At 45.4% G+C, this 70,874-nt stretch overlaps 1 protein-coding gene and 1 pseudogene across 9 annotated transcripts; both read left to right on the top strand.

The window, feature by feature from the left end:
• Positions 1–11,519: 11,519 nt before the first annotated feature.
• Positions 11,520–11,792, top strand: LOC122751105 (annotated as a pseudogene).
• A 25,225-nt stretch (positions 11,793–37,017) lies between these two features.
• SZRD1 (SUZ RNA binding domain containing 1) lies at positions 37,018–69,034 on the top strand. Of its 9 annotated transcripts, none has more exons than XM_043994802.1 (5): positions 37,846–37,919; positions 62,533–62,582; positions 62,885–63,034; positions 64,272–64,526; positions 65,909–69,034. In XM_043994802.1, exons 3-5 carry the CDS (start codon positions 62,967–62,969, stop codon positions 66,009–66,011), a joined length of 426 nt encoding a protein of 141 aa, XP_043850737.1. In that variant the 5' UTR covers positions 37,846–37,919; positions 62,533–62,582; positions 62,885–62,966; the 3' UTR covers positions 66,012–69,034. The 9 variants fall into 9 exon arrangements, with proteins under 9 accessions (XP_043850734.1, XP_043850733.1, XP_043850732.1 ...); XM_043994803.1 differs by lacking the exon at positions 37,846–37,919 and adding an exon at positions 61,432–61,450; XM_043994799.1 differs by lacking the exons at positions 37,846–37,919; positions 62,885–63,034 and adding an exon at positions 37,018–37,053.
• Positions 69,035–70,874: the final 1,840 nt, after the last annotated feature.

Genomic DNA, 70,874 nt, shown 5'->3' with positions numbered 1-70,874 from the left:
ATAGGGGCAGCTACGTGGCGTAGTGGATAGAGCACCGGCCCTGGATTCAGGAGTACCTGAGTTCAAATCTGACCTCAGACATTTGACACTTACTAGCTGTGTGACCCTGGGCAAGTCACTTAAGCCTCATTGCCCTGCAAAAAAGAAACAAAAAACATCTGAAGGACTCATATAGCTTATAAATAATCAACACAATAAAACCAAAAATAAATAAATGAATGAATATATAAATAAATGAATAAATAAATGCATAAATGGATAAACGAATAAGTGAGTGAATGAATGAATGATCACACTTCTCTTCAAAAATCCCACTTTCCGGAAGGGTCCTAAAGTCATTCATGCTCATATACTAATTCTGTGTATCAGACTTCCTCTGGAAGGGAAGAAAAGGTGAAGTAGCCACCAGACACAGCAACTAATCCAGTTTTAATTCAAAAATGCCACGGGATATCTGACCTTAAGGTATTTGGTAGGAAATAACCTTGGGGCTACTAGGCAGGCTAGGTCCCTAATTTCTTCTTATCAAAGATCTGGTACACCCCAAGTCCATCCCAGGGCTATGTACATAATCCTCTTCTCTCTCCAAGAAGTCTCTTACCAAGAACTCTCCTTCTATGAATGGAAAGACAGATTCCAGAACTCCTACCCTTAAGGTTTCTAGAGAACTCCAGAAAAAAATTTACCCTTTTCTTTCTGGAAGGCTAGATTCTGGAATCTAGAGCTGAAAGTGCACCTTCTCTGACAATTACACAGGAACAGTTTGTTCTCAACCATGTGGCCATTGTAAAGTGAGACAACCACATGGCTATGTGCTCTTTGGAATGCCTATGATATGGCAGCAGTCTGGGCATTTGTGAGCTATTGGAAGCACCAAGACCTAGCCCTGGAAAGACCATGTCAGGAGCCTGTACACTCTGTTATGTGGTAGCCATGGAGAGAGAAGCCATGTAGTAATAGTTCCTGAATCTTGCCTTCTGAAGGAATGTTTGATTTCTTTTTCAGAGGTTCTAAAGAGGTCTAAGAGGTCACCTTTTGAAAGGTCTGTAGAAGTGTTCAAGTAATTATAAAATTCAAGTTTATAATTAAGTGGTGAAGGGGCAGCTAGGTGGTCCAGTGGATAGAGCACCGGCCCTGGATTCAGGAGGACCTAAGTTCAAATCTGGCCTCAGACATTTAACACTTACTTGCTGTGTGACCCTGGGCAAGTCACTTAACCCTCATTGCCCTGCCACCCCCCCAAAAAAAATTAAGTGGTGAAAGTATCAGAGAAAAGTATAGGAACGTTTTCATTCGTTTGTGGGATTAGATGCACCTTGTTCATGGAAGAAAGATTTTGTAGAAAGAAAGATTGGGTTTCTTCTTCTTGCTGTCACATAGCTGGAGAATGCCTTTAAAAGGGCTTCTAGGATGGTGACTATCCTTGAGTCCATGTTATATGAGGATTAACTGGGGGCTTTGGCTGGAGACGATGAGATTTGTCGGGGGGGTGGGGGGATGATATTTGTCTTCAAGCATTTGATAGATCCTCATGGGGAAAAGAAATGAGGTATGCTCTAATTGGTCCCAGAGAGAAGGGAGGAAACAAGCATTTATTGATGATGGTGGTGGTGGTAGCAGTGTTGAGTCATTTCAGTCTTATCCCACTCTTCCTGACACCATTTGGATTTTCTTAGCAAAGATATTGTATTGGTTTACCATTTTCTTCTCCAGCTCATTTTAAAGATGAGGAAACTGAGGCAAATGGCATTAAGTGCTGTGATGAAATAATGGGATTTAGCAGATACTCAAAGACCCACCTGGAGATTAATCTAGACCGACTGAATCAAGTGAGAGTGATTGACTGCTGATTAGCCTACTTCAAGTTAACTGGATTGTAATCAAACCTGGCTAGCCCTTAAGAAGGTATTGTTGGGGCAGCTAGATGGCACAGTGGATATAGAGCACGGGCCCTGGAGTCAGGAGTACCTGAGTTCAAATCTGGCCTCAGACACTTAACACTTACTAGCTGTGTGACCCTCTGCAAGTCACTTAACCCCAATTGCCTCACTAAAAAAAAAAAAAAAAAGCAGACTTGTGGAGGAGGACTTGAGGAAGAACCAGACCAGACTAGGCTGGAACTCTAAGCTAGATAGGCCTTTTCTTGACTTTCTGAACTCCATGTTAATACCTGTATGGTTTAATAAATGTTGAATGCCCAAAGACTGGTGCTGAAGCTTCTAATTTAAGGCAATCACACAATATAGATTTTAAATATCACAGTGACTCATTCAGGGTCACACAGCTAGTGTCTGAGGCCAGATTTGAACTCATGAAGATGACTTTCTGATTCCAAGCCCAGTAATCTATCCACTGTGACACTTAGCTGCCCATTCATTAAGTACCTACTATGTGCCAAGGGGGTGTAGGATGTTCAAGGAGGATTAGTGCCTCTGGTGTGAGAGCTCTTGAGCCCTTTTCAGGGCTGCTCATCCACCTTTGGTATCCATCTGCTTCACCCAACTCTCTGCTGTGACTCTAAGAAGCTGTAGCATGTGTAGCAGCTACACCCAGTAAATTGTTTTTTGGTTTTGGGGTTTTTTTGCAGGGCAATGGGGGTTAAGTGACTTGCCCAGGGTCACACAGTTAGTAAGTGTCAAGTGTCTGAGGCCAGATTTGAACTCAAGTCCTCCTGAATCCAGGGCCAGTGCTTTATCCACTGGGCCACCTAGCTGCCCCCACAGTAAACTGTTTTGGCAAACATGTTAAATCAGGGTTAGGGTAACCAAGGGGTCTCAAACCTGTAGGTGAGTTAGCAGGGAGTTAGCCCCAAGCATGGGAAGACTTCCCCCAACAGAATGGGCAGATGAGACCAATGTGTTCCATTGGCCACAAAGGCAGCTGAAGCAGGTGCTATAGAGCACTTAGTTTGGTCAGACATCAGAGAAACCAAGGTCATCCATTGCATCCTGAGCCCATCATCTTTTCTTTTCTTTTTCTTTTTGGTTGGGCATTGAGAGTTAAGTGACTTGCCCAGGGTCACACAGCAAGTGTCAAGTGTCTGAGGCTGGATTTGTACCCAGGTCCTCCTGAATCCAGGTCCGGTACTTTATCCACTGTGCCACCTTGATGCCCCCTGCTCCTTTGTTTCCTTTTTTTTCTTTTTCTTTTTCTTTTTTTTCGTGAGGCAATTGGGGTTAAGTGACTTGCCCATGGTCACACAGCTAGTAAGTGTCAAGCATCTGAGGTCAGATTTGAACTCAGGTCCTTCTGAATTCAGGGCTGGTGTTCTATCCACTGCACCACCTAGCTGCCCCCTCTGAGTCAATCATCTTAATGTTTGTCTTGACACTGGATTTCAATGATTCTGAAGCTAACAATTACATGCAATTCTATCTCCCTTAAATCCAAGTTGTGTGCAAGTCAAAAGACATCATCTACACCATTTTACCATTTTTACCCACCTCAAAGTCCTGTGGCAACAAGAAGGTGACAAAGCAGCAGGTGTGGATACTCTGGGAGCTGTAGTCACAACCCAGCACACAGGTGGCCCAGGCTATGAGGCAGCACTGAGATTTGGAAATACCCTGGGTGTCTGAGCTGCCTTTTTAAAGGACCATACAGCTTACCTCCTGGCATGAAGAAGAGGCTAGAAGATGTGCCCTAACACTGACTGCTTCACCCAACCCTAGCCTGTTTGCTGAGGCAGGTGGGGATCCCACTCTGTGGTCAAGACACATACACACACACACACACACACACACACACACACAATGTATGAAAATTTTTGCCAAGGTGATTCCACTTATCAGCACATGGAATGTGCCCATGCTTTTGTTTTTGTTTTGTTTTGGTTTGGTTTTGCAGGGCAATGAGGGTTAAGTGACTTGCCCAGGGTCACACAGCTAGTAAGTAAGTGTCAAGTGTCTGAGGCCAAATTTGAACTCAGGTCCTCCTGAATCCAGGGCTGGTGATTTATCCACTGCACCACCTAGCTGCCCCCCCATGCTTTTGGACATCACAAAAAACTGTAAATGAAAAATGAGCAGCTCTTGTTGAGAGAAAACTCAACAGGCATTACATCCAATAGCAACCTTGACCCTGAGTGAAACACAGCTGGCAAATGATGTGGGGGAAATGAATCGCTGCCATTTGAATTGTCTCAGGAAGATTCTGAAGACCACCTGGCAAGATATGGTACTGGGTACTGAGGTCCTTTCTCGAGCTGAACTGCCAAGAATTTAAATTCTACTGCAAAGAGCACATTCCAAAGAGCTGGCCACATTGTTTGAATGCCAAATGTACATTGGCCTGAAAAGCTATTTTACAGACAATTCACCTAAGGCAATCACTCACATGGAGGTCAGAAGAAGCAATACAAGGACATTCTCAAGGTCTCTCTGAGGAACTTTGGAATAAATTGTGAGACATGGGAGAGACTGGCACAGGACCCCCCAGCATGGTGTGCCCTCATCAAAGAAGGTTCTGTGTACTATAAACAAAGTGGAATTTCAGTAGTTCAAAACAAAAATGAGTTAGCACATTTAGCACATCTCTACTCTAAATGTTAGTATGGACTATTTGTGCCCAACCTGTGACAGAGCCTTCTGAGCTTGTATTGGTTGGATCAGCCACAGTCAAACACACTGTACCTTGACCCCAACATAGTGATGTCATTTTTGTCCTTTTCAAGAACAAAGGGCCACAACCATCCATATAGGTGCCAGGCAATGTGTTGTAATGATTGGAATGATGCCACCTACTGGAGACTTGCTGTGGGAAAGCTTCGCCATGAGGAAAATGCCTCAGAGGCATTGTGGCTTTTCCTTGGAGTCAGGAAATGACGTTTGCTCATGAGTGCTGTCTATCAAGGCTACCAGCCAATCAACTTGAGGAGCCTCCTATTTTCTGGGAGGAGACAGGAAGGAGGAAAGGGAGCCTGCACGGAGAGCTCTCGCTCTTTTGGGTTCCTGACTTGATGGTGGTGGCAGCGGCAGAGGACTTCACAGGAAATTTGAGGAAAGATAGGAATGCCAGGCTGTTGGAATTCTGTTGTCAATCTTTTTCTTTCTATTTTTCAATAAACCCTTAAAAACCTAAACTCGTTTTATCAGTGATTTTAGTCAGTTTCCCCCAAAACTAGGGGAACAGATTAGAATCCACATTTAGAATCTTAAATTACACAGTGTTAACAACTTTATTAATATTATCTTATTTAATTCTTATAACTCTAGAAGATAGGTGCTATTATTTTTGGTTTTTTGTTTGGTTTTGGTTTATTTTACGGGGCAATGAAGGTTAAGTGACTTGCCCAGGGTCACAGAGATAATAAGTGTCAAGTGTCTGAGGTCGGATTTGAACTCAGGTCCTCCTGAATCCAGAGCCAGTGCTATATCCACTGTACCACCTAGCTGCCCCCAAGGTAGGTGCTATTATTATTCACATTTTACATCTGAGCAAACGAGCAAATAGAAGTTAAGTTGTTTGCCCAGGGCCACAGAATTAATAAGTATCTGAGGAAGGATTTGAACTCAGATCTTCCTGAGTTCAGATTCAGGAATCTATACACTGTACCACCTCGCTTACTACCGAAGAACTAGGAGCAGTGAGGAGAAATTGCAAACTGACAAAGTTGAATATAATGTAAACAAAAACTTCCCAACAATCAGAGCCATCCAAAAGTGGAATGAATTGTCACAGGGGGTAGTGGGCTTCCCCTCACTAGAAAGTGTCAAGCAAAGACTAGTAGAATACTTGGAGGTTATAATTATAGAACATTGGTTTTAAAGCCTGTATTTGTATCACCAGAACTTAGCACAGTGTGTGGCAAATGGTGAGCATTTAATAAATACCTTACCATTCATAATTGTCAATCAATCAATAAACAATAAGCTCCTACTATGTGCCAATCACTAGGGATACAAAGTCAAAAGTGGAACAATACCCAAAGGGAAATAATCCTTGCCCTCAAGGAACTTACATTGATCAAGATGGAGGAGGAGGAGGAGGAGGAGGAGGAGAAGAAGAAGAAGAAGAAGAAGAAGAAGAAGAAATTGATGATGATGAAATCAATGATGGTTATGATTATCATGATCATGGCAATAATGAGAATGATCAGGGATGAAACCCCCTCTATCAGGGAAGATTTCTACTCCTTGATATTTCCTCATCCTATACAATAATTTTCTTGTGTAAGTCCTTCCAAAAAATCTTACAAAGAAGAACCACCCAACTCAATTCTGTCATTTTAAAAACTGTTTTGGGGGTATAAAGATATCAGGCAAGCAGGCAAAGCAACAAGTAGTTATTAAGACCTCTAACACAAAAAAGGGACCTAAGAGAGGTAGAAGAATAGGTACAAAGGTCTGGTGTGGAAGTACAGAGTCAGAATCAGTGCCAGGGGAGGCTGATCTGGGGATCTCCCCAAAATGGAGACACCAGAAGGCCTTCACCAGTGGAAGATACCACAAAATCATATGAACTAAAGAGTCTTCAGCAACCACCTAGTTCAACTCATATTTGAATAAGAAGCTTTCTCCCTGAAAAATGATCATCCAGCCTTTCTTTGAAGACCTTCAGCAAGAGGGAACTTACTACCTCCAAGAACAGCCCATTCCAGTGTGGGATGGCACTAATTACTGGATAGTTCATCCTCATATCATCCCTCAGGCTGTCCAGTTGTTATAATCTCTGCTTCCTGTTGTGACAGGTGCAACTCTTTTTGTGGCCAGACAAAAACACAATAATGTCTTTATATCACATATATATTTATCCAAATATATATGTTTTAATGATAACTTTTGTTTTTTACTGTACATTCATTTCCCAATATACCTCCCTATGCCTAACTACAATATTCCCTTTTAACAAGAAAAAACAATCAAGCAACACTGACCAATAGAGCTACCGAATCGAACTGTATATGCAACAATCCATACCCATAGTCACCACCCCCACACCTCTACTGAGAGGAAGGAAGCGTTTCCTCTGGGACCAAGACTGGGCATTGCATTTGATCTGAGTTCAGCTGCCTTTTATCATTGTTTTCATTTACATTGCTGTAGTCATTATGAATATTGTTCTCTCATTTCTGCTTCCTTCACTCGGCATCAGTTAATACAAAAATAGGCTATAATTAAGCACTAAATTATATGGTATGAACCACAAGGTGCTAAATAGAAGTTCAAAAGAGATATGAGTTGAACGAAGGCTGGAGCATCTTGGTAAGGTTTCATGAAGGAGGTGGGCCTTGAAGGACTGGTAGGCAGAACAGAGAGTATACCAGTTCTTTGTAGGAATTGACAAGGGACAAGGTGGCAAGTGGTCATTCATCCATTCATTCATCCATCCAATGGGCAAAGGAAAATGTGAGGCTGGCTAGCAAAATACTGAGAGGGTATGGATCCAGTCATGGAAAGGATCTGAGGGGCAGCTAGGTGGCGCAGTGGATAAAGCACCGGCCCTGGATTCAGGAGGACCTGAGTTCAAATCTGGCCTCAGACACTTGACACACTAGCTGTGTGACCCTGGGCAAGTCACTTAACTCCCATTGCCCCGCAAAAAAAAGAAAGAAAGAAAGAAAAGAAAAGGAAAGGATCTGAGCCATCAAATCATGAGGAAACTGGAGATCAGAGACATTAAGTGACTCCCCCCAAGGTCACACAAGTAATACTTTTTAGCTTTCTTCTAACATCCACAAGGATATCTAGCAGTCAGGCTGTCCAATTGTCATCCCTCACTCTTGCTCCCCCCCCCATGACCAGCCCATCTTTTCTTTCTAATGTACAATTCTTTCTTGGTAGGTAATGTGTCACCCCACATCAAATGAAAGGTGTTGAAAACTAAATTACCATCTGTCCACAAATTCCCCTTCCCCTCCCAATGTCACTGTCAAAGATACCTCCAGTCTCTCCTTTAATCAGTTTTTTTTTAATTTATTTTTTGGCGGGGCACTGAGGGTTAAATGACTTGCCCAAGGTCACAGCTAGTAAGGGTCAAGTGTCTGAGGCCGGATTTGAACTCAGGTCCTCTTGAATCCAGGGCTGGTGCTTTATCCACTGTGCCACCTAGCTGCCCCCCTCTCCTTTAATCCGTTTTGAAACCTTGGAGTCATCTCTTTTTTTTTTTTTTTGGTTTGGTTTTTTTTTTTTTTTAATTTTTTTTTTTGCAGGGCAATGAGGGTTAAGTGACCTGCCATGGGTCACACAGCTATTAAGTGTCAAGTGTCTGAGGCTGAACTTGAACTCAGGTCCTCCCGAATCCAGGGCCGGTGCTTTATCCACTGAGCCACCTAGCTGCCCCTTGGAGTCATCTCTTACTCAATCTTTTCCTTCATCCCTCACATCCAGTCAAAAAGCCATCTTGTTCTGTTCATTTCCGTTATGTAATAGATTATCCATCCATCCATCCTTCTTTTCTTTTCTTCTTTTTTAAACAGAGAAATAGCAGAATATCTTAACTTTCCATCAGACCACTATGATCTGCTCCATGGTAAATATCACTAAAGATGGGGTGTTCTGGTTTCTTTATACCACTGCTTTGGTAAAATGGAGAGAGTGCTTGATTTGGTGTCTGGAAGGTTCATCTCCCGCCTTTATCATATACTTGCTATGTGGTCATAGGAAAGCCACTTAACCTATCTGAGCCTCACTTGCCTCAGCTATTAAGTGGGGATGATAATTCCTGTGGAACCCAACAAAGCTGTTGGGAGGTTCCAATGAGATCATGTTTCTAAAGCACTGGGTAAATTTTAAAGCTTTATATAGGCAGCCAGGTGGCCCAGTGGATAGAGCACTGGGCACAGAGTCAGAAAGAGCTGAGTTCTAATCCTGCCTCAGATATTTACTTTGCTTTGTGACCCTCAGGTAAGTCCCTTCACCTCTCTCCACCTCAGTATTCTCATCAGTAAAATTGGAGTGGTAATAACACCTACCTCCCTAGGTTGTTGGGAGGATAAAATGAGATGATAGTTGTAAAGCATTTTGCAAACTTGAAAGAGCTGTGTAAATGCTAATTATAAGGATGATACAACTTCTAGTCTCAGAGAATTTCCTGGGTCATGGAGGGGTTAAGTGTCCCGGAGTTAGCATGTGTCAAAGGCAGAATTCAAAACCTGATCTTCCTGACTTTGGGACCATCCAAACTTTCTCTGAAGACCTTCAGTGAGTGGGAACTTACCTCCCTAAGGTAACTTACCTCCCTTTCCAGTTTGGGATGGCGCTAATTGGCCAGACAGTTCTCCCTTACATCACCCCTCCATTTCTCATTGTTACTAGCCCAGCTCTTTTTGTACCCAGATAAGACCTCAATAATGTCACAAAAATGTCACATGAGATAAGCCATACACATATACATAAATATATTTTAATGATAACTTTTGCTTTTTATTGCACACTCATTTCCCAATATGCCTCCCTACCCCTCAATTATAATATTCCCTAGGAACTCCAGCGTGGTGGGTGGATTTTTGAGAGAACATGGACTGGGCAGCTAGGTGGCGCAGTGGATAGAGCACCGGCCCTGGATTCAGGAGGACCTGAGTTAAAATCCAGCCTCAGACACTTGACACTAGCTGTATGACCCTGGGCAAGTCACTTAACCCCAATTGCCTCACAAAAAAAAGAGAGAGAGAGAGAGAGAGAACATTGACAAGAGACTTGGGTTGCTATCTTCATTGTTGGAGGAAACTCCCATATTGATGTGATTGAAGATCTGTTTAGGTATTTTGTTGAACTGATGGGTGGAAAAGTCTTGTAGTGAGCTGGAGGTATTGGATTGGGACATAGTGAACAGCCTACTTGAGATCAGGAAACCTGTGTTCAGTTCTAGGCTCTAAGGCTTTCTTTCTTTTTTCTTTTTAGATGGTCAGGGTTAAATGACTTGCCTGGGGTTACACAGCTACTGTATGAGGACAGATATGAACTTAGGTCCTTGACACTTACTAGCTGTGTGACTCTGGGCAAGTCACTTAACCCCAATTGCCTCACTTTAAAAAAAATTAATCTGGGGGAAGCTAGGTGGTAGTGGTGGTGGTATGGATAGAGCACCTGCCCCACAATCAGGAGGATCTGAGTTCAAATCCAGCCTCAGACACTTACTAGCTTTGTGACCCTGAGCAAATCATTTAACCATGATTGTCAATGGAGGGGGAAAAGTTTAATCTGTATGATTAATGTTTTCTCTATCCCTTTTAAAAAATGTATAATATTTTATTTTCCCCCAATTACATGTTAAAACAGTTTTTTAATATTTGTTTAGTGTGGGTTTTTTTTTAAGTTTTGAGTTCTCTCTATCACTTTCTAAAGTCTAGAATATTTAGATTGTAAACTTGGGGACAGGGACTGTCTTTTGCCTCTTTTTGTATCCCTAGTGCTTAGCACAGTGACTAGAACACAGTAAGTGCTTAGTATTGATTTATCGAGAACAGACAATCAACAAAACAAATGAAGCACAGATTTCCAGCATTTGCCGATTTCTAAAGTTAAAATGCTCACACTGATCATTTAACAATCAGCTCAAACCAGCACATCCTTGGTTCCCCCAAGGACTCAAAGATGATTCCTTCATTTGGATCCAGCCTCCCTGTAAGAACAGTTGGTACAAGAGCATTCCCCCCGCCCCCAAAAGTTTGCATCACACTCTCCCACAAGTATCTAGAGAGTCCAAGGGTTTAAGCTTGGAGAGCACATGGGGCAAAGGGGTAAATCGGAGCTCGTGGTTTAACTGCCTTTCTCCTATTTGTGGAGTGCTCAAGAAGCTCTGCTTACTCATGATCTAATTTATGTGCTGGGCTACTTTTTGAAGACACAAATCTCCATCCAGTGTGTCCTTGATGTCCAAGGCAAACACTGATATCAGTTGATCTGGGAAGGTCTCAGACTGACTGAGAAGAAGATGGGAAAGTGCCCCATCTTCTGGACTATTCAGAGCCCAAAGGTCCTCCTGTAACTAATCAACTAGAGAAACAAGACCCAGAACAAGGCCTCTCTGCCCCGCTCCCTCCCCGGTCCCCAAGGCCTTCTGACCCAGGGGTTTTACCCAAATCCCTCACTTGCTCCAACCTCTTGAGTGGCTCCAGTTCTAAACAAACTTGATAATTTGTAGAGGATCCCTTGAGAGTAAGCATGTTTCCTTCCATCCATCCATCATATCTGTTCCAAGGACTTGTCACACTTGGCCTAAAGTAGGGGCTTGAAACCCTTTTTTTGTCGCAGACCCCTTTGGAAATCTGAGGAAGCCTGTGGACCCCTCATCAGAAGACTGTTCTTAGGGGCAGCTAGGTGGCACAGTGGATAGAGCACCTGCCCTGGAGTCAGGAGGACCTGAGTTCAAATTTGACCTCAGATACTTGACAACTGACTAGCTATGTGATCCTGGGCAAGTCACTTAACCCCAATTGCCTCACACAAAAAAAAAAAAGAGGAAGAAGAAGACTGTTTTTAAATGCCTAGAATAAAATACAGATAATTACAAAGGATACAAGTAAAATGATCAAATTTTGGTTCTGTCCTACTGCAGCAATCTAGCGGGTCCGGAACAAAGCCGGGGCTCCAGCCATGGCGCTCCAAGTCCATGTGGTTTACTGTGGTGCCTGAGGTTACAAGCCCAAGTATCTGTTACTGAAGAAGAAGCTGGAAGATAAATTCCCCGGCCTCCTGACCGTCAATGGTGAAGGCACCCCGGAGGTCACCCGTTTCTTTGAAGTAACAGTTGCTGGGAAACTTGTCCATTCCAAGAAGGCTGGACATGGCTTCGTGGACTCTCCGGACAAATACCAGTGTATAGTGGCAGAGATCAAGGCCGTCCTGGGTTAGAGGGGCCTGAAGATGGAGCCCAGGGGCCTCGTCCCCATCCCTGCCCACGGCTGCTTTATGATGGGAAGGATTGAAATGTCCTCTGGATTCCTGGTTCTTCCCTGAAATCCTTGCACCTGTTGGGCAGGGGCTGAGAATGATGCCCCTGAATCCTGCACAGAGAGGGAGTGCTTGTGTGTGTCCCTGTCCGGCCATCTGCTCCTCCCCTCGTCTTCCGTCTCACCTGGCCTGTGGGTCTGGCAGATTCCTCCTACTTTCTGCCCCAACCCAACCCCGATGCTGCCTCCCCCATTGACGTCTCCCTTCGTTAGCCCCTCCTGGTGTCTCAGCCTCAGAGTCTTCTCCATCTTGGCTGAAGATGGGGGGAGGCTCCCACCTGGCCTGGTGTGGCCCCGGGAGGTCCATGGAAACCCAGGAAACAGCATTTATCACAACGGTTAATTAATAAATAGAAAAAAATTTTTTTAAAAAAATGATCAAATTTTTTTAAAAGTACAGAGACACCAGGTTAAGAATCCCTGGTCTTCATTTCCACTGAAGGATATGACTGAGATTGAGTTATCCTTTTTTTTTTTTCACCTGGTTTCTCATTTATTTTTTTTCCTCATTTACTTTAAGTGAGGTGAAGTGACTGTAATGAGTAAACCAATCCATCCCACCTTTACAGTAAAATAATGGAGATTTGAACTGGCACTCCAAAGCCCTTCCCATATGGAAATCCTGTGATTATCACTATAGATTTTTAAGTCATGGGCATAGAATAGGTGAAGAGCTGAGCCCCTGAACACAGGGACAAGGACTAAACTTTCAGAAGCAAGCAGGCTTGCATAGGAAGTAGCTAGAGTAAGAGAATGCATGACAAGAAATAGGAAAGGAGGGGCAGCTAGGCGGTGCAGTAGATAGAGCACTGGCCCTGGATTCAGGAGGACCTGAGTTAAATCTAGCCTCAGACACTTGACACTTACTAGCTGTGTGACCCTGGGCAAGTCACTTAACCCCAATTGCCTCACCAAAAAAAAAAAAAAAAAGAAAGAAAGAAAAAGAAAAGAAAAGAAATAGGGAAGGAGGAGGCCAGAGAGACAGAAGACCCAAGAGACAAAACAGAGTCATGTGTCAGGAGCCAAAGGAGGAAAGACAGAAGGAAAAGATGACCATAGTGTTCTGCCCTGGTCACATTAGAGCCTTGGTTTTCCATTCTGGGTGCCATATTAGAAACTGATCAACTTGTAGGGCATCTAGACAAGACAAGCTAGTGGAAGACCTGGAACTCATGCCACAGGAGAATTGATTGAAGAAAGTGAAGCTGTTTAGCAGAGAAGATAGAAAGGGGAAGAGTCGGGGAAATAATAGCTGTCTAAAGGACTGTATGGTGGAAGAGAGATTAGATTTGTCCTGCTTAGCCACAGAGAGCAGAAGGAGGAGCAAGAAATAGGTATGTGGCACAGAGGAAAGAGAGCTGGATTGGGAGTCAGAGGACCTGGGTTCAAATCCTGACTCTGGCACTTATATATACTCTGTGGCACTGGGCAAAACAGCTACTTCCTGTGATCTTCAAGATCCATTTCAACAGGCAGTTGGACTAGATGATCTCTCATGTCCCTTCCAGCTCTAAGATCTAAAGCTGCAAATTTAGGTTTGTATAGGGAAAACTTTCTAACAAGGAGTTATCCCAAAAAGAAATGGGCTGGGGGGCAGCTAGATGGTGCAGTGGATAGAGCACCAGCCCTGGAGTCAGGAGGACCTGAGTTCAAATCTGGTCTCAGACACTTGACACTTACTAGCTGTGTGACCCTGGGCAAGTCACTTAACCCCAATTGCCTCACAAAAAAAAAAAAAAAAGAAATGGGCTGCCTCGGGAGGAAGTGAATTCCCTGTCATTTAGTCTGGTGACAATTACTTGGGTGGAGAAGAGATCCCTATTCGAGGATTGGTTAGATTAGATGGCATCTGAGTTCTCTTTCAGCTCTGAGATTTTGTGACATGCAGAAGAGAAGCCAAGGAGAATCAGAATCACCACTGCCTTTGACATTCCAGGATCTGAGGCCTCTTTTAGCTATGAAGCTCATTATTGCAGGCTTAGTGCAAGGAACAAGGTACTTTATCTCTTGGCTTTGGGCAATTCTCTCTGATTTGTCCCCCATACCTGTATAATGATTGGAATGACGCCACCTGCTGGAGACTTACTGTAGGAAAGTTCCACCACGAGGAGAAGATGTCTGAGGGCAAGGCCATGCGGCTTTTCTTTGGTGTCAGGAAGTGGGAGGAAGAGGGGGTGAGGCAGATGCTCTAGCTCTTTTTTCATCAGGACTCTGGTGGAGAGTGGAGTGAGAAATGTACTCTCCCTTTAATATATAGATGAATCTAGGCCTTTTTCTCTTCACCAAATTCTTTTTTTTTTTTTTGTGGGGCAATTGGGGTTAAAAGTGACTTGCCCAGGGTCACACAGCTAGTAAGTGTTAAGTGTCTGAAGCTGGATTTGAACTCAGGTACTCCTGAATCCAGGACTGGTGCCCTATCCACTGCGCCATCTAGCTGCCCCTATTCTTCTTAATAAATGCTTAAAAGTCTAACTCTTGCTAAAGCTTATAATTTATTGGCGACCAGTCATTAGATATTTTAGACAGACTAGCTAGAATTTGAGTACCTTACACCTGGAACACTCCCTCCTCTGAAATGGCTACTGAATTCCCTGCTTTCCTTTAAATCCCAACTAAAATCCCACCTTCTACAGGAAGCCTTCCCCAATCTCTCTAAATTCCAGTGCCTTCTCTGTGTCAATTATTTCCTATTCATTCTGTGTATATTTCTAAGCGATCATTTCATTGGGGTCTGGGGTGTGTGTTGGAAGAATGGGGCATTTTTTCCCCTACCAGTAATGTCCAGAGACTTTTTATGGGGCTTAACAAGGGGGCTGGGGACAGAGAACAAAAAGACTAGAACTGGGAACTTGATTTGTGTTCAAAGCAGCCAGGAAAGACTCCTGGGGAAGGAGAGACTAGTTGATATGCAAACTACCCACCCATGGCAGGTGGGGAGGGAAGAGGAAGGGATTTGGGGCCGTAGCTTCTGATGACTCAGGGGTTTTTTTGAACTTCCTAAAGGCCTCTTCATTTAGTGTGGGGGATAAGAGAAGGGAATAAGCATTTATATAGCACCTACTGGGAATAAACATTTTATAACACCTCTAAGCATTTTCCAAATATCTCATTTGAGCCTCACAACAATTTTAGTGTCCTTATCTTATAAACCAAAGCTTAAATTACTTGATGGGGTCATTGTTGTTGTTTGTCCTTCCTTCTTGAAGAAGACCATTACTTTGGGAGGTGATGTTGATGTGGGATGGAATTAGGGTCAAATTGATTGTGAGTTGTCCCAAAAGAATTACAAGACTCAGTGACTCAGTTTCCCAAGTTTTATTGCAATACTGTGAGTGACCACAGGGAGAGAACCAGAAAAGTAGAAAGGTATCTCTCAAATAAGGAAAGGAAAGACAGTTATATTTATAGTATGGATAAATTGATTATTAGTCTCATTATAATAATCTCCATCTTGGGAAGGTACAGGGGAGGGCCTGTCCTTCTCATTATACTTTTTTTTTTTCTTTTGCGCAGGGCAGTGGGGATTAAGTGACTTGCCCAGGGTCACACAGCTAGTAAGTGTGAAATGTCTGAGGCCGGATTTGAACTCAAGTACTCCTGAATCCAGAGCTGGTGCTTTATCCACTGCCCCACCTAGCTGCCCCCTCTCCTTCTCATTATAATATTCTCCACCTAGGGGTGTTACAGGGTAGGGCTTATCCTAATTTGGAGTTCCTGGGGTCCTAAACCAACACCCAAGGTGGGTACCTTTTTCAGTGGAGGTGTGTTTTGGGGGTTTACGCATCGTAAGGTGAATCTGGGGACAAATTTGGTCTTTTCTGCACGTCTCTTTCTGATTCCCATGGCTAGTTTCAAAATATCTCCATTTTTCATTAGAATTTCTATACCCTTGTCATTTCCTTTATTGTCTTCAGGTCTTCATGGCCTAGGTCACTCTGTTCCTGTTATGGATTCTGATTTATGTGGGTACGAGAACCTAACATAAGTTATCCATTAACTGGGGTCTGACTCCCTTTTAGAGCTAATATCTGAATTAGAGCTTGGATCTTAGGTTTTTCTATTAACCCCTTTTTGCCTCCTACATCAATGTCATGACTTGTAATGAATTGGATTTAAGTGAGGCAGGGCTGTGCAAAGTCACCAACCTCTCTCCTCCAGAGTCATCTGGGTCCAGTGGCAAGATATACATCAAAATGATTGGAGATGACCCGAGATGTTTAAGGCAATTGGCCAGGGTCACACAGTTCATGTGTCTGAGGTGAGAGTTGAACTCAGGTCCTCTTGACTCCAGGGTCAGTGCTCTATTCACTGTGTCACCTAGCAGCCCTTGCCCAGGGTTACACAGCTAGGACTTGTCAGAGGTTAGATTTGAACTCATCTTCTTGACTCCAGACCAAGCACTCTATTCTCTTGCCATCACCTATCTACCTCTAGTTTGTCTAGGAAACTATTGTTTTCCTTTTTTTTTTAATCATAAAAGTATTTGACCATTTTCCAGTTACAAGTAAATAGTTTTCAACATTTGTTTTTATAAGATTTCTAGTTCCAAATTTGTCTCCCTTCCTCCCTCCCTTCCCAAGACTGCAAGCAATCTGATATAGGTTATTTATGTACAATCACATTAAACAAACTATTGTATTCCTAACCAAAAAAAAAAAAAAGGTTTTAAAGAAAAAGTAGAAGAGAAAAAATCAGCAAAACCAATCAATACATAGAAAAAAACCTGATATCATATGCAATGTCCCATCGTTCTGGACCCTCCCCTCCCTGCCATGTTCCCAGCCCAGGAAAGAACAGGGAGGAGGCATCTTGTATCTCTTTTCTGGGACTGTGCTTGTTCTTGTAATCTTGCAACATCTGCTTTTGTTTCATTGTTGTTCTTTTGATTTACATTGTTGCAGCCATTTTGTCTATTGTTTTCCCAACTATGCTTACTTCATTTTGCATCAGCCAGTTCATGCAAATCTTTCGTGATTCTCTATGGTCACCAAATTTGTCATTTCTTATAGCATAGCAATATTCCATTACATTCATCTACCACAATTTGTTTCCATTGCCCATTCTATGGGCATCTACTTTGTTTCCACTTCTTTGCGGGGAGAGACAGACAGAGACAGAGACAGAGAGACAGAGTGACAGAGAGACACAGAGACACACACACACACACACACACATACATACATACATACATACAAAAAGACACAGAGAGAGAATAAATATTTTATGTGCCTAGGCCTTTATTTTTATCAGTAATCTTCTTGGGGCACTGTTTTAGCAGTGCCATCTGTGGTGGAAGGATATGAGATATTTTAGTTACTTTATCTGTGTAATTTCAAATTGTTTTCTGGAAAAACTATACTGATTCCCAACTCCACCAACAATGTATTAGTGTGCCTCTCTTTCCACAACCCTCCAATATTTCCTTCTTCCCATCATTTGTCATCATTTCCAGTTTGCTTTATATAAGAAGATTCAGTACCTTTTTACCTAACCTGCATGTGGTAGAAGTTTCTCTGAGATACTTATATTTGAGACATATAAATAGTGGTAATAATAATTTATATTTGGAATCATAGATTTATAACTGGAAAGGAACTTCCAGGTCATCTATCACAACCCCTTCATTTTACAGTGGGGGGGGGGGGAAGCAAGACTTAGAGAAGTTAAATGACTTATCCTAGGTCACACAGGTAGAGATGCAGAATTTGAACCCAGATCACAAGACAAAGCACTCTTTCCATTGTACCACGTTTACAGATGCAAGGCTGGGGTAGAAACAACCCCATCTGAATGCTGATACCATAAGAACACTTTTTTAATTAATCAATCAAAAACGGGCCAACACACCCCAGTGAATTAATCAAAGCCATTTTGTGAGAAATTTGGATTTACAAATTGAGTGAGTGAGGCATTTCTCTTTGAGGAGCAAAGAGAGAACTGAGCTGTCATAGAGAAGGGAGATATAGAGACATAGCCACCTCAGCTTGGAGCCCCCAGGCTAAATGACAATTCAAAAAAGGGTCAGTTCTTTTCACAACTTCCCCTCCCAATGTCTGCCTATATAGTGAAACTATAATATGATCTGAGATTCATTACTCAACTGTTTCCAATAAACTGAATTTAATATCAATTACAAAGAAGCTAGGCATGAAACTAGAGACAAATATAAATGTAAGATTAGAGGGGCAGCTAGGTGGCACAGTGGATAAAGCACTGGCCCTGAAGTCAGGAGGACCTGAGTTCAAATCCGGTCTCAGACAATTGATACCTACTAGCTGTGTGACCCTGGGCAAATCACTTAACCCCCATTGCCTCTCAAAAAAAAAAAGTAAGATTAGGCAGAAATCTTCCTAGATGTTAGGAATTTTTCTAACTGGGGGCTCAGAGCGATTTTGATTGAATTCAGAACTTTTCATCTAAAAGAAAATATTTAAATTCAAAGAGGATGGAACCAAAAGCATGATTATACTCCCTCTACCACCACCAGTCTTTTTTTTTTTTTTTTTAGTGAGGCAATTGGGGTTAAGTGACTTGCCCAGGGTCACACAGCTAGTGTTAAGGGCTAAAATTCTAGCTAGTCTGTCTAAAATATCTAATGAGTGGTCGCCAATAAATTATAAGCTTTAGCAAGAGTTAGACTTTTAAGCATTTATTAAGGAGAATAAGAATTTGGTAAAGAGAGAGAAAAAGGCCTAGATTCCTATCTATTAAAGGGAGAGCACATTTCTAGCTCCCTTCGCCACCAGAGTCCAGAGGAAAGAGCGTGAGACCGAGCGCCCGTCTCTTCCTTCCTCCTCCCACTAGTCCGCGTCACTTCCTGACTCCTGGTCTTGCCCTCAAAGACCTTCCCTTCATGGGCAGAACTCTTCTACAGTAAGTATCCAGCAGGTGGCGTTATTCCAATCGTTACACTAGTAAGTGTTAAGTGTCTGAGGCCGGATTTGAACTCAGGTACTCCTGACTCCAGGGCCGGTGCTCTATCCACCGCGCCATCTAGCTGCCCCACACCACCAGTCTTAAAGAACTAATTACACAGACACTATTTCATTTTAACCTTACAACAACCCCTTTGGGATTGTAATGCTATAGGTCTTATTATGCCCATTTAAAGATGAGGAAACTAAAGTTCAAAAGGTAGATAACTCATACAGCTATTGAGTGTCAGAGTTAGGATATGAACACAGGTCTTCTTAACTCCAAGTTCAACCCTAATTCCACTACAGGACATCACACTGAAATATCACACTGTTGTCCTTGCTCCTTTGATGTTTTGTTTTGTTTTGTTTTGTTTTACTTTTTTTCGGAGCAATAAGGGTTAAGTGACTTGCCCAAGGTCACACAGCTAGTGTCAAGTGTCTGAGGCCGGATTTGAACTCAGGTCCTTCTGAATTCAGGGCTGGTGCTCTATCCACTGTGCCACCTAGCTGTCCCTGCTCCTTTGTTTGCAAAGAAGACCGATGACATCAGAATATTGGAGTCAGGGTATGGTGAGTTTGGCTGTGGTTGATCAGTCCAATGCAAGTCCCAAGGGCACTGTCACAGATCAGGCACAAGTAGTCCATTAGAACAGTTCACATTTCCATTGTGCTTCTATGATTCTGCCTTGCTCATGGGGTACAGTGCCTTCTTTGATTCAGGCAAGCCTCACTGGACAAGCCTACAACAGCCTTTGATCACATCTCATGGTCAATGCTAGAGTTCTCCAGAGATACCTTGAGTGTCCTTCTGCCTCTTCTCCTGACCACCATGTGAGCCCTTATCTTCACTACCTGAAACATCTAGGCAGTAAAGCAAAGACAAAGAGACTCTAGAACTAGTCATTCTGCTGGGTATTCCAAGAACCTGCATTTTCTTTCTTTCTTTCTCTTTCTTTCTTTCTTTCTTTCTTTCTTTCTTTCTTTCTTTCTTTCTTTCTTTCTTTCTTTCTTTCTTTCTGTGAGGGAAAAATTCATCCTCTTCTCAATAATTCTCAGGAACTCAGCAGTGAGGTGACAAAGGCTTTATTTTCTTCTCATGAGAAGGAGGCACCCTAGTGTGCAGCTAGTGGGTACCCCAAAACGGGGCTCGCAGGCCCTGTTTTATACCCTAGTCCCTAACGCGAATGGACCTTCCCCTTTTTCATCACTGGTCAGGGTTACAATCTACGTGCAAAAACTAGCTAATCAGAACGCAGTATTCCCACCCCTCTTCCTTGTATGGGCATAACTCAGGAGTGGACCTTATACTTCCTTATATGGACAGAACTCTGGAGAGGACCTAATTGAGACCAGGGCTCCTTGAACCATGTGACCTTGCTAACCTGAGGGGGAGGAGGGGATCTGAGACCTTTGTCCTACAAGCAGGTTAGTGGAGTATGACTGACTGTTATATCCACATTGAGAGGAGACAATTACCCATTTCTCACTCTTTCTTTCTTTCTTTCTTTCTTTCTTTCTTTCTTTCTTTCTTTCTTTCTTTCTTTCTTTCTTTCTTTCTTTCTTTCTTCCTTCCTTTCTTTTTTGCAGAGCAATGAGGGTTAAGTGACTTGCCCAGGGTCACACAGCTAGTGTCAAGTGTCTGAGGCTGGATTTGAACTCAGGTACTCCTGAATCCAAGGCCAGTGCTTTATCCACTGCGCCACCTAGCTGCCCCCCACTTTCTAAGATATTAGGTAGAACCATAGAATTTTTAAATTTAGAGCAAGAAAGGACTTTAGATATATGGACTTTTCCATTTACTCCCTGTGTGACCACAGGCAAGTTATTTCCCTTTCCTGGGGCTGTTTCCTAGTGTCTTAGAATGAGGGATGTTTGGGACAAACTACCTCAGTTTATCCAAATAACTCGAGGAGACCACCAAGTCAAGCAGAGACAGATTTATTACATCCTCATGAGGACGGGCAAAACCCAATTACACATTGAAGTCTTGCAAAGATATGCCCAATCCTCTAGGTTTTTATAGTAATCTTGAAAAGGACTGGCCCCACGTACATCTAGGGTAGATGAGCTCACAATCTAACATCCAATCCTGTCTCACCCAAGATGCGTACCCAGCTCGTGATCCACGTATGGAGACATGTCCAAGAACAAAGGGGAGAATGGGAAGGGGTACAAGTCTGAGGAATGTCAAAGAAAGAGGGAGGCAGAAATCACTCCCTTATCTGCCATGACAGGGACTGGGATTCTGACATGTGAGAAGGGAGTTTTTTTATTATAGGCCATAAACTAAGGTGTAGATGGCATGTGGGAACTAAGCAGAAGTAAAGTAAATAGTGCTAATTGGTAGAACTGTGACAAGTAATAAAACTTACTGGGGGACTGGATATCTCCCAGACCCCATCCCCAAAGTTTACAGAACTGTCCCAAGTCCATTATCTCAACCATAAAACTTAAAGGAGACAGTGAGAATTTGACAAGCAATTAACTTTTAGGCAAAGCAAGAGGCTAGCTATTCTGGGGGGGAGCTAGGTATCTTTTATACTCCATCCTCAGAGTTTAATCTGACTCAAATCCATAACTGTCCCACACAAGGGAGTTTTACTAAATGTGCCTGGGATGCAGTCCCTCTTCACCTCTTCTTCTTAGAATCCTTCATTTCTTTTGAGACTCAGGTCAAATACTACTTTCTACATTAAAACTTTCCTGTTCCTTCCAGATGCTAGTGCCCCTGCTCCCCAAATTATATTCTGTATATTTTCATCTTTGTCCTTGGGACCTCCCCTGAAGAGAAGGTAAGCTCCTTTAAGGCAGTAATTGTTTCATTTTTTTTGTCTTTGGATTGTTAGTGCATGGGGGTGCCTGGCACATGGTATTCAAAAAAATCCTTACTGGGGGCAGCTAGGTGGCACAGTGGATAGAGCACCAGCCCTGGATTCAGAAGGACCTGAGTTCAAATCCAGCGTCAGACCTTTGACACTTACTAGCTGTGTGACCCTGGGCAAGTCATTTAACCCCAATTGCCTCACTTAAAAAAAAATCCTTACTGATTGAATAATTGATTGATTAGATCGAGGGCCTCCAGGTAGGAGCTGGGACCTCACAGTGGTTGCAGCTGTAACCTCAGGTGATTTGTGGCCTGATATCAAGAGGTAGGTGAACTACCAGTCAGAATGTGGAAAACAGGTCACATTCCCTCCCTCTCCACTGATAGACAATCTTGGGCTTGTTTTCAACAAAACCAAAAATGCCTTTATCTCCCAGCACTCTGACACTCCCTTTACCATTTGAATTCACAGAACATTCCTCCTTCCTCCTTCTCCTCCCTCCTCTTCCTCTCACCCCAGTGAGCTGAGTGTTGGCCCTTTGGGGCAATTATAACCAAAACTATCACTGCCATAGCAGCTGAACAAAAGCTACTGGGAAAAGTGCTTTCTTCCCTGCCTCTCTTGGCACCTCTCAGAGGTTGGGATCTAAGCTTAAGGCCAGGGAACCCCACCTCCCCCCTTTTTATTTTGGGTGGAACAGACTGAGTCAGACATGGTGAGCAAGCATGGAAGGGTGTGACCTGTAGTCATTTCATTATTTTGTCCCCAAACCTATTCATCTTCCAAACTTCCTTATTCCTGCTTAGGACACCACCATCCTTCCAGTCACCAAGGTTGGAAACTTTATCTTTAATTCACTTCATTCACCTGGAAGTTGTTGTTTGTCCTTCATTCTTTTTTTTTTTTTTTTTTTTTTTTAGTGAGGCAATTGGGGTTAAGTGACTTGCCCAGGGTCACACAGCTAGTAAGTGTTAAGTGTCTGACGCTGGATTTGAACTCAGGTACTCCTGACTCCAGGGCCTGTGCTCTATCCACTGCGCCATCTAGCTGCCCCTGTCCTTCATTCCTGAAGAGAACAATGACATCCAGGAGGTGATATGATGACTTGTAGTAAGTTGGATCTAAGTGAGGAAGGGCTGAGCAAAGTCACCAACCAGCTTCAATCTCTCTCCTGGAGTCATCTGGGTGAACTGGCAAGATATGTGTATTAGGACAATTGGAGATGGCCCTATATGCAGTGGGAGACCTTGACCTTTTAAGTGGAGGTAAATGTTTAACAATTGGCTCTCTGGAGAAAACACACACACACACACACACACACACACACACACCCTACGACTGTACAAATGACGAATTAGTTTAGCCTGCGTTGTTGACATTTTCTTCATCACTTTCTTAAGTCTATACAGTCAACAAAACAATATACCAAGCCCTAATTTGTAGTGTTTGCCAATTTCTGAGGCAAACCAATCCAGTATCTCTGCTGAGAAAACACAAATGGAGTCACAAAGCATAAGACACTGAAAAAATGACTGCACAGGAATCTTCAAAAGGAAAATGTTGCAGTATGATAAAACACAGCTCATGGTCTCCTTTTTATTTCTTCCAAAGGAATGAAATCATTCTTTCAGTAGCATTCCTAGAATAGCAATTTCCTAAAACCACTCAATTTCATTTTGATCATTCTCCTCAAGGACTCTACCATAGCTGGTCTCAGGTGACCTGAAGTAATCAGGACCTCCCTCTTTGGATAAATACCCTGGTCCCTTTGGGAAATGGGGAAAGAGTGCATTGTCTTTGAGTGGGTCATAACTCAACTTCCTTCAGGGGACAGAGTAAGGCAACCATTAGAACTAGACTGGAGGCATTTCTCCTTCTAAATCTAGCTCCCTCCCTTAATTCATTTTCTAGGTATCTTTTCATTCTTATCAGATACTTGCCTAAAAGAAAGGGATTAAACCTAAGAGAAAGGATTTTAGTGGCAGGCATTTTGTTTCCTGAGAAGTTTGATTAGTTAGTATAAGATTTCTTTCCTTCAGGTAAGGATTTTAGATGGGGGAAATATTTATTTATTAATTAGTATTTTCAAGTCAACTAAAAGGAAGGTTTTAATATGTTTCCAAGGGTCTTTGTAGTATGAATGATGGACAGGCCAAATTCCTTTGAGTCAAGCAGAGGTATGCTAGTAAATGAACTCTCCAAAAAAAATGTATTCACAACACACTTTTAAGTTTAACCTGCAATGTTAACACTTTCTTCCTCACTTAAGTCTAAATAATCAACAAAACCATGAATGAAACCCTAATTTGTAGAGTTTGCTGATTTCTAAGGTGTAAATCCTCACATTGAAAACTGAACAATTGGCTCTCTCAAGCTGGTTCTAGCTGATTCTAGCTGGATCTAGGTGAATCAACAAATATTTGTTAAATGCCTTCTATATGCTGACACATAGTGCCAGCAATACATATGCTAAGTGGTGGGAATGCAAAGAAAAGGAAAGCCTGTCCTTGTTCTCTAGGAACTCGTAAATGATTAGGTAATATGGGGTGAAAATAGGAACCACAATTATTTGATATCTTGTAGAAATTGTAGAAATCTTTCAGCCTCCTTATACCTTAATATTAAAATATCCCCAACTCCTATATAAGCATGCAACAAAGGGGATGGTCTCATTAACTGTTATGACAATTACTTGCTATCCTTAGATAAGAAACCCTGCAGTATGGTCTAAACGGATTTCTTTCACAATTGTAAAAGTACTTGATCTCTTCCCCTTGTCTCCTGCCCTTTAACGGGGAATATTTTCTTATTCTTAGAAACCAAGCCCCAAAGTTCATTGGTATGGGACTCTCTCCTCATTGGTGAAAATCAATCCCTCTTATTTTCATGAGGGGCAGAGTAGAGTTGGTGAAAGCAGGAGAGGGGAGAGATTTGGTCTCCTTGTTCTCTTCTGGTTCTTAAGTCACCTCATGTCTTCTGGCTTAAGTTAGTTGGTTAAGAATTGGAAATCAAAGGGATGTCCATCAATTGGGTAATGGCTAAACAAGCTGTGGTACATGATTGTAGGAATATCATTGTGGTATAACAAATAATAAGCAGGATGATTTCAGAAAGGCCTGAAAAGACTTATATGAACTGATGTATAGTGAAGTGAGCAGAACCAGGAGCATGTTGTGCACAGTGACAGCAATAGTTTGTTGAAGAGCTGTGAATTACTTAAATATTCTCTGCAATACAATGATCCAAGAAAATTCCAAAGGACTAATACTAATCCACCTCCAGAGAGAGAACTGATATTGATTGAACACAGATTGAAACATGCTATTTTTCACTTTATTTCCTTTTTTTCTTTTATTTGAGTCTTCTTATATGGAAATGTTTTACATATTTGCACATGTATAACCTATAACTGATTGCTTACCAAATCAGGGAGGGGTCAGGGGAGAAAGGGAGGGAGGGGAGGGATAGAATCTGGACCTCAAAACTTTAAGCAAAAATGTTTATTTTTTTAAAATAGCAATCAGGAGTTTAACTTGAACATAAAGGGGCAGAATAAAAGAAGACTAGGGGGAGGAGAGGAACGGGGAGGTGGATTGGGGTTGATTACATGATATGAAGAGGCACAAAAACAACCCATTACAGTGGAGGGAAAGAAGAGAGGGTGAGCATTGTTTCAACCTTAGTCTCATCAGATTTGGTTCAGGGAGGGAATAAAATACACTCCCATTTGTATAAAGGAATTTAGCTTACTTTTTAAGGAAACCAAAGGGGAAGAGGAAAAGGGTGGTATTGATGAAAGGGAGAGCAGAAGGGGGAGAGGCAACAAAAAAAAGAAGGGCAGCTGATAAAAGGGAGGGCAGATTGAGGGAGGCAGTGGTCAGAAGCAAAACACTGGTCAAGAGGAATAGGGTGAAAGAAGGGAAAAAAGAGTACAAACAAAGGGGAAAAGAGGATGGAGGGAAATAAACAGTTAATAATCTTAACTGTGAATGTGAATGAGATGAACTCTCCCATAAAATGGAAGTGAATAGCAGAGTGGATTAAAAATCAGAATCCTATGATGTTGTTTACAAGAAACATACTTGAAGCAGAGACACACACAGAGTAAAGGTAAAAGGTGGGAAAAAAATATATTATGCTTCAGCTGATGTCAAAAAAAGCAGGGGTAGCAATTCTTATCTCAGACAAAACAAAAGCAAAAATCGATCTAATTAAAAGAGATAAGGAAGGAAACTACATCTTGCTAAAAGGTATGATAGATAATGAAGTAATATCAATACTAAACATGTATGCACCAAGTGGTATAGTATCTGAATTCTTAGGGGAGAAGTTAAATGAGTTAAAAGAGGAAATAGCATAACTATACTAGTGGGGGATCTGAACCTTCTCTTCTCAAAATTAGATAAATTTAACCACAAAATAAATAAGAAAGAAGTTAAAGAGGTGAACAGAATATCAGAAAAGTTAGATATGATAGATTTCTGGAGAAAACTGAATGGGGATAGAAAGGAATATACCCTTTTCTCAGCGGTACATGGCACATACTCAAAAATTGACCATGTATTAGGACACAAAAACCTCATAGTCAAATGTAGAAAGGCAGAAATAGTAAATGCATCCTCAGATCATGATGCAATAAAAATTACGTGTAATAAAGAGCCATGGAAAGGTAGACTGAAAATTAATTGGAAACTAAATAATCTCATCCTAAAAAATGAGTGGGTCAAACAACAAATCATAGAAACAATCAATAACTTTATCCAAGGGAATAACAATATTGAGACAACATACCAAAACCTATGGGATGTAGCCAAAGCAGTGCTTAGGGGAAATTTTATATCTCTAAATGCTTACATGAATCAAAAAGAGAAAGAGAAAATCAATGAATTGGGCATGCAACTAAAAAAGCTTGAAAAAGAACAAATTTTAAATTCCCAACTAAATATTAAATTAGAAATCCTGAAAATCAAAGGAGAAATTAATAAAATTGAAAGCAAGAAACCTATAGAATTAATACAATTAAGAGCTGGTTTTATGAAAAAAAAAACAATAAAATAGATAAACCTTTGGTTAACTTGAACATAAAAGTGATACCCCCAAGACTAATAATGATGTGGCCTGGAATTTAGGGTCAAATTGATTGTGAGTTGTCCCAAAAGAATTACAAGACTCAGTGACTCAGTTTCCCAAGTTTTATTGCAATACTGTGGGTGACCACAGGGAGAGAACCAGAAAAGTGGAAAGGTGTCTCTCAAATAAGGAAAGGAAAGACAGTTATATTTATAGTATGGATAAATTGATTATCAGTCTCATTATAATAATCTCCACCTTGGGGAGGTACAGGGGAGGGCCTGTCCTTCTTATTATAATATTCTCCACCTAGGGGTATTACAGGGTAGGGCTTATCCTAATTTGGAGTTCCTGGGGTCTTAAGCCAACCCCCAAGGTGTGTACCTTTTTCAGTGGAGGTGTGTTTTGGGGGTTTATGCACCATAAGGTGAATCAGGGGACAAATTTGACCTTTTCTGCACAGGTCTCTTTCTGATTCCCATGGCTAGTTTGAAAATATCTCCATTTTTCATTAGAATTTCTATACCCTTGTCATTTCCTTTATTGTCTTCAGGTTTCCATGGCCTAGGTCCCCCTGTTCCCGTTATGGGTTCTGATTTATATGAGTAGGAGAACCTAACATAAGTTATCCATTAACTGAGGTCTGACTCCCTTTTAGAGCTAATATCTGAATTAGAGCTTGGATCTTAGGTTTTTCTATTAGCCCCCTTTTGCCTCCTACATCAATAATGTTTAAAGGAGCAGACAGATATAATTCTAACCTGGTAATCTCTCTCTCTCTCTCTCTCTCTCTCTCTCTCTCTCTCTCTCTCTCTCTCTCTCTCTCTCTCTCTCTGAGACCAGCGTGGCCAGCCTCGGGCCCCAACCTCTTGCTTTCCTTCTGGAATTAAAGTCTACTTTGGAGAAGGGTAGGGGGAAGAGACACTAAAGATGCCCTTTGCCTTTTGCCTGTCTGCAAGCCACACAGGGCACCCCTTGCTACATTCCAATAACAAAGCCTGCTACTTGCATTCCAAATACTCCCCTTTTCTCTTGAGCTAGCCTTCTCTTTCTCTATGCTTCCCTATCCTGTAATATACTTTGCTTTTCTATCTTAAGTTGCTGCAGAATGCAGCTGCTGATTGACTCTGTATGCTAAGTGGGCCTGAAAACCAAAAAAACGAAACATCTGCCCCAGGAATCTGAATCTGTTATCAGTAAGAACAGATTCCTTGGCCTCCTATCTTTGACCCATAGTCCCTGGAGCCTCCTCTACTGATGATTAAGCCTTTCCCAAGAGGTTGAGAGAATTCTTCAACAGTAGAAAGAAGATATAAACAAGATAAATTGGAGGTATTTTCAGAAGAACAACACTAAGATTAAGGGGAAGGGGAAGGCTTGCAAAAGGTGGAGTTTTAACTACCATGGAAAGGAAGCCAGGAAAGCAAGGAGATGGAAATGAAGTGAGAATTCCAAGCATAGGGAACAGCCACTGAAAATACCTGAAGTCAGGAGATCAAATATCCTATGTGAAGAATAGCAAGGTAGCTGGTGGCACCGGATCATAGAATATGTGGACAGGAGAAGAGTATAAGACAACTGGAAAGGTAGGAAGGGCTCTAAAAGTCAGAGAAAGGAGTTTATATTTCTTTCTTTCTTTTCTTTTTTTTTTTCCTGTGAGACAATTGGGGTTAAGTGACTTGCCCAGGGTCACACAGCTAGTAAGTGTTAAGTGTCTGAGGCTGGATCTGAACTCAGGTCCTCCTGACTCCAGGGCTGGTGCTCTATCCACTGTGCCACCTAGCTGCCCTAGGAGTTTATATTTGATCCTGGAGCATGCCAAAAGCCATTAGAGTTTGTTGTTCTTGTTGTTGTGTGTTCTTTGTTCTCCGAGAGATACTGTCTTGATTCCTATATGAATTGGATTTAAGTGAGGCAGAGCTTGGAAAAATCATCAAGGGGCAACTAGGTGGCACTGCAGTGGATAGAGCACCAGCCCTGGATTCAGGAGGACCTGAGTTCAAATCTGCCATTAGACACTTGACACTTACTAGCTGTGTGACCCTGGGCAAGTCACTTAACCCTCATAGCCCCACAAAAAAAAAAGAAAAGAAAAAAGAAATCATCAAGAGGAAAAGGAAAGGAGAAAGAGAATGTTAAATGCTTCAGAGGGATCAAGAAGTATAAGAACTGAGAAAAAGTTTATTAGATTTGGGGAATAAGAGATAATTGGTAACTTTGAAGAGAGCAGTTTCAGGTGAATGATGAGTCAGAAGTCAGATTGTGAAGAGTTAAGGAGTGAGAAGAAAGGAAGAGGAAGCACTTCTTGTAGATGGTCTTCTTAAGGAGTTTAACCACAAAAGGGAAGAGAGATATCGGATGATACTTAATGGGGATGTATGGATCAAATAAGGACTTTTTGAGCATGGAGTAGAAATGGAAATGTTTGTAAGCAGCAAGGAAGCAGCTAATGGAGAGGGAAAGAATGAAGATTATTGAGAGAGCAGAGATGTCAAAGGGTATGATTTGCTGGAGAAGACAGGGTAGAATGGGATCACTTGTGCATGCAGAGGGTTTTGTGTTGGAAAAGAGAAGTGTCACCTATCCATATGAAAGAGGAGTAAAGAAGAAGACAGTGGCAGAAGACATCTATTTTTTTCCTCCTTTTTTTTTTGGTGTGGGGCAATGAGGGTTAAGTGACTTGTCCAGGGTCACACAGCTAGTAAGTATCAAGTGTCTGAAGCTGGATTTGAACTCAGATCCTCTTGAATCCAGGGCCAGTGCTTTATCCACTGCACCACCTAGCTGCCCTGGGGCAAGATTTTTAACTGAGTTGATGGAAGGAAGGAGAGCCATGGGAAGTTTAAGAAGGGATGAAAAGGTTTGGAAAAACCAGTCATAGTAAGTGGGATTGTGAATTAACTAGGATTGTCTGGTCATGGTGAGGACCCAGTTGAGATTATATAATATAAACTTGTTGTAGAGCCACAGTTTCATGATTTTCTCCATCTTTATTCAGCAGCAAATAAATAGGGGCAAAAGCAGTATATTGTATGAGTAATACAAGACTGAAGCATGGAAAGAAAAGATGGGTGAAAGGATAAAGGTCAAGGGACTTGAGAGAAGAAGGCAATGCAGAGTTGACTTGGTAAAAGAGGATAGTGAAGGGTGTAGCTAGGTGGCGCAGTGGATAGGGCACAGGCCCTGGATTCAGGAAGACCTGAGTTAAAATCCCACTTCAGACCCTTGACACTTACTAGCTGTGTGACCCTGGGCAAGTCACTTAACCCTCATTGCCCACCCCCCCAAAAGAGGATAATGTGGCCGATGTAGAACTGAGGGGCTGAGGGATTGGAGGTCACAGTAGGGACAAAGGACAGGGCTTGGAGTTGCTAGGCAGAGAGAAAGGAGAAAAGACAACAGATTATGATCAGAAAAAGGAATTTCAGAATTCATGAACATGGAAGCATTTGTGGGTGACAGTAAGATGAAGAGTATGACCATCTCTATGTGGAGATGAGGCGGAATAAAGGAGTTGTGAGGGCCAAAATTTGATATACAGAATGTTAATTGGGTGACTCACCTAAATATTGGGGTCCTGGAAATATGAGGAACCTTTAAGTTCACCCTCCCCTCTGAACTGCCCTTTTAGATATTTCTCCCAGGCCAATAAGAAAGGATCCTTACAGCTTTAATTCACAGAAGGATCAGATTTTATTACTTGGGAATTAATTAAACAACAAAGGTGAAACTAATGAAAATCAAAGATAAGGAAATAGGAAAAAGAAATACAGATAAATACTCTTAACTCTAAACTTAGCCTATGCAATCCCCAGATCATTTCCAATTAAGCTAATTCAAAGGAATTTAGGATTTTCTGTTGTTCACTCACCAAAACCTGGAAAGTCTACAGTTGCTCCCGTCGTCACCTGAAGGGCAGAAGCCAGAGAGAGAGAGAGCTAGCATTCCACAAATGCCTCCACTTCCCTTCAGGGAGCTTTCGATCTTTCCTCCCCCAAAAGGGGAGGTCCTTCAAAAATTGCCTATGGACAGTTCTCCTTTTGATCTCAGTAGCATATGTAACTTCAGGGTGGGCCAGGTGTGGCCCCTCCCAAATGAGTCAGCTAAAATGCTAATAATCTTTTTTTTTTTTCAGGGCAATGAGGGCTAAGTGACTTGCCCAGGGTCACACAGCTAGTAAGTGTCAAGTGTCTAAGGCTGGATTTGAACTCAGGTACTCCTGAATCCAGGGCCGGTGCTTTACCACTGCACCATCTAGCTGCCCCAAAACGCCAATAATTTTTACCACAAATACTTTTTACCACAGAGTATAGATAGTGGGAATAGAATAAATTGAGGAACTGGGAGTTTAGGGTTTTTGAGAGTATATCAATATATATGATGAAACCCCTTAATATGAGGGCATTAGTTGGGAAGGACATAAACACCATGAGGCAGACACTGAACCAATTGAGGAAGGAAGGAGCATATTCTGAAGGTCTGTTGATAACAGCTACCAGAATCTTGATTGGGTGATAAATTAATGAACCTTAAAGGAGGAGGAAAAGAAATACTGGAGGTAGAAGGAGACACTGGAAGTGATGATGAACACAGAGAATGAGTGGGGAGCATGAGTGAAAGTGCCACTAATGTTGGAAAGGGTGGGCAGGGAAGCTGAGTCATTAGGAAAAAGCCATATGCAAGAAGATGAAAGGAGTGAAAAAAATGAAACAGGTTTAAGATGAAAGTGAGGTTTTTTTAAAAATCTATGTAGCAATCATTACGGAGAGCACGGTGGAAGGGGTGGAAAGCTTTCGAGTGGAAGACAGGAGAGGAAAGAGTTAAGGGGAAAGGGGACTAGGAAGCAGGCAGTGGGGGATGGGAAATTGGGTTTATACGATAACAGCCGGGGGATTCAGAATGAGGAGAGGGGGAAGTGTGAATGATCACACACCTTTCAGGAGATTTCAATATTTTGTAGCTTTATGCAAGATCATCTAGAAACCAGTGCTTCTGGAGGACCTCATCATCCAGAAGGAATCTTTTGTTACTATAGTTACCTGGGTCTTCCCTATCTACTAAGCCAAGATCACATCCTATTGTATTGTGAGAGGCATCTTGCTCTAATAGAAAGAGTATTGGACTTAGAATTAGGAGACCTGCACTTGAAACTTACCTCTGGTGCTTGCTGACCATGTGATCATGGGGTCAAGTAACTTAAGTTCTCTAAGCCTCAGTTTTCCCATTTGTAAAATGGGATGAAAAAAGTAATGGTAGCTCTCTCACAGAAACTCTGGCAGAGTGAGAGAACGCCAGTGTGATGAAGTATGTAACAACTTGGAGTCAGGAAGACCTTTCATATCTCACCTCTGATGCTGAGCATAATGAGCTGTCTGATCTCAGTCAAAGCATCCTTGTAGGCTACCTTATAAAAACTATAACTAAAAAAGTGGAATTGTATTTTCCCACTTCCGTCTCTGTGCTGAATGATGCCAATCAACTCCTCATTGGTCTGAGCTAGTTATGTATTGCAGGGTCTCAAAATCAGAAGCACAAGGAGACTGTTTGAATAACTTTGGAGTCTATCTCTCCTTTCTCCATTAAATGATGCAATGTCTTATGCAGAATACACTGTGTAGTCCCTTCCTCAACACCCTAAAAGAACCTCATCTCCTGGGCCAAAACAAGTAAGCAAATTTTCACAGAGTAAAAGTTACCAGAGTAGGAATCTGATTTCTGCCACTTCCTGGATGTGAGACTTTGAGCAAGTCATAACCTAGCTGAGCTTTGGCTGCCTCATCTGCAATGTGTGCAGTGACCAGGCATTAGGTCAGAGGCCCAAAGGTGAAACATCCCTTCCACCTCTCAGCAGAAAGGTTGGTGGGTAACAGATGCAAAACAAGCCATCCATTTTCAGATCTATTTATGTATTGCTCCGCTTTGCTCGACCACGGGAGGGTTATCTTGTAAGCAAGCAAGTCCCTGGGAAGCATTAGGGATGTGAGAAAATAACATCAATAAAAATTTTAAAAGAACAAGCCATTTTGGACAGAAAATATAGTATTACCATGAGTCTTCCCAATTCTACTGTCACATTAGTCCCCTTCTCTCTGACATAGTCACCTCCCAATTGCAGCCTCTACCTGGGCTAGACTATTGTAGTAGCTTCCAAACTGATCTTCCTGCCTCCAGTCCCTTTTCTCTTTAATCAATCTTCCACACAGCTGCCAAATTAATATTTCCAAAACATCTCACTCCAACCAGGTCACTACCCTACTGGAAAACCTTCAGTGGCTCTTTGATGCTTCTAGGATTCAATATAAACTCTACATTCTGGCAATTAAAACAAGTGTGGCTTGCACTTACTTTTTAAAATTTTTTTATTTTTTTGGTGAGGCAATTGGGGTTGTGACTTGCCTAGGATCACACAGCTAGTAAGTGTTAAGTGTCTAAGGCTGGATTTGAACTCAGGTCCTCCTGAATCCAGGGCTGGTGCTCTATCCACTGCGCCACCTAGCTGCCTCATCTCACTTACTTTTCTTTTGTTTTTTGTTTTTGTTTGTTTGTTTGTTTTGGATTTTGTTGTTGTTTTGGTGAGGCAATTGGGGTTAAGTGACTTGCCCAGGGTCACACAGCTAGTTAAGTGTCAAATGTCTGAGGCCGGATTTGAACTCAGGTCCTCCTGAATCCAGGGCCGGTGCTCTATCCACTGTGCCACCTAACTGCCCCATCTCACTTACTTTTCTAGGCTTCTTTCTTATTATTACACTTTGCATATGGTATGTTCCAGCCAAACTAGTCTATTGCCTGCTTCCCAAACTCAGCATGCCTTCTTGTCTTTACAAAGGCTGTCTCTCACACCAGGTACTTGTTCTCTCCACACTTCCACCTCTTAGAATCTCTAGCTTGCCACCTGTTCCGGTGCCACCTGAGATTCCCTAGTGGTTAAATGCTCTCTCCTGAGATGAGTCTTCAATTAACTATTTATTTATCACGTCCTCCTCATTCTCTATGAGGAACTTGGTAAATGTTGAATATTAGGAATCTCAGGATTGAAAGTGTGATATAGAACAAACATTACTGGGCATGGTCAATAAATAAACATTCATTAAGTGCCTGCTATATGTCAGGCAGTGTGCTAAGCACTGAGGATACAAACAAGAAAAAGAGTCCCTGACCTCAAGGAGTTTATAATCTAATGGAGCAAGGCAGTGCACAAAAGGGAGCTGAAAAGGAGTGGAGGGGGTGGGGGGAAGGTACCAAAAACAGAGGTCACAGTGGTTCCAAGATAGCTCAGCCAGTGGGGAAATGAGGAGATGGGAGGTTTGGGAGTTCATGGCTCAGCTTACCAAATCACAAATTCCATCTCCTCTTGGAGCCTCTGTTTTCTTGTCCTTAAAAGGTTACAGTCAGGGGGCAGCTAGGTGGCACAGTGGATAAAGCACCAGCCCTAGATTCAGAAGGACTTGTGTTCAGATCCAGCCTCAGACACTTGACACTTACTAGCTGTGTGACCTTGGGCAAGTCACTTAACCCTCATTGCCCTGACAAAAAAGAAAAAAGAAAAAAGGTTAGGGTCAAACCAGATGATTTTGGCAAATTCCTTTTCAGTATTTGGCACAGTGCCTGGCACATAGTAGGCATTTACATGCTTATTGACTGACTGACTTTATAGCTCTAACTCTGAAGATCCCAGACCCAGGGCCAAAAGAGAATTTAATGAGAGTCCAACTCTCTCATTTTACAGATTAGGAAATTCTGTCCTGGAGATTTTAAGAGATTTGCCTCAGGACGCAGGTCACAGGTGGTAGAACATAAACTTAAACCTAGATCCTGACTCCAAATTCAGGGCTCTTTCCACAAATGCTGACTCTTATTCAATTCAAGGGCTATAGACTGGTTTTGACATTTTGGTTTTGATGGTATAGGTTTCCAGGTGAGGAAACTCTACCAATGCAGGGGAGCACCTTTTTTGAATGCCAAGAAGTTAAGTTACCTGCCCAGGGCCATTCAGATACTTTGTGCTGGAGGCTGACTTGAACTCAAGGCTTCCTGGATCCTAGGTCAGTTTCTCCAGCAGATGACCTCTTCTCTGGTCCCAACTCTCTCACTTATCTTCAGTTTCTCCCTGTCTACTGGTTGCTTCACTACTGCCTACAAACATACCCATGTCTAACCCACTCTCAAAAAACACCTCTAACTTGATCCATCTATTATTCCCTTAGCTATCATCCCTTATCTCTCCTTCATTTTGTGGCTAATGTCCCTGAAGAAGTTTGCCATAGGTGTCTCCATCCCACTTCCTGTCATCATCACCATCACCACGACTAGCATTTATTTTTTTTTATGATAAACATTTTTTATTTAAAGTTTTGAATTCCAAATTCTATTCCTCCTTCCCTCTCTCTCCACCCCCAGGGGGGATAAGCAATCACATGCAGGTTATATACATGCAATTATGTAAAACATTACCATATAAGTCATTTTGTATAAGAAAACTTGAATAAAAGGGAAAAAGTGAAAGTGAAAAATAGCATGCTTCAGTCTGTGTTCAATCAATGTCAGTTCCTTCTTTAGAGGTGGCTAGTATGCTTCATTATTAGTTCTTTGGGATTGTCTTGGATCATTGTATTTTCTTTTTCTTGGGCAGGGCAATGAGGGTTAAGTGACTTGCCCAGGGTCACATAGCTCGTAGGTGTCAAGTGTCTGAGGCCAGATTGGAACTCAGGTCCTCCTGAATCCAGGGCCAGTGCTCTATCCACTGTGCCACCTAGCTGCCCTGCACCAGTTATCTCTTAATTGCCAAATCCCATTTTCTCAATCCTCACTCAATCCTCTTGACGTTTCTGCTGCTTTTGCCACTGTTGATCATCCTCTTCTCCTTTATCATTTTTTTCTCTCTGGGTTTTTGTGACACTGTTTTTCTTTGGTTCTCCTCCTACCTACCTATCTAACTAACTAACTGATCCTTCTCAGTCTCCTTTCCTGCATCCTTTTCCAGGTCACACCTTCTAACTATGAGTCTCCCCCAGAGCTCTGTCATGGGTCTTCCTCTCTTGGCCCTTTAGATTATTTCACCTGGTGATCTCATCGGTTTTCATGCTTTCAATGATTATCTCTCCCTTGATGATTCTCGGATCTACTTGTCCAAACCCTAATCTCTCTGCTGACCTCCAACCTCTAATCTCCTGTGGTCTATTAGACATCTTGAATTGGAGGTCCTATAGACATTTTAAACTCAACATCTCCAAAACTGAACTCATTATCTTTTCCCCTAAACCATCCCCAACCCCTAACCTAAAAGGTATCACCATCCTCCCAGTCTCTCAGGCTCACAATCTAGGAGATATGCGGGATTCCTCACTCTCCTTCACCCTCCTCCCCCATATCAAATCCCTTGCAAAATCTCTTGAACTCACCCTCCCTCTCTCCCCTTAACTTCCACCATTCTGTGGCAGGCCCCCATCACCTCATGCCTGGACTATTACAAAAAGCCTGCCCGGGATCTTGCCTGTTTCAAATCTCCATCCTTTATTTAGTGGCCAAAGTAATTTTCTTTTCTTTTCTTTTTTTTGGTGGGGCAATTGGGGTTAAGTGACTTGCCCAGGGTCACACAGCTAGTAAGTGTTAAGTGTCTGAGGCCGGATTTGAACTCAGGAACTCCTGAATCCAGGGCCAGTGCTCTATCCACTGCCCCATCTAGCTGCCCCAAAGTAATTTTCCCAAAGAAAGGTCTGATCATATCAATCTTTTCCCTGGCCCCCTATTACATTTCCCCTGCCACCCCCCTTCCCCCCTCCCAACTACTCAATAAACTCCCTGTCAGGGGCAGCTAGGTGGATAGAGCACCGGCCCTGGAGTCAGGAGGACCTGAGTTCAAATCTGACCTCAGACACATAACACTGTGTGACCCTGGGCAAGTCACTTAACCCCAATTGCCTCACTAAAAAAAATTAAAAAAAAAAACTCCCTGTCACCTCCAGGAACAAGTATAAAATCCTCTGATATTCAAAGCTCTTCAGTTTCCCCTTCTTAAGTCAGTCAGTAGCTAGCATTTATTAAGTGCTTACTACGTGCCTAGCACTTTGCTAAGTAAGTACTGGGAATACAAATAACTGCCTGGTGAAGTTTCCAGGTGAGGAACTATGGGGGGGGGGGGGGGCGGAAATGAAGAGACGGTTGCCCTGGGCCCTTCCTTAAAAGGAGGATCTGGGAGGAGCTCTCCACTGTCCATCTTATACCTTCTCCATTGGAGGGGAGGCGGCGGCGCAAGGGCAGGAGGTGCTGAGGGGGCGTGAGTTTCAGAGTTAATTTCTTCTAGCCGGAAGATGAGTTTCTGGAGAAAATGATGATGTCCAGGGAACGCAGCCAGGTGGGCAATGATGAGGCGGCTACCCCGAGCCCCTTCCTCAAATGGGGGATTTGGGAGGGGCTCCCCGACGTCCTCCCTCCACCCTCTCTAATCAGAGGGAAGAGGTCCCCTGGGAGCCAGGGATGCTGAGGAGGTGTGAGTCTCAGAGCTGAAGTGATCTGGCTTTTTTCTCTGGCTGGCTATCCCGCAAACCTAGAACGCTCTCCTCAAATTTTCCAACCCTTGTTCTTTCCACTGCCTTCTCTTTGTTGATTATTTCCTATTTATCCTGTTTATGGCTTGTGTGTACATAGATGTTTGCATATTCGCTCCTCCATTAGATTTTAAGCTACTTGAGGGCAGGGGCTATCTTTGACCTTTCTTTAGAGTACAGGCTAGGTGCTTGAGAATGCTTGTTTGCTGACTATCCACTATGCCAAGCGCTTCAAACACAGTCGAAAAGTTCTTTGGACTTTGCCACCCTTAGACAACATGGTGCCACGAGAGTCATTTGCCCACACTCTCAGCTCTTAGCTTTCTGGACTTTGCTTTTGCCGCCCCGTACTACGGCCGCTTACCCTTAAGAAAGATGGCGCCTCGGAAACTTCGCTGCCCTTCCTCTATATGTCCGCCGGTAGCGACGCGTGCACGCTGTCCCGGGACCTCTTCCGGGAGCTGAATGAGCGGGGCCTGGGGTGGGGGCGTGGCCGGGGGCGGAGACGGGGCCTCGGAGGCCAGAGATGCCGTGCGCGCCCGCGCCCGTGGCGGAGGCGCGCCGCCAGCGCGGGGGGTGCTGGGCGCAAGGCGCAGGCGCGGGGGGGGAAGCGGCGAGTAAGATGGAAGATGAGGAGGTCGCTGAGAGCTGGGAGGAGGCGGCCGACAGTGGGGTAAGGAGGAGCCGCCGGCCCGGGGCTGGGCCGGGCGGGACCTGGCGCGAGGGGGAGCCTCGGGGGACCGGGTTGGGGGGGGGAGGATGGTTCTCCCCGGGGAAGGGTCCCCCCCCCACGCCGGGCCGGGGCTGGAGAAGAGGCCCCGGGCCCCTGAGCTCCTTGAAGGCCTCTTAAAGGGGCCGCACTCCCTTTCCCTCGCCGCCTCTCTCGGGGCGCCCCCCGGGCGTGCGGGGCCCTGCCGACCCTCGGGGGGCTGCCCTGCCTGCCGAGGCTCTCCCCTTTTTCTCTTTGGAGCCCGGGCTGCCCCTGAGGCTCCCGCCCTACCCCGCAAGGCACCATTTTAAACTTGGTGGGCCCTGCCCTGCCCCGCCGTGGGGCAACGTGGGCGGCCGGGCACGCTCCGTGGCCCTGGCGTTGAGGCGCTGGGACGCGGGAGTGGAAACTGAGTCCTGTCCAGGCCGCTGCGCCCCGGGCTGGGGACCCGCTTCCAGAGCGTGTGAGTGTGGGTGTGTAGGGGTGACACAGTGGGACTTTGGGGGGGCCCCCTTCCGTGGCCAGGCTCCGGGAGGGGGGAGCTCGGTAAATGCGCCTCCCGTGTGGGCAGCACCGCGTGCTCGCGGCCCCCGAGGCTCGGGGCGCCTCTGCCCTCCGGGCTTGGGCTGCCTGGAGGCGGTGGCGGGGTCGGGGCGTGGACGGGAAGTGCCCGCGCTCGGGATGTGGCGGGGCCTCCCCGGGCCGGGGGGGGGGGGAGGGGGTCCGGAAGCCCGACTTGGGGACGGGGGGGGGGAGGGGCTGCCAAGTTTAGTTTGCGGTTGGCCCTCCCCAGGGCGGGTGGTACGGGGGGAAGGGGAGGCTTGGATTCCGGTAGTTAGTTTGCGGTGCGCGTCCGAAGCCTGCCGGGGATGCTCGCCAGCCCTTGAACTTGAAGGAAGAGCCTGCTGCCTCAATTCTTGGTCGCGGCTGGGAGTTTGGCAGACCCTGGGCTAGGTGGGGAGGAAGGGGTTTCCTTCCCCCCCCCCCCCCCATGGCGGAGGCGCCCGCCTAAGGCCAGGCACTGATTGTGCTCCCAGCGCCTAGCACACGGTAGGCTCTCGATAAGAGCTGATGGTTTATGTGTTTCTCCGCTTGAAAAAGTGTATCTTTGCCGGGCCCGGGAGAGCTGGGTGGGGACGAGCTAGAGAATCCTTTGCTTTGCGTGGCCGGGCCTGGTGGTGGAAACGTGGCTTCCTACTTGTCCGTAGGACGGACGGCCCACCCGGAGCTTTCTACCCACCGCTCTCCTCTTCTCCTGATGGCTAGTCCTGGGGACTTGTTGAATAAACTGCCTGGAGGCGACTCGGCGCAGATCTTTTGTGTTTGTGGGGGATTCCCCAGCTTAGCGACTGGGGGGCTCCTAGTGAGAGCTTAACAAATGCTTATTGACTTGTTGATTTGGGGTAAAGGATTGGCATCCTGTGTCTTGTGTGCTGTTACTTTGTGCTAGGAATTTCAGATTTTCCCCGAATGCGGGGTTTTTCTTTTTCTATTTACTACCAATTTATTCGAATCAATGAAATATTCCACTTATGTCCTCATTGATTACCTCACTTCCTAGAAAAATCAACACCTGGAGTTGGAATGACTCATAGAATCAGTAGACTATTAGAACTTCGAAATCTAACCCAACCTTTCTCTTCTAACTAGTGGGAAAACTGAGGCCCAGAGAGAAATTTTTTGGGCCAAGATTAATGGTAGCGTTTACTCTGGAATCTGTCATATTCCCCAATAGAATCGTAAGCTCCTCAAGAGGACAGGAACTTTTTTGTTTGTTTCCATATAAATATTTTATTATTTTCCAGTTACATTTAGAGATCGTTTTCAACATTTGTTTTTATAAGATTTCTAGTTTCAAATTTTTCTCCCTCCCCTCCCCAAGACAGCAAGCAATCTGATATAAGTTTTATATGTACAATCACATTAAACACATTTTTGCATGTTATGAGAGAAGAATAGGAGCAAAAAGGAAAAACCTCAAAAAAGAAAAACAATAGAAATAGTATGGTTCGATCTGCATCTAGATTAAACAGTTCTCTTTTTTTCCTGGATTTAGAGAGCATTTTCCATCATGAGTCCTTTGGAAACTATCTTGGGCCATTGTATTGCTGAGAAGGAGCAAGTCTATCACAGTTCGTCCACACACAATGTTGTTGATACTGTGTACAGTGTTCTCCTGGTTCTGCTCATCTCACTCATCATCAGTTCATGCAAGTCCTTCCAGGTTTCTCTGAAATCCACCTGCTCACAGTTTCTTACAGCACAATAGTATTCCATTACATTCATATACCACAGCTTATTCAGCCATTCCCCAATTGATGGGCAACCCCTCAATTTCCAATTCCTTGCCATCACAAAAAGAGCTGCTATAAATATTTCTGTACATATGGGTACTTTTCCCTTTTTATGATCTCTTTGGGGAAAAGACCTAATAGTGGTATTACTGGGTCAAAGGGTATGCACAGTCCCATAGCCCTTTGGGCATAGAGGAATTTTTTTTTTAAGTCTGTATTCCCATACCCAACAAAGTACCTTGGTAGCACTTGGGTACTTAAAACATTCTTACTTTCACATTTATTTCCATGCTTTTTGTCATCTGATGGTGGAGGAGGTACTTTGGAGAATTTTCTTAGATTGGAAAAGAAGAAATTGGATTCTTCACAACTTAGGCAGTTGAAACTTTTGACCTTAAGAGATTGAGGCACTCATTCTACCAAGGAGGAAACCGGGCTGCAGAGAAAAACTGACTTGCCTGAGATTGTACAATCATTCAGTGTCAGGTGCTAAAGGTGAACCAATATCAATAAACATTAGTTAGGCGACTACTGCCTACCAGTCACTTCCCTACGGACGGTCAAAGCTATTCCCTGCTCTCCGGGAGCTCTCCTTCACTCCGGGTTCTATACCCCACTCTGCTAGAAAACTCTGTTAAAATGCCTAATTAGGTAGACTTCAGTCCTGGAAGGGACCTTAGGAGCTGATCGAAGGCCAGCCCCCTGGTGGTAAGCAAAGAAACTGAGACTTGGAGAGGTTAAATTACTTGCCCAAGATCACATAATTTCAGAACAGCCTGAATTCAAATCCAGATCCTCAGACACCCAATTCAGTGTTCTTTCCTCTTACAATTAGATCTTCAGTTCAGTCTGGATTTTTTTCTCTTTTGGTTGTGTCTAAATGCTTCTAGACCCCATTTGCAGTTTCTTGGTAGAGCTGCTGGAGTGGTTTGCCGTTTTCTTTTCCCCTTCATTTTACAGATGAGGAAATTGAGGTAAACAGAGTTAAGTGTCTTGCCCAGGGTCACACTACTAGGAGGTGTCTGAGGTCAGATTTGAACTCCGGAAGATGAGTCTTTCTGACTCCAGGCCAGCATTCTATACAATTTGCCATCTAAATGCCTCATAATAAAGTCTTATTTCAGCTTAAATTCCTAGTCTTTGTACATCTGAAGGTAACAGCAAGACTGTAACATAGTCTCCTTTGCCCTGACATCCTTGGCACAAGATATGCAAAGTCCGTCCTTCCTATAAAATGATGTTGGCAATGATGCTTCATTAGTAGGGTATCCCATTGGACTTGTTTTCCTAGTGTTTGCGTTAGTCTGTCCACCTCCCAAAACATATCCTTGTACTAGCTCCCATTTTAAGGTTCTTCAAGCTTCCCTGTGGTGAAGGACAGTGCACAACTAGAGGGTTTTAGATTCACAGCTCAAAGAGGACCTTTGAGAGATGCCTGGTCTAACTCCCTCGTCTTCCAGATGAAGAAGATGGGGCCGGGGAGATGGTGACACGGGCGGTGAATGGCGGAATCTAACCTGGGCTTTCTGACTTGGAGCCTGGCCGGCCTCCTTGACACCATGTATGACGCTGCCAAAAAGTCATTTCCTTTCCCTTTAATCTTTATGTGCCCTACGTGATGACTTATGCGGGAGGAACTCAATTAATGGTTATCACATTGGATTGTATCACACCCTGGTTTGGAACTTGTGGGGGTAGGCCTGGCTCGGTGAGGGAGGGAGAGCTTACCCTGGGGACATTTTGCCTAGATAAGGGAGTTAAGATGTGGTGGTTGGCCCCTCCACTTCCTTGGGCCTTGGAGGTTGGCTAATTATTCTTCTTTCTATTTTTACCCTCTAATGTTTGATTGTCTCCTAGCGGCTGACCCATAGAATAGGTAGCAGGTAATAATAATAACAATAATTAACCCTTGCTTAGTGCTTTCAAGTTTGTGGCATGATATGCATATTTCCATTTGAGCCACACTGCAAGCCTCTGAGGAGGCGAGTATTGTCTCTAGATTGGGAGCTCCCTGAGGGCTTGTCTTTTGACTCTGTTTGAATCTCCAGCCAGATATTTCAGGAGTCCATCCAATGCTCACCCCTCCCCCCAAATTCGTTTTGTGGACTGGACCCATCGTTCTGGTCTGAGGACCAGTGATCCTTCTCAACACTTCAGACCTTCAAATACTTGTTATTGCGCCTCTTTTTCCTCCCCATTTTATTCTATTTAAACAATCCCTTCTCTTTCATCTTGTTGCTTCTGGAGCCGACATTGATCCTCAACACTTTTATAAAAGATCTCTGAATATTCCTAGTCCACGGTTATTATTGTGACAGTCCTCCCGGTGGGTGTAACCGATTTGGTTTTTCTAGGATTGAAGCAATTTAGTCAGAGGGTCATAGATATAGACCTAGAATAAATATGAGATAAAACAATCTATCCTCCCTCATCTTTTTTTTTTTTTTTTTTGGTGAGGCAATTGGGGTTAAGTGACTTGCTCAGGGTCACACAGCCAGTAAGTGTTAAGTGTCTGAGCCTGGATTTGAACTCAGGTACTCCTGACTCCAGGGCCCGTGCTCTATATCCACTGTGCCATCTATCTGCCCCCATATCTCCCCTCATTTTACAAGGAAGGAAACTGAGGCCAAGAGGGGTTAGGTGACTTGCTCAAGTTAGTAGGTACTCAACCCAAAATTCTTTGCTGTCTGCTCCAGCTTACCTTCAGTAAATGTGTGCCATCCATCAGCCCCAAGGAATCAGTAAGAGGATGAGGGGGGCGGTCTTAGGGTGAGTGGTCATAATTTTCACATTTGAAACCCAGGTCCTTTTTCATACTATGTATCAATGAAATGTCCTGAAAGCAGGCTGCAGAGGAATTAAAAGGAGCAACACCTTGAAATTCTAAACTACATTGTAAATTAGAGGGTCAAACCTAGTCTGATGTTTGAATTCATGACATTTCCCTTAAAAGTTGAGACGGAGAAGCAGGATAATTTCAGAAAGGCCTGGAAAGACTTTTGTCCTTTATTCTGGAAGGGGATGATGACATTGGGAGGTGATGTCATGACTTGCAGTGAATTGGATTCTCCTGAGCCATCTAGGTTTGGTGACAAGATACATATCAGGAAGACTGGTGGTGGCCCCAGATGTTTAAGGAAGTTGGGGTTAAGTGACTCATCCAGAGTCACACAGCTAGTAAGTGTCTGAGATTTGAACTTGGGTCTTTTTGACTCCAGTGCTCTATCCACTTTGCCACCAAGCTGCCCCACAGAAAGACTTACATAAACTTATACTGGACCTGTTGTTACTTCACTTGCATAGTGAAATGAGCAGAACCAGAAGTTGTACATAGTGACAGCAGTATTGTTGAATGAACTGAAATGACTTGACTATTCTCGGGCAATACAATGATCCAAGACAATCCCAAAGGACTAATGATAAAGCATACTATCCACCTCCAAAGATTGAACACAGACTCGAAAGCATGCTATTCTTCACTTTCATTTTTCTTTATTCAAGATTTCTTATATAAAATGACTAATATGATGTTTTACATAATTGCACATGTACACCCTCTGTGTGATTACTTGCCCCCTTAGGAAGGGAGGGGGGAGGGATAGAATTTGGAACTCAACACTAAATAAAAATCTTTTAACTTTTTTTTTTTTTGGTGAGGCACTTGGGGTTAAGTGACTTGCTCAGGATCACACAGCTAGTAAGTGCCTCACTGAGAAAAAAAGAAAATGTAGACAACGACATGTTGGGTAATTTGTAAAAGGGATGCTAGTTCTGGACAAAAGTGCTTCTAAATTTCCTTGAAATTATAATATTTAATGATTGTCAGTACCCCTGGCCTTAATAATTCTTTCAGACTACAGTTTCTATCGTAATAAAAAGCATGATATCTGTTGCATTTTCATCAAAAAAAAAGAAAGTTGAAGAATTTGGGGAGAGGGGTGTTGGTGGTCGCCATGTTTCATTTTTTGTTTGTTTGGTTGGGGTTTTTTTGCTATTATACTCCCTTTTTCTCTTCTAGTTACCCTATCCCAAAAAGTAGGTAGGGCATTAACCTGAAATGTCTACCTTGGCCACCTCAGCATATCCAAGTCTGTTTTCTGGGCCTTTGGAATGCTCCTTAAATATCAGGCAGTGGCTTACCTTTAAGCTGTTGCTTTTCAGAGTTTACAGAACACTTTGTTACAGTGGCCCTGTGAGATCAGTCAGAGTGCAAGTAGTATTTCAGTGAGAAATGGAAATTATATTTGGACACTGGGAGACTGGTTTTGAGAACTTCTGTTGGTGGACTGGTTTGCACGTGAGCCATAGCTAATTTTATCCCTTATAAATTTATCCTAAAACTTTTCCCCCAAGATGCCACATCCTTAATCAAATGGATTTTTAAGGACTATGGCCTCTCATTACCAAGGAAATGCTTTTTAAAAAGAGACTGGTGGGGGGCAGGGACTGTTGACTGAGGGTATGAAAACATGAGATTGAGTCCTTGTTGTAAACGCTTTGCATTGCCTTTGTTGGCCTATGCTAATCTCTGTCCTATACACAAACAGCATTTGATATTTGGGAGTAATCTTTGTGACTGGGGAAACAAGTCAAGTCAGTGTTGAGCTTGATTTCTTTTGTTTTTGAAGCTAGTTTACAGATGTTAGAGAGATCTAGACTGAAATTCCCATTTGGGTCACTTAGTCATGCCAAGCCAGCCAGCTCAGCTCGAGACCATTTGAGAGATAGTTGTAAAGTCCCAAGAACCTTTCCCAAGTAGGGCTAGTGAGAGATGGGCCTTCTGGCTTTGGGAGGAAGCATCCAACTCCCCCAGACCCTGATAGGCAATCCTGATAGCTCACCTTTAGATTGCACCAGAGTAAAGTTCACTGAGAGCTCTAGGGCATTTCCATTTCAGAGAAGCAAAAAGTTAAGGTTTATCCTAGGGAAAGGCTCCAGAATCACACAGATTATAAACCACAGCCTGGAGTGGAAGGCAGACTTCCTGACTTACATCCAAGTGTGTAGATTTCTTTGCCGGCTCTCTGTGTCCTTGCCTGTTTTCCAGTGCAGATGATAGCATTGTAGCTAATGGAAAGAGTTCTCCTCAGGGAAAAAGTGAATCCAAGATGGTTTTCTGGAGTAAAAACCCCAGGTTTGCATTTTCCCAAGCCCTCTTTATGCATGAGGACCCTCCTCTTTGCTTTTCCCTTGTAGAGAGAAGAGACTGGTCATTGTGTCAGGGCAGCGAACATTTGTGGCAGCTTTGGAACTCATAGCCCCAAAGATCCCAGGTTTTAGAAATGGAAAAGGGCCTTGGTGATCTCTTGTCTAGCCCCACATGCAAACCTGCTGAGTCCCCCCCCATATACCGGAAGGAGCTCTCAGTAGTGAAGGGTCCACGGGGGCTGGGAAGGAAAGCTAGAGGCCATTGTCCAGAAGAGCGGGGGTACACCAGGAATAGCTGTGCAGAGTGGCTCCGGCTGACGGTCTCCCCCCTGCCTCTTGGGCCCTGCACGGGCTTCCTTTCTTCTACACCCAGCTCAGTGGCAGCCTTCTGCCAGGGGCCTCGAGTCACCTCCAGTCTGCCCTGTCTCTGTCTCGTGCCTGAGAGTGCTCAGGCCTAGTTTGAAGGCTGATGTCTCCGTTAGGCTGGGAGCTCCTTCAGTGCAGGGATTGTTGGTGCCTTTCTGTGCCCCCAACATGGTAAGTGTTTAACAAATGCTTGCTCACTCCCCGTGGAGAAGGAAGAGGAGGCCTTAAAGGAAGCTTCATGGTGCCCAGTGTCTTGGGAAATTCGATGGTGACTTTGGAGTCCAAAACCCACTTCCAGCGATGTGGCTGTGCAAGTTATACTCTCTGGCCCGTTCTGTCTAATACAGTGTGTCTGATGGGTCTAATACAATGTGTCCTATTGCATGTAACAGTTTGTACATTTAAAGATGCTGTAGAAATGTCAGTTATCGATCAATTAAAAGCACAAGCCCTTTATTTGGGACTGATCTATGGGTAGATGTCTCTAGATCAGCCGAGGGCTATGCAGCTATTGCCTTCTCTCTCTGCCTTTACTTGCTGTTGTGATTGTGCTTTAGAAAATTGCCCTCTGGGGCAGCTAGGTGGCACAGTGGATAGAGCACCAGCCCTGGAGTCAGGAGTACTTGAGTTCAAATCCGGCCTCAGACACTTAACACTTACTAGCTGTGTGACCCTGGGCAAGTCACTTAACCCCAATTGCCTCACTAAAGAAAAAGAAAAAGAAAAACAAACAAAAAACGAGAAAATTGCCCTCTGTCTGCCCAGCTCCTCCTGTTGCCACTTTGGTCCTTTCTCTGTGGGCTGAGTCTTTGATAGCACATGGGACCCTCACTGGGTGCTTTTTGTAAAATTGCCTAAATCAGACCTCACTAGACTTAGTTGTGAGTTGTGGGGACTCTGTATATCTGTGAGTGTCTGGGAGGAGGTATGTGGGGTGTTTCCTCTTCTCCCTCCAACCCCCTCTGAAAGTGAGCAAGAGATGAGTTTTTCCTTGGTAACTCTCAGACTCTCTTCCCTGCTCTCTGGAGCCTGACTGAGGGGGTCGTTCCCACCCCAAGAGGGCGCTGCTGAGGCAGAAGCTGCTTTTCCTCAAGCAAGAAAGACTTGGACTTCTTTTCCCCAAACCCACCCTGGTGAAGTCAGGAAGGGGAAGGTTCCCTGCTGTGGCTTTCCCTGAAACTTTGCAGCTCCTTCATGCCTGGCGTTTTTTTAGTCCTCAAGCAATTCTTCTCCCCCCCCCCCCCCCCCCCCCAGCCAGAGACTGAGACTGAAGGGCAGCCCCTGCCTTCAGGAAGCTTCTGTTCTTAGCTCAGACCCACTGGCTGGCCTGGCTGAGGTTCCTTGCCCAGCACTTGATTCTTGCCAGGACAACTCCTGACTTGCTTGTTTTGTTTCCCCGGGAGGAATCTGTGGTTAAAATACCGAAAGAGCAAGCGATTTAACTCCCATGTGTCCTGAATTTCAACATTAGCTCTGTTTCTTGTGGGAGGAAAGCACTTTTTCAACGTTTAGTTGTTAGTGGAATGTTTGTCTTCATTCTCTGACAGCAATATCAATATCTTTTCCATGTGACCCCTCCTTTCCAGCCACACTGCTGCCACCCTACTTCAGGCCCTCGTCCAGGTGGTGCTAATAGCCTCCTGACCTGTCTTCCCACCTCTGCTTTGTTCTCCTCTCCGGACCGACATTCACTTCCAAATATATCACTGGAATCCCATCACTCTTCTGCTCAGAAACCTTCTCTGGTTTCCTGTGACCAAATTAAATAAAAGTGATTTCAGATTCAAGGCTCTCCACATTCTAGCGGAAACTTCTGTTCCAAACCCCTGTAGAGTCTTCTCTGTCCCCTCTGCTGGAGTGGATTTCGACCTCCTTGGCATTGTCACTTCCTCTGGGAAACTTTTCCTCACTCCCACACCTTGTACCACTCAAGTGAAAGACCCTTCCTTTGGACTTCATTGAGTTTCCCTTCAGAGTCGCAGGGCTTGTGATGCCCAGCTCTCTCCAGTACCAGGCACTTGCTGAGTGTTGATTGGAATGGGAAGGCTGACACTGTTAATACAGAATAGCGCCTTCACCAGAAATTGTAGTCCATGGCAATAAAACAGTCTCTAGGTCCCATCATCCTTTTCCCCCTTGTAAACGAGGGAACCATTTCCTGAGTCGAGGAAGCCTCCGCACAACACAGGAAATAGCAGGCATTCCCTTGAAAGAGGAATGAGGAATACACGCTGCTCATCGCTGCCTTTTCAACCAGGACCCTCAAAAAAGGCGAAGTGGGGGCCTGTCTCTGGGAAAGGACAAGGCTCTCATGGGACAGCTGCTCTTCCATGGCCTGCAAAGAGCCATTCTCTGTCCTCCAGCTTGGCTTCCCCGATGGTTCAAGGATATTTTTGATATCCCTCTGCCTCTTCTTTTCCTACAGCCTCTGAGGAGGTCTCATTGAGTGAGCACTGACTTCACAGGCCTCAGCCACCAGCCCTTAGCTAAGACCAACACTGGAATGGTCTGCCCACCCTCCCTTGGGAAGGTTGGGTTTACTTCTGTCTTCCTCTGACCAGAGGATTGACAAGTTAAATGCATTAGAATCCACAGGTGAAATCTTGCTCTTTCTTGGAACTGGCTGCCTGTTTCTTTAAAAACAATTAAAACTGCAACCTGGAGAAGGGCTTGCTAGGTTTTCCTGCAAACATCTGCTCATAACTACTGGATGACAGTGGTGCTGTAATACCAGTGAAATGATGGCTTTCTTTGCTTAAGTTCCCATCAAAAAACAAAAAGCGGTCTTCTTTCCTACTGTCGCTCTGCAGGTGCAGCACTGGGACCTCACTCCTTTGGGCAGAAACAGAACCTTCTCTGTTTAGTCTGTTCAATCAAGTCGAGAACCTCTGAACTACTTGGCCGCTCACCTGAACTTACATTTCACTTGAATAGGTCTGGCCTTCATTTTGTGTATTTCTTCCAAGGTGTTTCGGCTGCCTGTTGTGTTTCCCCTACCCAACAAAGCTCTGCCCACCATTGCCACTGACAGGGGGGAAGAACCAGAAATGGCCCAACATCTTCCCCATCTGTTCTCTCTGGGAGGCACACGGTGTTTTTGATGTGCGTGTGGCAGATTCTGTGCTTTTTGATATGAATCTTGTGGGTTGCCCCTGGTTGAGGTATTGTGCCTTTGCAGTCTCCCTGTATCTGTTTGGCTCTACAAGTCTGGAGCAACCCCAGGTCTAGTCCCAAGTGTTTCCTTGTTTGGAGGAGGGTCTGCCATATTGAAATGACCTGGGCCTCTCCCCAAGTGCTTTACCCTGTGACAGGTGCCCGGGCTTCACCTGGCTGTTGGCTCCCAGCATCTGTCAGGTGGAGAGAGAAGAGGATTAGGAACATTAAATCAGTCACTGAATTCAGTTTCTTCATTTGTAAATGAGGGAGGAGGGAAGTTGAATCAGGTGTTCTTCAAGGTACTGTATGGTTTAGTTTAGAAAAAATGTCTCAGGCAGAGATAACTACTTTTCTTGAAATGGAAGCCTGTTTGTGCCTCCCTACCAAGCCAAATACCATCGGGAGTGATGGTACTGTGCAAAGAGTAGCAGCAGGGGTGCCTAGAAGTTCCCATGAGACAAAATCCATGGCCTCATCTCTCTAGACAGAGGGCACCAGGTACAGATGCCAAGCAAGACAAAGGAAATCAAGGAGCCAAAGGGGATGTACTGGGTATCGCTGAGATTCGATGAGAGGGCCCCAAGTCTGTGTACTAGGGTCAGGAAGTATTCCCATTTTAGGATTGGAATTGAGGAGAGGGAAGCCAGGGTCCCATGACCTAAAGTTCCGCAGAAAAGATCAGAGCGGGAGGGATTAAAGCCATAAAGAGGAAAAGAAAAGGAAAAGGTAGAATTGCCTAAAGAGACTGATGTGGATTCACAGGAATCCCCTCAGCCAGCTGGGCCGATGGAAGCAGGGTTTGGGTGGGTCAGAGGGGTGTCAGGAGGCCCTGTGGATGTATGAGTGTGATGAGGCTGTCGAGGGAAGCTTAAGGGTCACTGCTCCGGTTGGACTGTGAGCCCATCATCCACAGCAGATCTTACTCTGCCAAGGAAAACAACCTTTGGACTGGAAGGGATAGAAAGAAATAAAATGGCCAATAGGGAATTGATACTACGTAGGAATTATCAGTGAAAGAGAGTTGAGAGACCTGGCTTTGTGGAGAATCTGAGAAGTGCTGTGGGCTTGGGAGAGGCGTGATGTGGCTTGGATTGTCCAAAACTGTAGAGAAGGGGTCAGTGAACTCCAGACCAGTGCCCTTGACCTCCATTCCTGGCACAATTTTAGAAAACCTATCATTAAAGGCAGAGTTTAGTGAACATCCAGGACAGCTAAGATGTCTTCCTCAGTAAGGCTGACCTCCCTGCCTCTTTTGATAAGGTCACAGGTACGAAAACTTTGTAGCTGGAGGGTCTGGAGTTCATGTTGTCTGAGGATCCCTGGGAGAAACTTTGGATATTTAACCTGGAGGAGGAGGAAGAGACCATGAGGGCTGTCTGTTTAGCCCTAGAGGACAGAACTAGGAGCAATGAGACAGATCTGGGCTTGGTGGAAGGAAAGACCTGAAATAAACCTGAGCTTTTCCCGGAAGTGGATTGGCCTGCCTCTGCAGGCAGGAGCTTCCTCTTCATTGGAGACCTTCTAGCAGATGGTGAGCAGCCCTTTGTGCCATTAGGGCTTGGACTAGATCAGGGCTCCTTAAACTTTTTCCACTCACCTCTTTTCACCTGAGCCCCGAGATATGTAACCTTTTATTGGTGTGGGGTCATGCCCCACAGTGTAAGAAGTTAGGCACTAGATGGTCTCGGAGGGTCCTTCTAGCTCTCGAGTTCTGATTTGACAGTGCTTTGTGAAGGACATGATCCTCAACAGTGTCCCCAAGTGGCAAAGGTGGCCAGGAAGATGGCGCACCGTCGTCAGCTTTCTCTGAGAGAGAGCACTTCATCTCCAAACTTTAAACTGGGAGGAGGGTCGTTCTTGGCTTTTTGGATGCTGCTTCTGGCTGGGCTGAGGGTGTTTAACTGAGAGGTGTGGGGAGCTTTGCCCTAGTTCTGGGATTTGGCTCTGGCCCTCTACCCCACCAGGCAAAGCAGTGGCTCAGAGGTTATTGTCGAACTGTGGATTACCGATCCCAAATAGTCTTCCCTTCTTGAGCAGGGATCAGGAAATTCTTGGAGCAACTCTGAGGAGAAGAACTGAAGGAAGAGGGGTGATTCTGGGTTTTCCCATCATAGCAGATTCCTTGTTTCTTTAGAATGTCAGGGGCATGGGCAGCTAGGGGGCGCAGTGGAGAAAGCACCGGCCCTGGATTCAGTAGGACCTGAGTTCAAATCCAGCCTCAGGCACTTGACACTTAGTAGCTGTGTGACCCTGGGCAAGTCACTTAACCCTCATTGCCCTGCAAAATAAAACGAAACAGAATGCCAGGGGCTGTATTTTTCATTCCTTGTGGATGCATGCCACCCAGCTCCTGACAAGTCAGACACTAGTTATACTTGGGTTTTCTCTCCAGCAACCAACGTGGGAGGCCTGTTAGTACCAATAAAAATGGAGTTGCTGCTAAAATGATTGCAAATAGACTTCCAAATGCAAATCCTTGTGGCTGATTTGAGGTGAAAGAATATTGTTCTCAGACTCCTCCTGGGACAGATTTAGGAAATAACTAGTCTTTCTCATCTGCACCCCCTTTCTCTTACCTGCCCAAGCCTACACCTGCCTTACTTTGGTAGCATTGAAGCAGAGGAAAAGAGCAGAAAGGACCGACTCGGAGGAGCTTTGGAACTAGACCCTGGGCCTGATTGAAGTGGGGGGGGGGTTCCTAGGCACAGGTATGTGGGAGGAAGTAAGGGGAAGTACAGACATCACCCCCAGCACTTTCTGAGATCCCTTCCAGCTGTGTCATCCTATAGGAACAGGCCCAGAGTCCCTGGTGGTGGGACTATTGGCGGGACACTGGCTCAGGCAGCTGGGGAAGGTCAGACTCAGGAGAACCAGCCAGCTGGCTTAAACGTTGACTGGCCGACTGGGACTGAACTGTGAAGGTGTATCTATCACCTTAGGGCTTTGCTTCCCCTTTGCTCCCTGGTCTTTGGGTACTAAGTGGCATCACTTTGTGAACAGTTCACCACAAGGTGGCCAGCGAGTGGCTGTAGACAAGGTTTTCAGCCCTATCCTTGGGCTTTACTGCTTGTGTGAGTGACCTTGAGCCAACTGACTTCATTCTTTGGGCCTCAGATTCCTCAGGTCTGCTGAGGAGGGCAGAATGTTGAGATTGAAAGCCTCTCTTTGCACTCCAGATCCTCTCCTTTTAATGTAATAACTCTGGGGGATTGATTGCTGTAGCATGTACTTGGGATGCTCAGACTGTGTTTGCTTCTCCCACACTCTTTGACTGTGGCTTCTGTTGGGGGGGGGGCAGGCCTGGGGGAACCTAGCTTCCCTAAGAGCAACTTGAGGAAGTATTCCCTGGAGTAACTCCTCGGGCTGGGGAGTTGAGCTGTGGGGCCCTTGAGCCAAGCCTGCTAATAACATAATGAGAGAAGCAAAGGAAGTCAACCAGGGGCCTTAAAGCTGAGCAGGATGAGGCCTTTCCCACCAGCTTGACTATTTGGAAATCAGGTCTCTTCAGGATGCCCATCTGGACATGAGGGCTGCTAATCGATGTACTTTTAAAAGGGCAAGAAACCCTTTTAAAAACTGAATGAATTAGCCTGGGTTTTGCCTGGCCAGGAAACAGGCCTTGTTACTTAGTAATGAATCCAAGGAGCTCCAGCAATCATGTGCCCTATTTAGGCCGAACCAGGTTTTCTTCTAGATTTGTGGGGTGAGATAAATGGGTAGGGACCTGGTGGAAAAGCTGGTGCCTTCTCTAAGTGATGTTGAGGGTTGGCATCATTGCCCGCAGGCTAGAAATGCACCGGATCCACCGGAAGAGTGATGAGCTTGGCAAACAGTTCCAGAATAAAAACTCTTCAGCTGAGATTTGAATGTTTTTTGTTTTTTTTCCCCTCCTGAAAACCATTCTCTAAAGAGGTGCTAATTGTGATTGGCCTTCCAGATTCAGAAAGAAATTAGCTGTACTTTTTTCCCCCCCAGGGCAATGGGGGTTAAGTGACTTGCACAGGGTCACACAGCTAGTAAGTGTCTGAGGCTGGGTTTGAACTCAGGTCCTCCTGAATCCAAGGCTGGTACCTTATCCACGGCGCCACCTAGCTGCCCCATCGCTGTACTTTTAACTGAGTTTGGAGGGTTTGTCTTTTCTGATCTATCCCAGTGGTCATCATCATAGGTACGAGAGCAGGAAATTAATGATCTGTACCTTTGCTGTTTCTAGTAGCCAGATTCAGTACCCAGGAGACAGCTAAGGCGGATGATGGGGAGTTTGGTACTTAAAGAAATTATATGGTAGACCCTTAAAATTGGGAGAGAAGTCAGAAAATATCCTCTGAAATAGAAGCTCCCCAGGATCAACTCATGTAAGAGATTAACCATTTGTGGAAAAATCCCCCCCAAGTGACACACCCTAGACATACTGCTAATTCTCTTGCTGATGAGCCTGGGGCATTTTCTAAGTCACTGGTGCCCATCCTGCCTACAATCTTATCCTACAGACATCACTTTCATGTAGAAGAAGCTACAGTCTCCTGTTCTCTACCAGGCTATGTTGGGGTGGTAGTAGCTTGCAGTGGCTTGTAAGGGGTATTGGAAAAAGAAACTTGGGCACGACTTGTTGACAGGACAGACTAGAGCCAGGAACCACAGCCATCTGGGGAAATGATGGCCGGCAGCAATATATGAAGTTAGCTGTGCAAAGGATTGCTGCTTCATACCAATAGGTAGCTTTTTGTCTCAATAGAGGAAACTGGGGAAAAATGAGAGCTGCTCCAAACTAGACGAGACTGTGTCAGGACATAAAGTCCCGATCGGGAACATTTCGAGCAGAATCTGAGGGATCGTTTGTCCAGATAGATTGTAAACAGCGTTTTTCCGACTGGTATGACATGGGCTTCTTAGGCCCTTTAATGACTCTGCATACTTTTAAAGTGAGAATTGGTTCATTATCCTGCAGGATCCTGGAGAAGAGAACCACTGTTTCTAGCAGAAATGAATACAGTAATCCAGTGAGCTGAAAGGTATACTTTGTATTAGAGTAGCAATAGGTCATCAGGTCACCTTAGTTTGGGTGAAATATCCCATAGAGCTATTTCTCTCACAGTCATTGCTTACCAAGCAGCCCTCTGATTCACAAGGTGCCTTGATGCTAATGGGAAGGGGGTTCCCTAACTGGTGGATACATGGATGTTAGTCGTTGTAAAGGTACAAATCCTTTTTTGTATTTTGTTGTTGTTTTTTTTTGTTGTTGTTGTGGTTTTGGTTTGGTTTTTTGTGGGGTTTTTTGGTGAGGCAATTGGGGTTAAGTGACTTGCCCAAGGCCACACAGCTAGTAAGTATCAAGTGTCTAAGGTTGGATTTGAACTCAGGTCCTCCTGATTCCAGGGCCGGTGCTCTATTCACTGCACCACCTAGCTGCCCCCTTTTTGTATTTTAATAAAGAAGTATTCTGGTTTTACAATCAGTCTCTTGTGAATGTATTTCCTGATTGTGCTCACCCTTGGGCAACTTGATAAAACACAGTGATTGGACGTGCAAAGCCCAGGACTAAATTTGGGCTGTGTGAGGGATCTCAGCAAAGTTCAGGTGTGTTCTATGAGATTCTCCTCTGAAAATATCCTGCTTAGCCCTGCCTCATTACCCCCCACTTGCCAGAGGAGGGTAATGTAAAGCTCCGAGAACAGGCTGGAACTCCCCTGTTCGTTTTAGAAAATATAGGGGACTGCCACCTGGCTCTCTCTCCCCTTCTCAAATTTCCTCTGTCCCTTCCCCCTAGTTGTGATGGGCTAACAAGATCCTCTGAGGGAGGAGTACCAGCCTCTCTGTGGTCAGGTCTTTGTAAGGGCCTGCATCTTTTCCCCAACATTGAACTACAAGAAAATGGGGCCAGTGGAGTTGTTGAAAAGCTGGTTTACAGTCAGCATTTGACGGTGCTGTACTTTGTGAAATGGATTGGCACCAAGGATGCCGGTCCTTTGGCCTCCTCAGTACCCTGGATGAAGCCATCTGACACAGGCTCACCTGCAGCAGCAGCAGCTTCCTGTAACCATCCAGTTTAAGTGAAGTCATCACTGCCTGGTTGTGTCTTGGCCGTATGGCATCTTGGGATTGGCACTTAGTCCCTTGGACATCTTTTCTTTCTTTCGAAACCAGGGAGCCTTTTAATCCTGCATCTCTCAGTCCCTGAAATGTATAATCTATTTTTTTTTTAAAGTTTACAAAGGTTTTATTGTTTGGGGGGGCAGGGCAATGAGGATTAAGTGACTTGCTCAGGGTCACACAGCTAGTAAGTGTCAAGTGTCTTGAGTCCAGATTTGAATCCAGGGCCAGTGCTTTATCCACTTCACCACCTAGCTGCCCCTGTATAATCTATTTTTATAGGAAGTAGTATTTTCCAAGGAGGCCCTCTGCTTTTAGACAGGGTTAAGCTTTGGGGCAAAGGAAGATAAGAGGGCACTTGGGACACAAAGGCATCTTGGCAGAAAAGGGGGAGTTTGCTGGCAAGGACACAGTTGATGATTAGGCATAAAAGATGCTGTTGGTGTTTTCTGGTCTGGGCCTCTTCAGTTCATTTACTGTTTACTTGGATGACAGCTTCTATATGAAGATGACTCACAGCTGTCAGGAAGAGCTAACAAAGCCATGGAATGATGAGTCAAGATCTCAAATGGTGACTCTTCCTCGCTCTGTGACTGTGGGTGAGTCATATAACTTCTCTGAGCCTCTGCTTCCTGCAAGAGGAAGGGGTTAGACTACATGGCCTCCAGCCACCTTCAAGCGCCATGATTCTATGATTTCTACAAACTTCCCTGACAGATAAATGTGAAGTGCTCTGCAAACTGAGGTTTGGGAGGCATGGCTGAGCCACGCTTGTGAAGATCCGGGCAAGCTCAGAAGAGGTCAGCGTTGTGCCCTGGCAGCCCAGAGAGCAGCTGCATTAGCAGAGGTAGTAGAAGGTCCACAGCAAGGGAGGTGCTTTGTCTCATGGCCATCTGCCTCACTGAGAGCCTGGCAGGCATGGTCTGTTCACTCCTGCCTTGGTGGAAGAAGACTAGAGCCACTGCACCACGCAAGAAAGAAGAACAGGCTTCGTGTAGATCACTGTGCTGCTGCTGCTGTCACACAGCAGCGGCGGGGCCTGTGGGCCAGCACTGGGTGCAGTGGGGTTGAGGGAAGACTCGTGGAGGCAGATTTTGATTCTCCCCAAGGAAAAACTTAAGTTAAGAGAAGTGTAATTTAAAGACTAATCCCGGCCCCAGAGAGTGCGCCTCACCCCCTTTTCTGCAGACAGGAGGATTGTGGGTGTGAACACTACACATCCCAGTGTGTCGGTGGCTTCCCCTTGTGGAGCTGCTTTCCTCCTCTTTGGTCCAGGGGTGGGAGAGAGGAGGGTGTACTCAGAGATGCAGGCGATGTCAGAACCAGATGTACAGCGACTAGAACGCCCCCAAAGTGGAATGGCCTCTGGTGTGGGCAGAGGCACTGTCCCCTTGGTTCCATGGGACTTCGATCACACCCCGCGGCTCTCCAACACTGCTGTACTGGTGAGATGCCCCCTCGGATGGGCAGCGCCAGGAAGGGAAACATACCCTCGAGGAATGAATAGACTCCCAAACCAGCAGCTGCTAAGTTTGTGTCGCCCCTTGGGTTTTCCTGGGCCACCTGGGCTTGTTGTCAAGAGGGGTTTTTAAAGTGTGTTTGGGCATCATCATTGGGGAAACTTGGGAAAGTTTTGGCTTCATTCATTCCTTCAAAGTAGGAGTTGTCAGGAGTGTCCTGGTTAGAGGAAAAGTTCAGGGTGAACTGCTGCCCAGGGACAATAAAAGTGTGGGGGGGGGCTGAGCACTCTGCAGTTCCCAGGGGCTGCTCAGGTGGCGTAGTCTACATTTGGTCGTGGTGGAGCACACTTTCCGGCTGCTTGCCAGTCAAGCAGGCTCTGACTCCGAATGGGATTGGCAGCCTCCTTACTGCCAGGTACTAGACAGGAATTGGTTCTGAAAGAAAGCTCTTGAGGGACCAGGGACAAGACCTGGCGATCAGTCTGGAAGGCCTTTTAGAGGATGATGGGAAGGGGCAGCTAGGTGGCGCAGTGGATAGAGCACTGGCCCTGGAGTCAGGAGGACTTGAGTTCAAATCCAGCCTCAAGTTCGTTACACTAGCTATGTGACCCTGGGCAAGTCACTTAACCTCAATTGCACACACACACACAACTATGTAGAGGATGGTGGAGAGAAAGCCCTTTATCACTAGAAGATTCTACAAGCACCTGTGACATGTAGGACAGTCCTTGGTACCCTGGTTGTATTCCGTGTTGGTGGTGGAAACCCCACATATTCTACTTCCCGTTACAGTTTTCATCTTGACAGCATTCTTTCCATGCCTATGACTTAACCTGCTATATGATGGGGCTCTTCTATCCCTACCCACACAAAGCTTGGGCTGGAAGCATACACACAGTAGTTTGCTATCCTTAGGGAAGGATGCTAAGCTAGGTTTTAAAGATGTTGCCAATCCTTCCAACTCAGTTATTTTACTTCCTTTATCTCCAACCCCTTTCAATTGTCCATCTTTTAAGTCTTGCCATAATCTAAAGCTCTAAAACTTTCCCCTCTGACCATAGTCTCTTCTTCTGCTTCTTTCACTGAGTTTGCTCATCTTCCTCGTGACCTGCAGTCCTCCTATTATTCCTTATCTCCTAGTGCTTCACCCTCATTCTGATTTGTACTTTCTTCCTTATCCACTTTAGACCTGTTAAGTCATTTTAGCAAGCACTAAGCCACTCCCATAGAATTTTATGCCCCTTTTGTCACTTATTCTGCCTTGCTGATGCCTGCACTGGACAACCTTCAGCACTTACTACCTCTGCTCCAGTTCCCAATCTGTTAAAAATTTTTGGAGACAGTCCCCAAAGGGCTCGTTGGTCCTACCAATGAACTGGGCTCTAAGTGCATGGTGTTTAACCTCAGGTGGGCTCCTCTTCAGCTTTGCAAGTCTTACATTGACCTCTCGGTTCCTCCTTATGTTCCATGCAGGGAACCAGCCACATCTTTCCAATTCCTTGGGTTCCCAACTAGGGGTAAGATCCAAGGGCACTTCAGTCTCCTTGTTCTTGGTAGATGAACTGACCAACCCCTACTCGGCTGAGAAAACCCACGCCATCTGTTTGGGCTCCTTTGGCCTCATTTCCTGCCTCAGAATCTTTTCATCTTTAACCAGCTCCTACTCACTTTCCAAGGTCAAATGTGTTCGTGGTGCCATCTCCTCCTGTCACTTTCAAAGCCTTGTTTAATCAATCATCCCTTCTCTTATTCTCCACTGGCTTGCTTACTGGTTCATTCTCTTGCTTACAAACACACTCAGGTCTTCCCATGTCTTTAAAAAACAAAACAAAACAGCCAAATGGCTTTTCCTCTGCCTGGCCACTTTCTTAAACTCACCACGAAATTTTGTGAGAGTGATCTATAATCGGGGGCAGCTAGGTGGCGCAGTGGATAAAGCACCGGCCTTGAATTCAGGAGGATCTGAGTTCAAATTCAGCCCCAGACACTTGATACTAGCTGTGTGACTCTGGGCAGGTCACTTAACCCTCATTGCCCTGAAAAAAAAAGAGAGAGTGATCTATAATCCGTGGCTCTCCGTGCTTTATCCAGGTTGCTCAGTCAGCCCCGCCACTAAAATCGCCTTTTTGGAGGTCCATGGATATGCTCTCAGCCTTCCTTGGAGCATTTGGCATTAACTACTGTTGCCACACCCAAACTTTGTCTAAAGCCCCTGATAACCCCCTGCTGAAGTCGCTTCAGCTGGCTTCCCTCCTTCCTCTTGCTCACTAAATGAAAGGCTCCGTCCTCGTGGATACCTTTCCCCAGGCTTTCTTAGCTTGTCCCTCCATCTGCCTCTCTGACTCTGTCATCCCTGGCCAGCACCCTGGCTCAGACTAACTATTGCATTTGCCTCCTGATCTCACTCCCTGCCTCCTCTCCCCCATTTCCAGTTTGTCCTCCAAGAGGCACTGAGTACCTCGCTGACCCAGTCCCTGGCTTCCAGAAGCTTCAGTGGGCATTGTTGGTCCTTTCCAGGCGAAACCACCAGCACCCCTTAAAAGCTGCTTCCAACCTCTCCTTCCTTGTATTGCTTCCCCTCTTACAAACTGTATCTCTCAGCTCTTCTCTATATTGGGCCTCTTAGGTGCTTCCTGCCTCGGTGCCTTTGTCTGGGGATTCCTAGCCCCATCCAAGTTTCAGCTCAGATCTTCTGACCTCCCCACATAGGCTCAAGGCCCCTGTTTCTGGCCTGATTTTCTTGCCAATAATATCCTGTAGTTCCAGGGTTTTGTCTTTTTGGTAGTAGTAGTTCTCCAAGTGTGGTCCAGGGACCTCTGGGGAGCCTTTCCGGGAATCCACAAGGCCAACAACACTTCTATAATAATATTAAGATGTTTTAATTTATAATGTGGTAGCTATTGATAACCCACATAAACAAAAGCTCTTCAGTGTGTCAGCAATACTTTCTTAAGAATATAAAGGATTAGGGGGCAGCTAGGTGGAGCAGTGGATAAAGCACCAACCCTGGATTCAAGAGGACCTGAGTTCAAATGTGGCCTCAGACACTTGACACTTACTGGCTGTGTGACCCTGGGCAAGTCACTTAACCCTCATTGCCCTGCCAAGAAAAAAGAATATAAAGGATTCCTGAAACCAAGAGTTTAAGAAGCACTGCTCTCGGGGGCAGCTAGGTGGCGCAGTGGATAGAGCACTGGCCTTGGATTCAGGAGTACCTGAGTTCAAATCCGGCCTCAGACACTTGATACTTACTAGGTGTGTGACCCTGGGCAAGTCACTTAACCCCCATTGCCCCTCGCAAAAAAAAAAAAAAAGTGTGCTCTCTGGATAACTCCCCTCCTGATCTCCAAGCACCACCATTCTTTTGTTCTTTTTGTTTTGCGGGGCAGTGAGGGTTAAGTGACTTGCCCAGGGTCACACAACTAGTTAAGTGTCAAGTGTCTGAGGCCAGATTTGAACTCAGGTCCTCTTGAATCCAAGGCCAGTGCTCTATCCACTGTGCCATCTAGCTGCCCCTAGGCACCACCATTCGAAGTGCCTCTTGGATGCCATCAAGTCATCCGATTAATTTTGTTTTGACACAGAAACAAAATTAAGGAAACGTGTGCTTTAACTGTAATAATTCGGTGCTAACATCATCCACTGTATTTGATCTGAGTTTTGTTGACAACTCGGAGCCATAACTAGGGCAGAGGAATCAGGCTTTGCCCTAGGGTGCTGAAATGTAGAGGGTGCTAGCAGGTCTTGTCCTTCAAAGTAGCATGGAAGCAATTAAGCCTAGCACCTAGTTGTCAGGAATAAGTAGCTACAGTAGGGAGCTCTCAGCTGCAGCCCACCCCCATCCCTGCCACATTTGACTCTAGGCCTCTGTCATGTCACTTGCCCAGAGCCCCCACCCCCAACATCCAGGCAGTTGTCCAGCTCAGTTTTACCTCTTCCCTTTATCTCACACTAGTCTCTCCCCTTTTTTATATGCATTGTCATTAGCATATAGCTTAGTCCTCCAGTTCTCTCCATTAGTTTCTTATTCCTCTAGTTTAATCAGTCCTTGGACACAATATAAGTGTAATCTTCCTTAAACATAGCTTTGATTTCTTGTCAGTCCCAACTCTCAAACCTCAATGGCTCCCCACTGCCCAAAGGATAAAGTGCAGATACCTCAGGTTAGTATTTAAGACCCTTTTCCCCAAAGCTGGCTCCAACCTGTATTTTCCATCTTTCCATTGGCTCCTTCTTTTAACTATTCCTCCCCCCCCCCCCCCGAGTTTTCCTGCTTCTGAATTTTTGCTTTTCCTGTTCTTTCTCTTTAACATGCCCTCTCTTCCAGCTCCATTATCCCAGCTCTATTTCAATCCCATCCATCCTTTGAGGCCCAGCTTAAAAACAACACCCCACCCCCCCATGGAACTTTCCATCACCCCACAACTGGATGTGATTTCTCTCCTTGAAGCCACGTAAATCTTTGTGTTGATACAGTTCTTTGGGTTGCTTCAAGGGAAAGAATTCTGGGAGTCAAGAGAAACATAGAATCCCTGACTCTGGTAGCTCTGTGACCCTGGCTCGATCATTGAACCTCTCTGAACCTTGTCTTTCCCATCTCTAAGAGGGCAGTAACAACACTCAGACTGCCCCCCTCACCGAGCAAGCCAGAGAGATGGAATATGGTCAGAAGCACTTGTTCGTTTCACGGTCTCTGGCCACCTTTGGCTGTCTGCTTCCATCTGCATTGATGGTCTAATTCCAGGGACAACTAAGTTAATGTACCACACAGTTCTGAGAACAGTCAAGTGCCAGACTCCGAGGGCCTTGCTTCAGCTGATTCTTTAGCACTGCCAGCAGTGGGAGCATTATGAGAGCCAGGCTTGTAACGGGATTGGGAGGTGTTGGCAATTCGGTGGGAAAGAAAGAGATCCGTGCTTATGGAGGCCTTGTGAAGGTGGAGCAGGCAGCAGGGAACTATTGCTGACTCTTGAGTGGACAGGTGACTGTGAACCATGTCTGCAGATATCTGGGGGGTAGGTAGGGTCTCTGCTATTTTGGCACTTCCTCTATCCCTGCTCTCAGAGCACCCAGTGACCTTAGGTTGGCCTGAAGTCCCTAACTGCAAGGGACCCTCAGCCAAACACCTCCGCGTGAGAAGGCTTATTCTTTTACTTGCTGGATTTCAGCTCTAAGGATTGTGTGCTGTACTTCTACCAGCTCACACTGGGGCTTCTCTCTGTGTGAATAATTGATGGTCCCTGGGAGTATTTGCATTTTAAAAGGCAACTTTTGTTTAACTAAATGAATCTGCTGAGAATTTCTGGCTGCTCCAGGGGCCTGGATTCATTTTTCAGCCAGAAGGGCAGGATGGGAGTTTGTTTTTGTTTTGGGGGGGAATACTGTTTTCTAAAATAGAATTCATTTCATGGTCATGGTTTCCATTTTTAAGTTTCTTTTGTGAAAAATGAAATCATCTTTTCTATCAAGTCTTACTTCCCAGAGTGTCCAGATCAGTGGTGCTTAAGGGTCTTTTTGTATAACGGGGGATAGTGGAAAGAGCAGTAGAGTTGGAGTCAGGAGACCCCGGTTCAAATCCCTGCTCGTGTACTTGATAGTCATCTGGGTATAGGCAAGTGATAGAACTGCTGAGTAAAATGTAAATCCCAGTATTTGCACTAACATGTCACTCAGGGCTGTTCTGAAGAATGCATTTTGTAAACTTTTAAGTGCTGCAGAAATGAGTTAGGAGCAGGCGAGATTCCGTGGTGGCCCAGAGAGAGGAGTGCTTCTGTCCGCCTTCTCTTCTGTGGTGCAAGCTCAGGGGGTGCATGTCGTCCTCATTCTCATACTGGCCTGTTGTCCAGTATGTGCCCCTGGGCCAAGGACCCTGCCGGGGCCTCAGGAATGTGTCACGTAGGGGATCCTTTAGGTCACCTCAGCAACTAGTCAAGCTGCTAGCCAGACAACAGTGACCTGACAGTACTTGACAATATCCTGGATTCTTTTTAAAAGTACAGACAATTAAACTTCTATTTGAGAGCTGTGTTTTTTCCACTTTTTATATACATTTTTTCCCTCTAGGAAATAGACAGACGGTTGGAAAAAAAACTGAAGATCACCCAAAAGGAGAGGTAAGACTACTCTCTGCTCCAGAGGACCCTTGCTCTCTTCTGTTTGAGAGTTGGGCAGTTGCTGCTATTTTTTAGCTGCCCCTGAGGTTTATTAGACTCTAGAGAGCAAACCCTCCCCCTTTTGAGCTGGGAAATAGGGACTTGGGACACTTAGGCATGTCCGGTACCACAGGCGTCCTGGAGGGTCTCGGAACAACTTCTGAGAATCGGGGTGGGGGTCTAGGTTTGAGCGGGAGGACTGGCTTGCAGATGAGGGGAGACGAGACGCCAGCCCGTCATTCTGGTCTGCTTCTGTGCCCTAGCTAAGGCAGGAGAACGCAGCCCAGGGCTGGTCTCCAGCTGGGGAGTGGGCCCCAGTCCTTCTCCAGAGAAGCTCTGTCTGGGATGGTCGGCGCTGCCTCTGCTCTAGCTCTCCTGGCTCCCCACTTCCTTGATCAGACTCCTGGCTCCAGGTCTGTCTGTTTGCTCGTCATGGTGACCGCGCACCACCTCCTCCATTACAGAATGTTTTTCCATGTCATCCCCATGCTTGTGCCAACTCAGCTATGGCAGCAGCTGCCCTCCAGACCCCACCCCTTCCCAGCAGCCGGCGCTGGGCTCTAGGAATAGATTCCCCCCAAGCCAATCTGCTTCTGGAGAAGCCAGCAAACTGTTGTTGGGAGGGTCTCTGTGGGCACTTGGGATTACCTCTGATGAACTTCGTCCTCCTGCCTTAACCCCTTTCCACTCGCTTGTCTCTTCCCTGCCCTGTGGTGTGGCTAGGACCCTCTCTTTCGGAGGCAGTGGGGGCGGAGTGGGGCATTTTGTTGATGCTTCCAAACGTGGCCTTGATGTAGAGGAGGCCTGGCCATGCCCTCCCTGTATTTTTGGGATTCTCCGTAACCTGGGCCCCGCCGCTGTGCAGCTAAGCCAAGCCCATGAGCCCCACTCCCAGAAGCATCGGGGCCATTTTCTCTGGTTGGTCCCTCCGATCTCACAGTGGGGGGGAGGTGCTGCCATGCTGAGCTGTTGTGTTCTTGCAGGGCGACCATGGTCCTCTCTGAGCAAGGAAGCCGGGATTCTTGTTGGAGCAGGCTTGCTCAGAGAGCTGTGTTCAGGGTGTGCATTTTGTAGCTTGGGGGGGGGGGCAAGCAATCACTGAATCACAGAATGTTCAAGTTGCCAGGGGTCCTAGTGGCCATCCAGTTCAACTCCTACCCCCCAAAATCCATACCCCTACATGCTTGACAAGGGGTCCTCCAGCCTTTGCTTGAAGACCACCTGGGAGGGGGGGGCATCTGCTGCCTCCCAAGGTTGCCCATTCTACTACGGGGTACCTTTAAACATGAGGAAATGTTTCCTTCTATTAAGCCTAAATTTGTCTCTTTACAATTTCTCCCTATCGCTCTTAGTCCACTTTGGGGGGGCCAGGTGCCCTGAAGGAGGCAGTGTGGGGAAGCCTCTTGTCCCAGCCTGGCCTGAGTTGCCTTTGGAAGAGACCAGGGGCTTTCGCCTCCCCAAAGCAGTTTCATATGTCTTGGCTGAGTGTTGGCTTGCTATTGGGGGTAGTACCACTTGGTGGTTTGCTCCTTCTCGTCTGAAGCCTGGGCATGGATGTTAGTACCTGGGGTACTTGGAATGGGGGTTCAACATGGTGCCTGACTCTTAATCATATAAGAATTTTGAGGCTACCTTTGCTTTCTCCATCAGCAGGAAATCTACATCTCCTCCCAAAGTGCCCATCGTTATTCAGGACGAAAGCCTTCCCTCAGGACCCCCTCCTCAAATACGGATCCTCAAAAGGCCTACGAGCAACGGGGTTGTCAGTAGCCCCAACTCTACCAGCAGGCCAGCGCTCCCCGTGAAGTCCTTGGCCCAGCGTGAGGCGGAATACGCCGAGGCCCGGAAGCGGATCCTGGGTAGTGCCAGCCCTGAGGAAGAACAAGAGAAACCCATCCTAGACAGGTGAGCCTAGTGTGGGCAGTGTTCTCTCATTTGTGGGCCCCAGAACAGAGGAACCACACTTCAGATGGACATTGTGTGTTCCCTTGTCTCCTGGAGCCTAACAAACCCACAGCTCCATCCAGCTTGACCTTCCAAGGAGCCTGAGAGACAGAAGATCTGGGTTCAGATTCTGGCACCGTTGCTTGTGGCCTGCTTGACTTTGGACAAGCCCTTTCCCCGCTCTGTGCCTTGGTTTTCTCCTCTACAAAATGAGGGTTGAAAGAGAAAGGGGTTTGCCCAGTCACGTACACTGTCAGGGCTCAGTGTAAGAGTGGTTTTGCAGACCCAGGCTTATCTTGGCTATGTGGCACTAGCTTTGGGGTGCAGTCTGCTTGCAATGAGGTGACCTCTGAAGGTCAGGGGCTACCTTCCAAGCACCTGTAGTGTCCCTTCATAGCCTATTCTGTATCTGGCCCCCAACAATTAAGCCCTTTTAAAAAACTCTTTCTTTTTCTTGACTGTGCTCTCTGGAAAGAAGGCAACATATAGTGAAAAGAGCCCTGGGTTTGTCTAGTTCTGCCCTGTTAGGCACATGCTGCCATTACTCCTCCCTCCCCCGGGGCTTCCCTTCTCTTGTCTCCACTGTGAGCTTGAAGGGGTCCGAGTAATTGGGTTCCGAGGCACCAGTCTTCAGGTCCTTCTCACCTGCAGCGCTTACTAGCATTTCTTCTAAAGAATCTCCAGGGAGAGAGGCTTTGTGTCTTGGTTCTTCTAGAATTTAAGTTACAACCATGGCCAGTCCCTGGAGCCCCTCACCTCTTTGTGACTTTGTGGGCATGGTCCTCTTCCCTTGTGCTTCACTTCATCAGAGCCTGATCTGTCTTGATGCAAAGAGGTTCGGGTTTCTACCTTGGGGTGAGCATTCTGGGACCTCCCGGAAAGGTGCTTGGCCTCCTTTGTCATTGGGACCTGTTGCTATCTCATTCTAATACTTGGGAGAATTTTCTGGCCCTTTGTCTAGAATGGACTGTTTGACCCAGGGTGTGTGGGCAGGCAGTGGTGTCACCCCCCAGCTTCATCCACAAAGATGACTGGGAAGCCATGAACCAGTGGCTTGGAGGACAGGGCCGCCCCCCCCTCCCCCAATCTCTTGGCAGTAGTTCAGGCCTCCAGGCTTGGTGTCTCAAGCTGCCAAAGGGCCAGTGCAGCCTGTTAATATTCTAAGACATAACTGGGGTTGGGGTGGGGGGTGGGTTGAGGGAGAAAGGAGGGAAGGAGACACCAATGGGGGGGGAGAAGTGGGGTAGGAAATGCGGGGAAGGGGTGGGCACAGACAGTGCCAGGGTGCCTGCGAGTACACACATGCCAAGGATGACTTCCCACTTTGATCTGCTTCCCTTTAGACCGACCAGGATTTCCCAGCCTGAAGACACCAGACAGCCCAATAATGTGATCAGGCAGCCCCTGGGTCCTGATGGTTCACAAGGCTTCAAGCAGCGCAGATAAATGTGGATGCGAGAGGATGCTGCCGCCGCTGCCCCCCCCACCGCCAGGGGCGTCCGCCACGGGCTACACTGTCGTGGCGGACAGCTGGACTTGAGCAGAGGGAACGACCTGATTTACTTGCACTGTGATCCCCTTTGCTCTGCCCACTGTGACCTTGAACCCCATGCACTGTGACCCCCCCAACCCCCTCCTCCCACTGTGATTGGCACATCGACAAGGGCTGTCCCGAGTCGTTGTAAAAGGAGAAGGTGGGGGCATGACTCAGAGCGGAGAGTCAGATGGTGCCACTTGGGGTGAAGCCAGTGCCAGCAATAACAGTTTATCATGCTCATTAATTTGGGATTTCAAAACACAGACGGGAATGCCCCCAAACGTGCATGTCTTCATCACTTAAATAGCAAGTTCCATTTGAAAGAATCCTTTTTTTTTTTTTAACCCCCTCCCCCCTTTTTTTTTCTTTTCTTTTTTTTTTTTCTTTTCTTTTCTTTTTTTTTTTTTGGTTTGTTTCAGAATCTGATTTGCAAGGAAAAGTGCATGGGAGGGGTTTTAGCTGTTAAATGAATTTTCGTTTTAATTGAGAAGGGTAGTTGATAGACTTCTAAAATGTTTCAATGAATTTGCAGAAACATTAACAGATAGGATTTTGGCAAGCTTAGCTTCTTGTTCTCTATTCCTATTGCTGCCCCTAGGAGGGCTGGGGCTTCTCAGGCTCCCATCCCAAAATTGCTTGTCCCCAGCTGAGCCTCATCTCGTTGGGGCCCTTCAATGAGACCAGGTCCGAGAGCTGGGACTGCCAGGAGGCACAGCTAGAATTTGTGGAGGTGGTGAAAGCAGACAGACTTTCCTTCCCTCTCTCCCCAGCCCAGCATTCAGATGGGCTAATTCCAGCCAAGAGTTCAGGGTGAGGGAGGGAGGTTTGTCATGCCCAGGTTTACAAGCAAGGAAAACGAGATTTATTCAGTATTTTGATTTCTTATCCAAGAAAAACATGGAAATGAGTGTGGCTCTGAGGCCTCTGCTGTTAAGCCATCTGCGCGGTGTTGTCAGAGGGTAGCTTGATTTCTCAGCTACAACAAGGTTTGAACTCTTAGGAGCCCAGGGCCTGCTGGCGCTCAGCTGACGGTACCAGGCACGGCTCCGTCTAGGAGTCATTGCTTTGGGGACTAAGTGTACCGAGTAACATTGAAAAGAAGCCTCCGGCCATGCATTGGTTGGTGATGACCGACCGGTTCCCTCTAGGTCGGAGCTACAGTGTTCCCTCACCCCGGCCAGATGGCCAGCCTTCCAAAGCAGGGGCCGGAGGAGGGTGGTCCACCTCCTGTCTGGATTCTGGAAATTCAGCTTGGCCCCCTAGACCGGGGCAGAGGAAGCAAGGCTTGCCTAAAGGAGCTTCCTCCTGGGTATGTGAGGTGTGCGTGCTGCCTCTACACTGTGGACATGTCTGCCTTTCTCCTCAGTACCCATCTACTCTCTTCTACTGCACTGATTCTTCCTACGACTTAGTTATAGCCAATTCCCGCTTCTGATTTAACTGACAAGTTTCCAAGGGATTGGGAGATTGCCTTTCACAGGTAGCACGTGTGTACTGCCAAGCCATATTTAGACCCAGTACGGCAGGTCAAGTTTGCCTTGCCTTGTCTCAGTGGTGGCGTGTGTGCTGTCTCTGCTGTCTTGTCTATCCCTGACCTGCCGTGGGGTCAGGCCCGGCAGGGGGAAAGGGCTACAATGAGGAGACGGTCACTGCCTGCCCCACAGCGAGGGTCTTGTGGGTTGACCCCGAGGAGGAGCGGTGCCACGGCACGTGAAAGGGACGTGATTACCGTCGGCCCATAAAAGTGGCATCGGATCCCCTCCGTTCCCAGGGAATACCTCCAGGAGGAGCAGGGGTGAGGGGACTCCTGCTCTCCTTAGTTCTGACCCACTCGCTTGAGTGCACAGTCTACACAACTCAGTTGGCCCTAAAAGAGTTGGGGCAGGAACGCCCAAGGCAGGCTCTGGCCCCAGAAGGGACCAGGTGCCTATGCCCAGGCGTGCACATCTCGGGGCCCCAGGAAAGACCTTCCTGGGCCCTTTCTGCAGCATTAAGGGCATGAGGGCAGTGAGAGCCCTCTCTCTCCCTCTTCCCCCCCCCCCCCCCCCCCCCGGCATGGAGCTTAGCCCTCCTTGGTTGAGGGGAGACTCAGCCCCAGTCTGGGCCCCCAGCAGCTCCTGCACCAAGGCTTTGCCTTGATTCCCCAGAGTGGGAAAGGCGAGAGAAGAAAATAGGAAACCTCTATTATGTGTGTGAGTTGTGGGGTGGGGTCAGGGAGATGGGAGGAGGGCTTGGGCTTTCTGTGGTTGTCCACATCTTTCCTAAGTGCATTTCCTTTGGTTCAGTTTTGTTCTGTTTTATTTTTTTATTTTTAAAGTGAGCTGTGGGCTCTGGCTTAAGAAATCCGGGATGGGGGTGGAGGGCAGTAACATGAGGCCGCTGTCCCTTTAGCTACCTGTCCGCGGTAACATCCTCTCCTCCAGCTCCTCTGACCCCATGGGCCAGGCCCGTGACCTCCCGGCTTAACAGCTTCCAATGAGCCACTTCTCCCACATCAGCCTAGCTAACCAAAGGAGCTGGGGGTGCAGGGGCTGGTGATCAGCCCCTCTCAGCCCAGTCAATCAGGGTGCTCCCCACCTGCAGGCAGGAGGCAACACCCCATAAGCCCAGCCCGCCCCTCCCTGGGGGAGCCTTCCTGTTGAGACTAGATAGGTGGGGTCTCACTTGGCCACCCCTGGCCCAGAGGCTTGAGAGACCTCTTGGAACCTTGTTTCTAGTTGTTATGTTTCCCCTGGGGTGAGCCAAGGTCCCCTTGGGTGTGTTCAAGGGAGAAGAGTAGGGGAGGGGGGGAGAGATGCCATATATCCTGCAGTTCTGCCCTGCTGGAAAAGCCGGGCGGCTCCCTGAACTCCCACCCCTCTCCGCGGGTCCCCAAGTCAGCAGATTAAGCATTTTATAAATTGTATTTTAAATAAATGTTTTAAACTTGTCAGAGCCTTGTCACTGGTTTCTTCTATTCTTCAGTTCCCTAATATGAGTTATAACAGTGCTAGTCTTAGGAATCAAGGACTTCTGGGATCAAATCCTAGAGATAGTAGCACTAGCTGTGACCCTGGACGGTTCATTCACTTCCCTTCTGAGTCTCAAGGTCCTCGATATATATTTTTTTTCTTAATCTGTCCCTCCCATGACCACTCCTCTGCATCAGTTCATAGAGGTTTTCCCAGTCTTCTCTAAAAGTGTCCTTCAAAGTGTTTCTGGCATCATTGTATACTACATTGTTTAGCTGCTCCCCAGTAGGACAGTGCCAGGACTTCCAGTTTGGGGCTACCATGAAAAGGAATGCTAGAAGTATTTTTGTGCAGATAAGTCTTTTCCCCTCCTATGATTTCTTTGGGATATGATCTTAGTAGTGACACTGAATTAAAGGAATTGCAAGATGGCTATTTTGAGGGTATAATTATATATTGCTTCCAGGATGGCTGAACTAATTCACAGCCCCACCAGTGCTCTACCAGTGTCCCCATTTTTCCTCAACCTGTCCAACAGTTGTCCTTTTTCTTTTGTCCTATTTGCCATTCTCATAGGTGAGAAGTGGAACCTCAAAGTTGTTTTAATTTGTATTTCTCTCATTAGTGATGTAGAGCATTTAAAACAAAAACATGGCTGTTACCCTCAGTTTCTTCTTTTGAATTTCCTCGTTTGTGAGATGGAAATAACCATCCATCCATCCACCCTGCTTCCAAGTTATGAGGAAAGTGCTTTGTAAACCTTAAGACACTATTATCTCCTGCCTATTCCCTGACAATTTTGTCCATTATTTTTGCATCTCTGCTTTTCATCAAATCAGGTGGGCCTTCACTCCTGTTTATTATAGCCCGTTTGTCCGCTTTTGGCTTCTCTGGCATTGGTGTGAAGCTTCAATGAAAAATCTATGTGTATATGTGTACATATATATATATATATATATATATGTGTGTGTGTGTGTGTATACATATATTTGTAAACCATTATATGTAAAGTATATACACATATCTATCTTTGTATATATGCACCTATACTTTGTAAAATGTGTGTATACATACACATCCCATAGGATTTTGATTCCTGGGAAAATTCTAGAATGTATTTTTGGGGGATAGTTCCTAAATTGTTAAATCAGCAGCATGCTTAATAGCAGATCTCGATTTTAGCAAATGAGGATATCTCTTGGTATCCTTGTGGAAGAAATGGAATGATATGGGCTAGATGATGATACAAGGGGATGAATTCAGAACTTGTTGACTAGCAGTGGCTGGCTCCAAGGTGACGAAAAGGAGGAGGCACCACCCACCCCCACATCCTAGGGATCTTTAATTGGCTTTGTTGTCTTCATTAATGAAAGTGGATCAAAGGATGCATCGTTGTCAAATGTACAGATGACCTCAAATTAGGAGGAATAAAGAACGCATTGAATGACAAGATCCAAAAAGGTCATAACAAGCTGGAAAATTGGGCTAAACATATAAGATGAAATTTAATGTCAGGGTATCCCTTGGGTCCAAGAAGTCACCTCTACAAAGATGAGAACGATTAGGAGGTCTACAGTCTAAAGGGAAATAATTTTTTAAAATAAGAATAAAGTAAAATAACAGACCTCAAATTAGACCATAAGTCTGTAACAATCAAAACTATTCGATACTGTTTTTAAAAATAATCAACAAAAAATAGATAATATAGTTCAGTAAAAATCATCAACAGAACAGACTAGATAAGGAAGAATGAGGAAAATGTGACCACTATAACTCAGTGCTTGGTTAAGTCCAGGAGCAAAAATTATTTGAGGGACTCCA

The sequence above is a fragment of the Dromiciops gliroides genome, chromosome 3 (genome assembly GCF_019393635.1).
Source record: "Dromiciops gliroides isolate mDroGli1 chromosome 3, mDroGli1.pri, whole genome shotgun sequence".
Lineage (NCBI taxonomy): Eukaryota > Metazoa > Chordata > Mammalia > Microbiotheria > Microbiotheriidae > Dromiciops > Dromiciops gliroides.
Note: the sequence above shows the minus strand (reverse complement) of the source record. Positions and strands in the feature narration are given on the sequence as shown.

Excerpts from the sequence above, each read along its gene's own strand:
- SZRD1 (XM_043994797.1), top strand. The coding sequence starts at position 37,869 with ATGGAAGATGAGGAGGTCGCTGAGAGCTGGGAGGAGGCGGCCGACAGT. Across the intron at positions 62,583-64,271 it reads AAGATCACCCAAAAGGAGAG|CAGGAAATCTACATCTCCTC; the intron begins GTAAGACTACTC and ends TTTCTCCATCAG. Across the intron at positions 64,527-65,908 it reads GAGAAACCCATCCTAGACAG|ACCGACCAGGATTTCCCAGC; the intron begins GTGAGCCTAGTG and ends GCTTCCCTTTAG.